General features: G+C 36.8%; 2 protein-coding genes and 1 pseudogene across 17 annotated transcripts; all 3 read right to left on the bottom strand.

Annotated features, from left to right (window-relative positions):
* Positions 1-36369: 36369 nt before the first annotated feature.
* LOC142528916 (AMSH-like ubiquitin thioesterase 3) lies at positions 36370-41081 on the bottom strand (annotated as a pseudogene).
* Positions 41082-43702: 2621 nt separating this feature from the next.
* On the bottom strand, positions 43703-54093 carry LOC142528917 (uncharacterized). Of its 16 annotated transcripts, XM_075634198.1 has the most exons (11): positions 53623-54093; positions 53494-53544; positions 53299-53427; positions 52730-52877; positions 52270-52474; positions 51257-51460; positions 51021-51175; positions 50201-50407; positions 46388-46472; positions 45330-45516; positions 45082-45176 (listed from the first exon to the last, which is right to left on the bottom strand). In XM_075634198.1, exons 7-11 carry the CDS (start codon positions 51138-51140, stop codon positions 45170-45172), a joined length of 606 nt encoding a protein of 201 aa, XP_075490313.1. In that variant the 5' UTR covers positions 51141-51175; positions 51257-51460; positions 52270-52474; positions 52730-52877; positions 53299-53427; positions 53494-53544; positions 53623-54093; the 3' UTR covers positions 45082-45169. The 16 variants fall into 16 exon arrangements, 12 of the variants coding, with proteins under 12 accessions (XP_075490320.1, XP_075490313.1, XP_075490311.1 ...); XM_075634196.1 differs by having other exon boundaries at positions 52730-52900; positions 53494-54093; XM_075634195.1 differs by having other exon boundaries at positions 53494-54093.
* Positions 54094-70239: 16146 nt separating this feature from the next.
* Positions 70240-70866, bottom strand: LOC142528408 (uncharacterized). The gene has a single exon (XM_075633454.1). It carries the CDS (start codon positions 70864-70866, stop codon positions 70240-70242), a length of 627 nt encoding a protein of 208 aa, XP_075489569.1.
* Between the last annotated feature and the right edge of the window lie 1223 nt (positions 70867-72089).

Raw genomic sequence — 72089 nt, 5'->3', positions numbered from 1 at the left:
ATAGAATACAAAACTCACCGTATTACTGGGCCTTATTGTCAAACTCATCGAAAATATAGAAATCCATAATTCAGTCTTATTTATTAATTAACATTGAAACAATGGAAAACTCTTACAAAAATTCAAATAAACCAAAGAATGTATATAAAGAAGCATCATCATGCACTAGTAGAAAATAGAACGCAAAGAGAATAGGTCATATATATAACCAAAGTAACAAATTAATAATAATTATTATTATTTTAATAAAAAGAAATACAAATTAGTAATGAAGGTGGAAATTAAATAATCGAAATTTTAAATGACGAAAATATAAGCTAATTAACCAAGAAAAAAAGGCAAACACCAAAGAAGAATGAGATTCAAAAACATTAGTCGTAAGTAGTTAAGATACTATGAGGGAAGATTCGAAGATAATATAAGCTTTCAAAAAATAATACCATTTGATAGGATCGGTTAAGGAGTGAAAGAGTGTATAGAAGGAGGAGGAGGGGGGGATTTAATAAACACTGACGATTACCTTTTCGAATATTGATGAGTCAGTTTAGTGATAAACTGAAAATCGAGAATCTTGTCAGTCTATATCAATCAATTAACAGTAATAGTGCGGAAATAAACTGACTGATAGATAGAATAAAAAATGAACACACAAGATTTTATGGATGTTCGGAGATTTCAATCACTTCTACGTCACCCTTCTATCTCGAAGATAAGATATTCACTAAAAAACTTTGATCAATACAAACAGTTGTGCAGACCCACTTCAGTCTTGAACTTAACAATGCCAAACTGAAACTCTTAGTCACAACTAAATTTATAGTACTCAACTCAAATGAAATAACTTAGCACAACTAATCTTTTCAAGATCGAGTATTACAACAATAACGGTTTGTGCTAATAAGCTCGAAGTATAGCCTTGAATGCTATGAGTGTATATGATAAGCGTGAGCTTTGAAATCCTTAGAATATGAATAGAAAGCTTGCAAAGATTTCAGCAGAGTAACAACTCAGTTAATAGAATAGTGTTCGAGATTTTCTCATCTGCTCTTGTAACAATGAATGTGATTTGAATCTTTCTATCCATTGTTTGCCACGTCAACGTTCATCTGACAGTCGTACACTGTAGCATTTCTAAAATGCGGCGTTCCTGCTGTTCTTTGTACAATCTGTCGGTGGTTGAGCTACGTCCTTTTTACTGATGACGTGTACATCTCTATTATGAGGAATTGCGAGATAAGTAAAATTCGAGTTCATAGTAGAATAGAACTAAGTCACCATAAGTTGTTTTAAGTTACGATTCGCAAACAAGGATTAGAAGGTAGAGTTAATCAGGACCGAGGAAGACATAAGGATATCTTAAGATTTATTATTTTATCAGAGTAGCGCCGCGAAAGTGTGACCATTGGGATATTAGAACTAAGTTTAAACTTTGTGATTATCAAGGATAAACGAATTTCGGGGACGAAATTCAATTTAAGGGGGAGAGATTGTAACGTCCCGAAAATCAGAAAGTCCACGTGAACCACATGCATACAAATTATTAAATTTCTTTGGTATTTTATTAAATTCTTTTAAAGCATAAAATGCATGTTTATTTTATTAATTCGTGTTTAATTATTTTTATGCATAATTCATGTATGGTAGAATTTATTCCATACATTTTAGAAATTCATGCAGTAGGGTTTTCTAAGTGTATTTTACGCTCGAATGAGGAACGGAGACCGGAGAATTTTCAGGAAAATTATTTTAATTACATGATTAATTTTTATAAATTAATATATGGTGTTTTAAGTGGATTTTTCAAATAATGGGATTTTTCTGGGTATTTTATCCGCAGGACTTTATTTTTAACGGTACACAAATTTTATCGAATCGGAAGACTTTTTAATGGTTCGGCTATCATTTTCAAAACCTTTTCAACACGAAGTATTTTTCGGAAGTGAATTTGGATTTAAGAGGGCTACTTTTAAATTTATCGGGCTTAAAACTCTTTTAAAATCCTTTAAAATGAAACTTGAGGCCCATTAACCTATTATTAACTATATAATTATCACTTAAGCACAATTTAACCTAAACCTAAATTCATTTAGCCGACACCCTCCTCCCCCAGCTGCTCTCTCTCGGGTTCAGTGCTGTGCTTCAAGTAATAACTTCGGTGGCCCCTTGTTCTTGCTGCGGGAGCCTCCTTCTTCTCAATTGTGATCATCTATCATCCCCAAGGCATGCTTGTTCCTTGTTTTTGCATCATACATGTCGATATTACTGCTATACGTGTGTGCATTCACGAAATCTCTCGATCTAGCTTAGGACATGTTGAATATTTCGTTTTCCATTGAGATATCGCATGGTTGTGTCGTTTGGCTCACGTTTTCTTGTATTGTTTGCAAGGGCTGCTAGTTTGGGGTCTTCCAAGGGTCGTTCGCGGTATTATGATAGTGCTTCGAGGTTGAGTGCAGGGTTGTAACAGGTTGAGCGAAGGGCTGTGCGAAGCCTTGCTGGGAAGTGTTCGGGTTTGCGCAAGGGAAGGGAGGAAATGCTCGAGTGCATGAGGGTAGCAGGTGGTGTGTCGAACCTTTCCAGGCCATGGACCCGACCATGGATCGTGGTCCTAGGTAGTCACTTGCTACTGGAAGGGGTTTAGATGGGCTAGGACCTTTGTTATCGTACCGGTCGTGAGGTGCCTCGGTTAGACTTGGTTTAGAAGGGTTATGAGTTTTGATAGGTGGCCCTTGAAGGCTGGACACGTGATGGATGATAGGAGTGGACCGACTTATTTAAGAGGTGGGGATGTGTTAGAAAAGAGGTGCACAAGAGAATGGTTGGGAGTAGGGCCGAGAGTTTTTGGTAGGGAGGAGATTTTTTGTGTGCCGAGAGTTTTGAGCTGGGTGTGACAATTTTAGGAGTATTTTAATATGTTTAAGATATGGTAGAAAGTTGGGAAGAATTTAGTAGAGTTTCGAGTCGGTTCGGTTTAAAATCGGGACTCCGGTTCAAGTTTAAAACGAGTCGGTTATGTTCTAATTTTGGCTTGGGATTTACGTCTAAGAACACTTTTAAAAAATTTTTTGGGACATTTTAAGAAGTTTGGTAAGCTTCGGGTCAATTTTAGAGGTCCGGGGTTGAAACGACAATTTTTGGGTTTATAAGGGCAAAATGATCATTTTGCATCCGCGGTGAGATTTTGGTCCTAGCAGCGCCTTGAGCACAAATCATGATATTTTTAAATGTTCATGCATCATGATTACGATTTTTTTACGCTATTATAATAATTATGGTGCATGCTTGGTTTAAAGGAATTAAGAGAGAAAAAGTGAGAAAGTGAAGAGCACTCCGTCTCCGCCGCGCCGCGTCGTTATTTCGTTTGTTTTCTATCAAAACAAACCAAGGCATGTTTATATCTTCTTTCACTCTTCAATCAAGCCATATAAGTATTTTTAAATATCGCAAGTACATGATTTTAATGCAAGAAGATCGAAATTGTTCATATTTAATTATGTTGGTTAATTATATTACGTGCATAGAAAATATTCATTTTTGAGATTTATGCGATATTGCTTGTGGCCATCTCACTATCATGGGGGCATTATTTCACTCGGTCGCCAGTTACCGGTCAGTTCAGTTATGTACCACCCAGTATACTGTGGCATTAGTCTGATCAGACGTTCATTACTTCACCCGGTCGCCAGTTACCGGTCATGGGAGCATTGTATTATCCGGTCGCCAGTTATCGGTCAGTTCAGTTCAGTGCAGGGGCCACTTGCGTAGACCATAATCTCAACAGAAAATTATTACATGCTATTTCAGTACATGGCTCCAAGGAGCAAACATTTTCACCATGATTTTCAGTTCAGTTATGCACGTATTATAATTGCTCATGACAAGTTATTTTCACATTATGCCTCATGACATGATATTTTTATCCCATGCAAATTTTACTATATTATTTACTCGTTATTTACGATATATGCATGCTGAGTCTTTAGGCTCAGTAGACTTGATTGTTGTAGGTACTGATGATGTCGGGGCCAAGGGCGGAGACCAGTGAGCTAGCTTGGGTCGGCAGTAGTGGCACCTGAGGATCTCATTTACAGCACTTGCCATTTTTATGCTCAAACAATTTTTATCAGTTTTTGGATACTTTAACTTGTTATTTTGGCGAGTAATGATTTCTTCCGCTGCGATTTTGAACATTAAACTTGATTTATCAGTTTGATAGGATCGATTAACGTATCAAGAGTGTTTAGAAGGGGGGGTTGAATAAACACTCACAATTAAAACTGATCTTTTCGAATTTTGAGTTCAGTTTGGTGACAAACTGATTCTCGGAATCTTGTTGGTCAATGAAAATCAGTTAAACTAAAGTAGTTGTGGAAAATAACTGACTGAAAGATAGAATACGAAACTGAAATAAAGTAGGCAAGAATTATTTCTGGATATTCGGAGAATTTAATTACTCCTACGTCACCCCTTCTATCTCACGGATAGGATATCCACTAAAAGACTTTGATCAAATACAAGAATTGTACTGATCCACTTCAGTTTGGACTTAACACTGCCAAAACTGAAACTCTTAGTTTAACAGGATGTTCTCAGTGCATAACTGCTCTTAGTACTATCAAATTTCAACGATTTTTACAACTTGCTGGTGAGCTCAAATTGTAGCCTTAACTGCTACGAATATATCAAATAAGAGTGAGCTAAGATTTTGGCAGAGTAACAGCAGGGCTTTTGAATAGAATAATCTCATTATCTTTTTAGCTGTTCTTCTGTCATATTTATAAGCTTCCCTTCCAACGGTAACTTGAGATGAATTTGAATCTTTGTATCCGTTGAATTCTTCTTGATTATTCCTTGGGCATTGTTTGCTTCGTTTATCGTGATGCGGCCTCTTAATTGCTTTCGCCAAAATGCGTTGTTCCAAGTGCGTCGTTCCACATTCAGTTGCAATCTGCTATGTTTTTTCCCGAGACATGTTTAGTTGAAGAGTGCTTAGCATCATGCTGAATATATCAACTAATCAGTTTCCAACTGATCAGTCAATTGATTTCAAATATTAAGTCCAGTTGCTGAGTTCAGTTTACTCGATCAGTTGGTTCGTATTTTTCAGTTGATTCATATTTTGTCAAACGCCGGAATTTAGTTTCCAACAATTTCCCCCTTTATGGTGTTTGACAAAACTAAGTAGATAATAACTGAACGTCTGAGCTTATTGTAGATAAAATAAGAGATTGAATTTCTTGTACTGAAAGAAGTCTTGATTTAATAACAACTGAGTTTAATAATCTGGTTAACTGCTTTTTAACAATATTATTTCTTCTGCTGTTTCTCAAGATGCTCTTTGATATTTGATTTCTTCCCCCTTTTTGTCAAACAATTCCATCCTCTCAGATAATTTTCGAACGTCAGTGGAAAGAATTTTGACATCTGCGGAGATACTTGAGATAGCAGTTTGTAAACAAGTCTGCAGCAATTCCATTTTATTAGAGACAGAAGTTTCCAATCGCTGAACTCGTTGACTAATTATATCCTGAGTTGTAAATAGACTTTGAGCTAGACCTCTCTTCATCTCATCCACAGTTTTGGTAAGAGACTCCATGTTTGCCTGAATAGCTTTCAGTTTTGCAAAGTCATATTCAATTGAAGAATCCAATTTGACAGTATGAGAGAATTGTGTAGATTGAATTCTCTTGATTTCAGTAATCATTTGCTGCATATTGTGCTGCATATTTTGGATTTCTTCAAGAACAAGATCCATTTCTGTGGATTGAGGAGGAGGTGACTGATGAGAGGATTCCGGTCCTCTTGTGGTTTGATCAAATATAACTAACTCTTGGTTAGTTGCTACTGTTTCAGCAATATTCTGAACTGAAGTAATTGTTGCAGCAATTTCTTCTGGAACTTGAGACGGAGAAAGTGGATTTTGATCAGCAGATGAGCTGTCTGGAGGAATAATAGAGTCTGATGAAGCCAAAATTGGTGCCTCTAGAGGATGATCTTGGGGATCAATTGGCACAACAGTTGGAATAGTTTGTTCAGCAGATGAATCTGGCTGAACTGATGCTTCTGAAGAGATAGGAGGCTCTGGATTGATTTGATCAACGGGATGATCAACTTTATCAGAAATAGATTCACTCAATTGGGATTCTTGCACCACTGTTTGAATAATTTCATCAATGTTTGCGAAAGATAATTCTGCTTCAGTGTACATTTGATGTTCACCAGTAGGTGATTGAGACATATCCTGAACTGGCTCTTCAGTTGGAATATTAGCCTGTTCTGAGGATGACTCTTTCTGCTTAGAGGGAGGTTCTTCAACTATTTCTTCTTCATCATCGTCTGAATCTCCTTTATGAAGGACTAACTCTTGATCCATTTCCCAAAACTTTATCTGAGATAGCAAGCCAATCAGATCGGTGTCTAGCTGAGTAATCACCGCATGATCAGCATAGACAGTAGGATTTGTTGGAACGTAGTTAGCCTTCAGTTTGTCAATAATTTGTGCTAACTTCTTGACTCTCATCTGATCAAACAAATATATTTTTCTCTCCATAGCTTGAGCAATGGTGGCAGCTTTGACTATCTTGAGGACAGAAGCTTCCAGTTTGATAAACTTGTTCAGCTGAGATTTCTTTCTTAGTTGCTTGGCCAAAATATGTGTACGATAGGCTGTCCAAGCATCATAGAGTTGAAGTTTTGATGATGCAAAATCATTAACCTCATCCTAAACAAGATCAATGTGGGTTTGAATGGGATTGGATGGTCTTGGTTCTTCAATTAATTTGCCCTTGCCTTTATCAGAACTGAGGATGTGTGGAATTTCCAGACCAGTTCGAGTAGTATCCACCCGTTCTATAATACTGATGCCTTTGGGTCGGGCAGGTGCCAGGACAGTAGGACTGAATAATATTAATCAGAGGGGCTTTGATCTGAACTGTTTCTCTCTTTGCACCAGCTGATTTTTCTGGTGGGATGATCTTCAGAGGGACTGCTTCAATTGGCTGCTGAGCATCTGAAGATATTAGCTTGTCAGTAGGAATATATTCCTCTGTAGTTGTTGGTTTAATCCTCTGGGTTCTTGGTTTCTTGGCAATCTTTGGGGAAGGAGTTTTCTTTGAATCGGATTCCTCCACAACTAATTTTCTTTTTGTTGACTTCAGTTGAGCCAATGTCTTGGTCTTTTTCACTGATTTAGGAGCCTCCTGTTGAGTCCCAATCTCCTGTTTTATCTTTACAAACTGAGCAGGAGAAATGTCCAATTTTGTCTTGGGTGGCATAGTATTCTTCGCATTGAAGACTTTGAATTTGGATGATTTTTCTGAATTATCTGCCACTAACTCCTTCACTTTCAGCAGATAGCTCAGTTGCACTGCAAAGCCTTTGGACTGTTTGGATGATAGAAACATATTCTTTAAAATATTTTATATAAGATGCTTCCAGTTGAATTTACGTTCAACCATAATGATAGAAATGGCTTGAAATTTTTCCAATGTAAGTGCAGCAAAAGATCCAGCTTTTGCCAAAATTCCTTTGGCGACTATATCAGCAATTAACTGAACCTCGTGCTTCAGCTTCTTCTTTGGATCGGAAACATTGATTTTTCGTCCATCAGCAGAAAGTGAGGTTTGCATTTTTTCAACGTCAGATGTTTTAACATCAGAGAAGTGTGCCAGTCCATCAGATGGTAAAGAAAAAACTTCTCCCAAGGAATCTTCAGAGATGGTCAGCAACTGACCATTGATAGTAGAAGCGATGTTTCCATCAGAATTGATCATACCGTTAGAGTAGAATTCGCGAAGTTCTTTGGGGTAGATCTCTTGTGATGATTATCCCAAGAATGTCCTTAACCCAGTAGTTTTGAGTTTTTGAAAGACGTTCTTGACATCAGCGTCGCCGAAAGATAGAATGGATCCGAAGTTGATAGCCATTGCATTCAGCATATAAGCAGGAGTTTGATTCGCCATTTTGATAAAATGATCTGAAATTCGTAAACGATAAGCTCTGGAATTAGTATGTTCTTAGAACTGATTGTATGCGTAAGAAGAAGACTGATTTGAAGCGGGCTTAATACAGTTGTTCGTGACTGTTCAAATTCAAGACACGTGTCAGTCCATTAAAAATTTTGAGTAAAAACGTGTGTACGTGTGCTATAAGCGTGTGTACAATTTAAACGGTTCAAATGCTTCCACGTTTTCAAAATGAGATTCATCATTAGATAATAGACAGTCACGTCACTTGATTTGGAATATAATATGTTTTAATTAGTTAACTTATATGAGAAGATTAGTGAAATACCCAACTGTGTCCTTTCAGTTGAGAGTTTACTAACATTTGTCTTCTCAGTTAACCTCTTAAAACCATTATTCCCCCTTAATTAGTGCATAAAATAGTTAAAGCGAATAAATTTAAAGGTCAGAAAGATTATCATTTGCTGAAACGTTGACGACCCTTCAGCTTCCTTGATATTCTGCTATAAATAGAAGTAACTCGGTTAGTTTCAGTCATATTGGTGAAAATATTCAAGACGAAATAATGGCAGATGCGAGTAGCTCGAGTGCTTCGCCATTTTCTCTGGAAGCTAGGAAGGCTGTTATAGAAGACGAAGTCTTCTACAAGAGTCTTCCCTACTGGGAAAAGTTACAGGAGCTTGCGTTCCTGTATAATTCTGGAGAGGCTACTACTCCCAAACTGATGGCAGAGTTAAGAGAAGTGCGGGAGCACTTGAATATAGCTGTGTGGGTGGACATCTTTACGGATGGTCATATCTATTAGCTGATGCTTCGAAAGAAACTGGAGATCCTTAATCGCATAGCTTCTTCTCACAGCTTTCTCAAGACATCTTCCTCATCTCTATCCGTTTGGTTGAGAATGTGGATAGATGATATAGAGGAAAAATATGAAAATGTAATCCAAGCAAATATTTATGGTTGAATAAAACATTTATTTTGGTTTAACTTTGTTTTTCTTTTTCGTGCAAGTAATAAATTTCATTAGTTATATGAATTGCGATCATAAACAGACGAACTGATGATTGGTTAAGCGTTAAGTAATAAATGTCAAACTGATATCAGTTGATAATGAACTACTGATAGTTAAGAAGCCTCGGTAAATGAGAAAAACGCTTCGGTTGATTTGAGTCTCTTCAGTTTCCTCAACATTTAAGTTTCATCTGTCTATAAATAAGATGATTAGAATGTGATAATAACAGTTCAATAGTTCGGATTCAAGTAACTCTGATGCATGCAGTAGTTCGCATATTCAAGTTAATGAGCAAATAAGCCCTTATTTAGAAGAGTTGAAGAAGACAATAGAAGAATATGTCTTGATGAAAGTGATGTCAACATGGTTCAAGATTCATGATTTGCAGAGGGTAAGTAATAGTGGTGTTGTTCCTACTCGTGCTCAAGCAGCAACAGCAAGAAAATACATTGATCGTTTTGAAGTTAGGCATGTTACAGATTTGATTGATGACAAATGTCTGTTAGAAGCAATGTTATGGAAGGAATGGCATGTGGTTGAGAAGATTTCTACAACTAGGTCATTTTCTAGAATCCAAATTTATGAGTTGAATGATTGGATTAGAGAATGGCACAATTCAGTTGGTTCTATGATATCTTCTGTAAATTGGGATCGATGGTATTCTTAATAAAGTATTATTTTTAATTTATTGTGTTCTTATTTTCTGCAAATAATTCTATTAGTAAAGCAACATGAGTAATAATTTTAAGACAGATCAATTAAACCAAGAATATTACGAAAATAAGAAAACTTAGTCTCGGGTAATGGTTTAGTGAAGATGTCAGCTGCTTGTTGCTCAGTTGATATATACTCCAGTCTAATGTCCTTCTTCAAAGCATGATCTCTAATGAAGTGGTGTCTGACATCTATATGCTTTGTCCTTGAGTGAAGAACTGGATTATAGGTGATGGCAATTGTACTCGTATTGTCACAAAATATGGGCGAATTATTTGTAATTACTCCATAATCTTTCAGTTGTTGCTGGATCCAGATCAGTTGCGCGCAGCAACTACCAACAGCAAGGTATTCTGCTTCAGTTGTTGAGGTAGCTGTAGATGTTTGCTTCTTACTGAACCAAGAGATCAGACTGTCTCCTAAAAACTGACAAGATCCACTTGTACTTTTACGATCAAGCTTACATCCTGCATAATCTGCATCTGAATATCCAACTAAATTGAATGTAGAGTCTTTAGATTACCATAACCCTACATTTTGTGTGCCCTTAAGATATTTCAAAATTCTTTTAGCAGCTGAGAAATGTGATTGCTTAGGATTTGCTTGAAATCTAGCACACATACACACAACAAATACAATATCAGGGCGAATGGGAGTTAGGTATAATAATGCCCCTATTAAACCTCGATATAGTGTCGCCTCAACTGATATTCCCCCCTGATCAGTGTCCAATTTTACTGATGAGCTCATGGGAGTATTTGCAGCTGAACATGATTCCATGCCAAATTTCTTCAGCAGCTCCTTTGTATATTTAGTCTGACTTATGAATATACCAGTTTCCAGTTGCTTCACTTGCAGTCCAAGAAAGAATTTCAGTTCTCCCATCATGCTCATTTCGAACTTTTCCTGCATCAACTTAGAAAATTTCTCGCATAATTTGGGGTTAGTTGACCCAAATATGATATCATCAACATAAATCTGAACTAATAAGATGTGATCATTCTTAGTAAATTTGAACAAGGTCTTATCAACTGAACCAACAGAAAAATCATGATCAGTTAGGAATTTTGAAAGAGTTTCGTACCAAGCTCTGGGAGTTTGTTTAAGACCATATAAGGCTTTGTTCAAATGATTTACATGATCAGGAAAGTTGTGATTTACAAAACCTGGAGGTTGTTCAACATATACTTCCTCTTGTAGTTGACCATTTAGGAATGCACTTTTGACATCCATTTGATAGACTTTAAAGTTCTTGTATGATGCATAAGCAAGAAACATTCTGATTGCTTCCAGTCTTGCAACTGGAGCATATGTCTCATCATAGTCAATTCCTTCCTCTTGCCTATATCCTTGTGCTACTAGTCTCGCTTTATTGCGCACAACTGAACCATCCTCGTTCAGTTTATTCCTGTACACCCATTTTGTACCTATAACAGTTTTTTAAACCGGTGTTGGAACTAAGTTCCAGACATTGTTATGAGTGAACTGATTTAGCTCTTCTTGCATTGCATTTACCCAGTTAGGATCAGCAAGAGCTTCATCAGTTTTCTTTGGTTCTAGTTGTGAGACAAAAGCTGAATAGATAAATAAATTTAGCATTTGATTGCGAGTTCTTACTGGATCAGATGGATTTCCTATTACCAGCTCAGGTGGATGTGATTTTCTCCATCTGTACTCAGTATTTGTTGTATCAGCAATTTCTTCAGTTGGTAACTGAACACAGTTTTCAGTCTCAGTTGGTACTTCGTCAACTGGTATTTGAATGTTATCATTATGCTCTATCAACTGATCATTAGGAATGACTTCTCGTTCAAGTGATTGATCTGACACTTCTGGTTCGGGTGTTTGGAGATTGTTTTGATTAATATGATTGTCTTTTTCATCATCATCCTCCAAATTGATATCTGTAAATCGATCAACTAGCTCAACTTGATCAGTTGGCTTATTAGTTAGTTCAGTTTCATCGAAATCAACATGAGCAGATTCTTCAACATTTAGGGTTTTCTTGTTGAAGACTCTATAAGCTATACTAACTGATGAGTATCCAAAAAATATTCCCTCTGCAGATTTAGCATCAAACGCTTTTAAATAATTTTTACCATTATCAAGGATAAAACATCTGCAGCCGAATATTTTGAAATAAGTAATTATACTTTTTCTTCCATGCCAGATCTCATATGGTGTTTTCATATGATTCTTATTAATCATCGATCTGTTCTGAGTATAACACGCACTGTTTACTGTCTCTGCCCAAAACCTTTGAAAAATACCAGAATCAGCAAGCATTGTTCTAGCAGCTTCTTTAAGGGTCCGATTTCTTCTCTCAGCTATACTATTTTGCTAAGGAGTTCTGGCTGCTGAGAGCTCATGCTTAATTCCAGCATTCTCTAGAAAATTTGAAAGAGTTTGATTGATGAATTCAGTTCCTCGATCAGATCTGATTCGATCAATTCCAACTGATTTTTCATTTAAAAGTCTTTTGAAGAGCTTTATCAGTTGTGAAGCAGTTTGGTCTTTTGATTTGAGAAAGATAACCCAAGTAAATCTTGAAAAATCATCTACGACTACCAAGGTGTATTTCATTCCCCCTAAGCTCATGACTGGTATAAGACCAAAGAGATCCATGTGCAACAGTTCTAAGCATCAGGATGAAGATTTACAACCCTTGTTTTTAAAAGAAGATCGTACTTGTTTACCATACTGACATGCTGAGCAAAGTTTTTCTTTTGAAAATTCTATTTTGGGCAAACCAGTTACAAGTTCATGTTTACTCAGATAGGCAATGGATTTAAAGTTTAGATGACTTAGTCTCTTGTGCCACAACCAGTTTTTAGATGATTTTGAAGCAATAAAACAAACTGGTGCATAAGTTTGATCATTCCAACTGACTTTATATGTGTTTCCACAACGTTTGCCAGTTAGTATGATTTCATTAGTTGAAGTTTTGACTGAACATGAGTTTTTGTCAAAATGTACTGAGAATCCACTGTCTCATAGCTGACTGATGCTGATCAAGTTATACTTCAGGTTTTCTACTAATAGAACATCTTTAAAAGCAAAGTTACCATGGATAAGCTTACCCTTACCCACAGTTCTACCTTTGGAGTTGTCCCCAAAACTGATGTTTGGACCACTGTATTTGATCAGTTGAGATAGCGCACTTGCATCTCCTGTCATATGTCGCGAACATCCACTGTCCAAATACCATATTGAGTTCTTGTTTGTACCTGTTACCTGCAGTCACACACATAATATAATTTGGTACTCATATCTATTTGGGTCCTGAACTGATTAGTCACTTAGGAACCCATACTTGGATTAGTCTCACAGACTTTCCAGTAGCTGTATTCCAAATGGTTTTTCTCGGCTTTTGTGTGCTTGTGTAATGTACGGATGATACAATATGAGTTTTAGCTTTATTCAACTGATTCTTCAGTCTATATCTTTTCTGAATTGACTTGCAGTTATAGTAATTGGAATAGTCATTCGATTAGTTTTTGTGAAAGCTTTTTGGTGACTGACTGCATGAATCAGTTACCACTTTTGGGCTATAACCAATACCATATCTTTTGCTCTTGTTCATACTTTCAGTTGGCTTTTCAGCCAGTTTACTTGGCTCTGATTGTTCTTGTACCATAACTGATTTGACAAAGTGAATGTATTTCCCTTTGCCCATATTCAGTTTTGGTTGAGTATCATTGGTTGACATTTCATCTTGGTTACAGAACCCCAAACCAGTTTTGTCAGTTACTGATTTTTGGGAGTTTTGTATATCAGTCAATGCAACAGATGATTTGTTCCAAGCCTGAATAAGTTCAGTTTGTTTTGAATTTTCAAGAATCAACTTCTGGATTAATTCCTGATTTTTGTTTCTTTCTGTTTATAGCTCAGCAATTTCCCTTTTTAGACTCAACCCATCAACTGATTCATCAGTTTTGGTTTTATTGTCTGTGGGATCAGTTTGCTTTGCTTTGAGTTTTTCAAATGATGATGCAAGCTTTTGATACTCATTTACCATGTCATGTAGTGTGAGAATGAGTTCTTCTCGTGTAAAATCAATTGAACTGAAATCAAATACCTGTTGGCTAGACGACTCTTCTGCTGCATCATTAGCCATCAAACACTTGACTTCCTCATCATCACTGGAGCTGTATGAGCTTTCTGGTTCTGACTCCTCACTGTCAGTTTCTGCCCATTTGGATTTGTTTTCTTCAGCTAAGAGTACTTCATGTTTCTTTCCGAAGGAATTCTTATCTTCCTTGGGTCTTCTTCTATGTTCATATGATTTCTTTCTTCTATCAGTTGAGCCTTGACTGTCCTTCTTGGGTTTAGGACAATCAGCAATAAAGTGACCTGATTTGCCACAGTTATAGCAGGCATTTGGTTCATCTTTGGAATTGTTTCTTTGGTATGGCTTCTGGAATTCCCTTGATTCTTTCTCATGAATCCTCCAAATTTTTTGATGAACAATGACATAGCATCATTACTCAACTGATCAGCAGATTTTTCGACTGAACTGATTGGTTAAGTTCTGACAGCATCTAGAGCAGTTGTGGCTGCAGGGGTGGATGGTTCTCCTTCTCTGGTCTGCAGCTCGAACTCATAAGCCTTTAAATCAGCAAATAAATTATGAAGTTCAATCTGGTTTAGATCTTTGGACTTCCTCATTGCCATGATTTTGACATCCCATTCCTTGGGAAGACCTCTCATTATCTTTAGTGCAATCTCTTTGTTAGTATACACTTTTCCAAGTGCATTTAACTCATTGATGACACTGCTTACTCTTTCATCATAATCGTGAATCGATTCTCTTGCTTTCATTTTGATGTTATCAAACTTTTCAGCTTCTCCCAAATTTCTTTGGCTGTTTTACACATCTTTATTTTGCCGAAGGTTACTTTGTCCAGCGTTTTGTACAGAATGTCTTTTGCCACATTATCAAGATTTGCTTTCATTTTATCTTCAGTTGTCCATTCATCTCTGGAATTTTCTATTCTTTGCGGTGCTCCTTCTGTAATGGCAACTGCTGTATTTGTTTTTAGAATCTTCATGGGTCCATCAGTTATGACATACCACATGTCATCATCTTGTGCAGCCAAATGAGCCTGCATTCTGATTTTCCAATCATCAAATTCTTCTCTAGAGAACATAGGAATTTTGTTGAATGAAGTCATGCTATCAAGTTTATAGATCAAAAGTATTCAAGAACAAGATTCAACCGCTCTGATACCATTTGATAGGATCGATTAACGTATCAAGAGTGTTTAGAAAGGGGGGGGGGGGGGTTGAATAAACATTCACAATTAAAACTGATCTTTTCGAATTTTGAGTTCAGTTTGGTGACAAACTGGTTCTCGGAATCTTGTTGGTCAATGACAATCAGTTAAACTAAAGTAGTTGCGGAAAATAACTAACTGAAAGATAGAATACGAAACTGAAATAAAATAGGCAAGAGTTGTTTCTGGATGTTCGGAGAATTTAATTACTCCTACGTCACCCCTTCTATCTCACGGATATGATATCCACTAAAAGACTTTGATCAAATACAAGAATTGTACTGACCCACTTCAGTTTGGACTTAACACTGCCAAAACTGAAACTCTTAGTTTAACAGGATGTTCTCAGTGCGTAACTACTCTTAGTACTATCAAATTTCAACGATTTTTACAACTTGCTGGTGAGCTCAAATTGTAGCCTTAACTGCTATGAATATATCAAATAAGAGTGAGCTAAGATTTTGGCAGAGTAACATCAGGCTTTTGAATAGAATAATCTCGTTATCTTTTTAGATGTTCTTCTGTCATATTTATAAGCTTCCCTTCCATCGGTAACTTGAGATGAATTTGAATCTTTGTATCCGTTGAATTCTTCTTGATTATTCCTTGGGCATTGTTTGCTTCATTTATTGTGATGCGGCCTCTTAATTGCTTTCGCCAAAATGCGTTGTTCCAAGTGCGTCGTTCCACATTCAGTTGCAATCTGCTATGTTCTTTCCCGAGACATGTTCAGTTGAAGAGTGCTTAGCATCAGGCTGAATATATCAACTGATCAGTTTCCAACTGATCAGTCAGTTGATTTCAGTTATTAAGTCCAGTTGCTGAGTTCAGTTTACTCGATCAGTTGGTTCGTATTTTTTAGTTGATTCATATTTTGTCAAACGCCGGAATTTAGTTTCCAACACAGTTTATTTTGTGAATGAGGCAATTTTGATTATTTTAAAAAGAAAATTTTAAATTTTTCCTCAAATTTTCAAACATGAACTTATCGGACCATTATATCTGGTATCAGAGCAATGGTTCTGTAAAGGGTTGTACTACTACTGACCTCGAGAAGCTCACAAAGTCACGTCTTCAGTCTTTAATTTTTACATTTACACATTTTATTTAAAGCATAAATTATTTTAACAGCATGTTTTCATGAAATGTTTTTACGTTCATATTTTAATTGTTCAGTGTTTATTTAAATTTAAAAAATAATAATAATAAATTATGGAATTATGCATGTTGGGTACGTTTGGAATTGGACATGTCTAAGAATTCGAATATTGGACTTTAGGAGATGTTGAAAATGATTTGACTATATTAATTTTTAGGTCAGTAGTGTTGATGTCCTCCTTATGGGTTATAAGTTAATCTTAAAAAATTATGAATGCTTTTGAGACTTGTAGAATTTCTAAGAAATTATTAATGGTTCTTGGTTGCTAGTCGAGTAAATTTTTGAGGATTTCATATAAGCAATAGCGATTCGAAGACTACGATAATCTTTAGGATTATAAATGTACAATTTGAGGATTTTAAGTATCTATGGAAATGTAAGATTAATTATGAGAATTTATTTAGTATCCATGCTCTACATAGTTGGATTTAAGGATTGAATTGTAGGAATTGAGAATTTTAAGGACCTAATTATAATAACCAATGATTTGAGGACCTAAGTTCAAAAATAAAATTCTAAGGGACTATTTTCGAATTTACCAAATTTTGGGATTAAATTTCGAGTTCGAGAATCTAAAAGTTTAATGAGGTAAATATGGAAATGATGCAAATTTCGAAGAGTTGTAGGGCCAAAATGTAAATTTGAAGAACTGTAAGGGTCAGATTGCAATTTTCAAAATTTTAAGGATTAAATGCGAACTTTTGAGGAATTGGAATTTTAAGTATTTATAGAAATGTAAGACGTGTTATGAGAATTAATTTTGGGTTTAATAAACTTAAGGCTATTGAACCTTATGATGCGGGAAATCTATAAAATGAAATCGGGAATACTGAGGACTAATGGGTAATTGTGGAATTTCGAGATTTAGGGAAAAGTTGGATGATATTCGAGGAAAGTAAGAATTAATTTTACAATTTTAAGAAAATTGAGAACCTATTTAGTAGTAAGTGAGAATTGAACGGTTCAAATGATAGGAATTTTCGGTTATTTAGGCTCGAATGAGATATAGAATATTTAGATATTTGGGTTATAATGTTATAATGAATGGTAACCAAGGACATTGTAGGATGAATCAATCTTAGGCGTGAAAATTTAAGCGTTAGTGAAATAATGGTGTGGCAAATTAAGAATTTGAAGTGATGACAATTTAAGGTGAAGTTGATCAGTTAGTTAAGTTATAAGAGTAGACATTGAGCTAACAAAATATTTGGAACTTAATTTTGGTGTATCATAAGTTTTAATCGTGATCTTAGGAGTTAAACTTATACCTTTGTTGGAATTTGATTTTCTAGAAAGTTTGGTATGATGATGGTTAGGTTATTTGATAGACGCATGTAAGAATTGAGGTAGACACCTTGTCTTGAGGAATTTTTGTAAGTCATGAAGAAACTTGAGAATAAGTGAATATGTGTGTTGGAATTATGTTATCCAACACTATTTGGGTTGCGTAAGTTTGAATTTCAAATTTAGGGGATATGCGTTCATACGAAAATTTTGGGTGAAATAAAAACAAAAGAGAATTATTAGTTGTGTTCAACATAAGTTACCAATGGTTGAATGTTAAGATTTTTATCGAGTAAGAAATCTAAAACCTTGATATGGGGATTCTAGAACTCTACGGGTTATAAGTGAAGTTGATTTATTAAAATTATTCTAAGGCTACCATGGGATGACTTAATAAGTTTTATATGCTAGCATGTATTAAGCATTGAGGATACGTAAGAATGCGACATTCGTTTCAATGAGGAAAGTCCAAGGGCCTTAGGCCTCAACTATATTGTAATTGAGAAGAAAATGGTTTAAGCATGTAATTGGGACTTGAAGGTCTTTAAAATATAGGTAGAAGTTTGATATTGTATAAATGGGTTTTATGAATTATCACTACTCGAAATTTAAGATTTGCGACAATTTAATATTTGGAATGTACTTGTAAATAATTAAGTTATGTAAGTTTGGTGCCATAAGATAAAGATACGATTCAAGGATCTTGAGCTAATCTTATTATAAGGTTGAGATAAGGTTTAACATTTAATTGTTTTACCGATGATATAAGTCGATCAGTAACTTTTGGTGCTAAGGTTTCTTAAGTTGAACCGCATAAATGCTAATGTAATAGTTCGATGAATATTAGGGGTATAATATAAGAAAAGTAAGGTGCGATAAGTTTGGACATTCATCTCTATTTTGAGAAATTGCGAGATAAGTAAAATTCGAGTTCATAGTAGAATAGAACTAAGTCACCATAAGTTGTTTTAAGTTACGATTCGCAAACGAGGATTAGAAGGTAGAGTTAATCTGGACCGAGGAAGACATAAGGACATCTTAAGATTTATTATTTTATCAGAGTAGCGCCGCGAAACTGTGACCATTGTGATATTAGAACTAAGTTTAAACTTTGTGATTATCAAGGATAAACGAATTTCGGGGACGAAATTCAATTTAAGGGGGAGAGATTGTAACGTCCCGAAAATCGGAAAGTCCACGTGAACCACATGCATGCAAATTATTAAATTTCTTTGGTATTTTATTAAATTCTTTTAAAGAATAAAATGCATGTTTATTTTATTAATTCGTGTTTAATTATTTTTATGCATAATTCATGTATGGTAGAATTTATTCCATACATTTTAGAAATTCATGCAGTAGGGTTTTCTAAGTGCATTTTACGCTCGAATGAGGAACGGAGACCGGAGAATTTTTAGGAAAATTATTTTAATTACATGATTAAATTTTATAAATTAATATATGGTGTTTTAAGTGGATTTTTCAAATAATGGGATTTTTCTGGGTATTTTATCCGCAGGACTTTATTTTTAACGGTACGTAAATTTTATCGAATCGGAAGACTTTTTAATGGTTCAGCTATCATTTTCAAAACCTTTTCAACACGAAGTATTTTTCGGAAGTGAGTTTGGAGAGGGCTACTTTTAAACTTATCGGACTTAAAACTCTTTTAAAACCTTTAAAATGAAACTTGAGCCCCATTAACCTATTATTAACTATATAATTATCACTTAAGCACAATTTAACCTAAACCTAAATTCATTTAGCCGACACCCTCCTCCCCAGCTGCTCTCTCTCGGGTTCAGTGCTGTGCTTCAAGTAATAACTTCGGTGGCCCCTTGTTCTTGCTGCGGGAGCCTCCTTCTTCTCGTTTGTGATCATCTATCATCCCCAAGGCATGCTTGTTCCTTTGTTTTTGCATCATACATGTCGATATTACTGCTATACGTGTGTGCATTCACGAAATCTCTCGAGCTAGCTTAGGACATGTTGAATATTTCGTTTTCCATTGAGATATCGCATGGTTGTGTCGTTTGGCTCACGTTTTCTTGTATTGTTTGCAAGGGCTGCTAGTTTGAGGGTCTTCCAAGGGTCGTTCGCGGTATTATGGGAGTGCTTCGAGGTTGAGTGCAGGGTTGTAACAGGTTGAGCGAAGGGCTGTGCGAAGCCTTGCTGGGAAGTGTTCGGGTTTGCGCAAGGGAAGGGAGGAAATGCTCGAGTGCATGAGGGTAGCAGGTGGTGTGTCGAACCTTTCCAGGCCATGGACCCGACCATGGGTCGTGGTCCTAGGTAGTCACTTGCTACTGGTAGGGGTTTAGATGGGCTAGGACCTTTGTTATCGTACCGGTCGTGAGGTGCCTCGGTTAGACTTGGTTTAGAAGGGTTATGAGTTTTGATAGGTGGCCCTTGAAGGCTGGACACGTGATGGATGGTAGGAGTGGACCGACTTATTTAAGAGGTGGGGATGTGTTAGAAAAGAGGTGCACAAGAGAATGGTTGGGAGTAGGGCCGAGAGTTTTTGGTAGGGAGGAGATTTTTTGTGTGCCGAGAGTTTTGAGCTGGGTGTGACAATTTTAGGAGCATTTTAATATATTTAAGATATGGTAGACAGTTGGGAAGAATTTAGTAGAGTTTCGAGTCGGTTCGGTTTAAAATCGGGACTCCGATTCAAGTTTAAAACGAGTCGGTTAAGTTCTAATTTTGGCTTGGGATTTACATCTAAGAACACTTTTAAAAAAATTTTTGGGACATTTTAAGAAGTTTGGTAAGCTTCGGGTCAATTTTAGAGGTCCAGGGTTGAAACGACAATTTTTGGGTTTATAGGGGCAAAATGGTCATTTTGCACCCGGGGTGAGATTTTGGTCCTAGCAGCGCCCTGAGCACAAATCATGATATTTTTAAATGTTCATGCATCATGATTACGATTTTTTTACGCTATTATAATAATTATGGTGCATGCTTGGTTTAAAGGAATTAAGAAAGAAAAAGTGAGAAAGTGAAGAGCACTCCGTCTCTGCCGCGCCGCGTAGTTATTTCGTTTGTTTTCTGTCAAAACAAACCAAGGCATGTTTATATCTTATTTCACTCTTCAATCAAGCCATATAGGTATTTTTAAATATCGCAAGTACATGATTTTAATGCAAGAAGATCGAAATTGTTCATATTTAATTATGTTGGTTAATTATATTACGTGCATAGAAAATATTCATTTTTGAGATTTATGCGATATTGCTTGTGGCTATCTCACTATCATGGGAACATTATTTCACCCGGTCGCCAGTTACCGGTCAGTTCAGTTATGTACCACCCAGTATACTGTGGCATTAGTCTGATCAGACGTTCATTACTTCACCCGGTCGCCAGTTACCGGTCATGGGAGCATTGTATTATTCGGTCGCTAGTTACCGGTCAGTTCAGTTCAGAGCAGGGGCCACTTGCGTAGACCATAATCTCAACAGAAAATTATTACATGCTATTTCAGTACAGGGCTCCAAGGAGCAAACATTTTCACCATGATTTTCAGTTCAGTTATGCACGTATAATAATTGCTCATGACAAGTTATTTTCACATTATGCCTCATGACACGATATTTTTATCCCATGCAAATTTTACTATATTATTTACTCGTTATTTACGATATATGCATGCTGAGTCTTTAGGCTCACTAGACTTGATTGTTGTAGGTACTGATGATGTCGGGGCCGAGGGCGAAGACCATTGAGCTAGCTTGGGTCGGCAGTAGTGGCACCCGAGGACTTCATTTACAGCACTTGCCACTTTTATGCTCAAACAATTTTTATAAGTTTTTTGGATACTTTAACTTGTTATTTTGGCGAGTAATGATTTCTTCCGCTGCGATTTTGAACATTAAACTTGATTTATCAGTTTATTTTGTGAATGAGGCAATTTTGATTATTATAAAAAGAAAATTTTAAATTTTTCCGCAAATTTTCAAACATGAACTTATCGGGCCATTATAGCCTGAATTTCTTCGAATATAGATTCAGTTTCTATTGATATACCAGGAGACATGGCCCTAGAGATTTTTGGTTCATGTTCCCTATTTTCTTGATTGAAGATCACTAAGGCCCTGTCAGTTGTTTCAGTTGCAAGAGTGACTATTTCTGAAACATCGTCTGGTATGGCTTCCTGTTGAAGATGCGGAGAAGAAGAAAGATTCGGAGCAAGCAGTAGAATTTGAAGGCTCTGTAGTTGGTTGATCAGCTGGAACAACAGTTGGTTCTTCAGTGGGTTGCTCAGCTGATTCAGAAGTGAGTTCTTCAGTTGGTTGCACAACTGAAACCATGGTTGGATTTTCAGCTGGCACCTCTGAAGATTGCAGTTGAGCCTCTTTAGTTGTCGTGAGAACAACTTGTTCAGTCATGGCAGATGATTGAACTGGATATTCAGTTCTTGAGATAACTGTCCGTTTAGTCGTGGCAGTTGACTGAACTGGCTCTTCAGTTCTTTGAAGAATGGCCTGAGAAACTGGTCCTTCAGTTGCTATTTGCTCTTCAACTGCCTTTGTAGTAATCAACTGAACTTCATGTGGCAATTGATTTAATCACTTCATCCATGTTTGCCAGTGATAATTCAGTATCAGTATAAAGTTTAAGTTCTGCAGTTGAGGATTGAGGAGCAGTAGTTGACGGTTGCGCATCCTTTGAAGAAGAATCAGTTACTTGCACAGTAGATTTAGCAACCGATTCCTGGGATGGCTTTTGCGATTGGACTGATTTTTCAGACAGTTCATCTGATGAAAGATCTTGGGAATCTGCTGGAATGGTCAGTTCTTGATCTAGTTCCCAATGCTCAATCTCCATCTGCAGAGATATAAGATCCGAGTCCAGCTGATCATGAACTGCTTTGTCATTAAAGACAGTTGGACTGGTAGGATCATAGTTTTGGCGTAGCTGAACAACCATTTGTCTTAGCTTCTTTGCTCGTACTTGATCAAAGAAATAATTTTTCCTCTGCAAAGCCTGAACAAATGAAGCCGCTTGTACCATCTTCAGGACTATGGTTTCCAGGTCAATAAATTTATTCAAAACTGACTTCTTTTGTAGTTTCCTGTCAAACACTTCAGTCCTAAATCTGACCCATTCATCATAAGCCTTGAGCTTATTCCAAGAAAACTCATTGACCTTTTTCCAGATTAGGTCAATATTAGTTTGAATCGCATTTGTGGGTCCGGGCTCTTCAATCATCTTTCCCTTACCCTTTGAGTCAGTAATAGCATGAGGAATACTCAGCCCTGATGTAGTTGCGTCAATATTTTCTCGAATCACTATCCCCTTGGGTCTTGCAAATGGCAAAGTAGCTGGGCCAAGGATAGTGATCAGTGGAGCCTTGACTCCAGAAAGTTTCTTCTTATCACCAGACTCGGTGATGGTCTTCTTTTGTTGAGCAGCAGCAGGAGGTATCTGAACTTCAGTTGATGATGCAACTGGTATAGCTCTCAAAGGAGTAGGCTCGATTGGCTGTTCATCTCAAGATTGAATCAGCCTTTCAGTTGGGATCGTGCTTAGAACAGCTGCTGGTTTGGTCTTCAGAGTTCTGGGCTTCTTGGTGATTTTGGGAGAGGGGGTCTTCTAAGAGTCAGTTTCACTGACAATCAGTTTGCGCTTGGTTATCTTTTTCAGAATTGTCAGTTTGGCTTTCTTCACTGGTTTGAGAGCCTCCTTCGTCCCAATCTCCTTTTTCACCTTGATAAATTTTTCGAGATAGATATCCAGCCCGAGCTTCGGCAGGCTGAACACTCTTGTCATTGAATATCGTGAATTTGGATGACCTCTCAGAGGAGTCACCCACCAAGCCCTTGTTTTTCAGCAGATAGCTGAGCTGCATTGCAAATCTCTTTGATTGCTTTGAAGACTAAAACATGTTTTTCAGAAGATTGAAAATAATACCTTTCCAATTCAGCCTTTTTCCAGTCATGATAGCAGTCATGACTTGGAATTTTTCTAGAGTTAGAGCAGCAAAGGATCCAGCTTTGGCAAGTAGCCCTTTGGTCACGATGTCAGCCAGCAATTGGATTTCTGGCTTAAGTTCCTTTTTAGGATCGAAAACTTTGATTTTCCGTCCATCAGCTGATAGGAGAGTCTGCATCTCCTCTACATCAGAAGCTTTTACATCAAAGATATTGGCCAGACCATCAGTTGGCAGTTGAAAAAAATTGTTGAAGGAGTCTTCATCGATTATCAGCAGCTGATTGTTGATAGTACTAGTGATGTTGCCATCAGAAGAGATAAATCCATTGGCATAGAGATCCTGAATCTCTTTTGGATAAATATCTTGAGAAGAAAATTCCGAGAAAAGTTTTTAGTCCAGCAGCTTCCAGTTTTAGAAAAACATTCTTGATCTCCTCGTCCTGGACAGATAGGACTGAATCAAAATCGATCGCCATAGCGTTCAGAATGTGTGCTGGTACTTGATTTGCCATTTATGAGAGTTTGTTTATCTGCGAGAAAGAAACCTCTGTGTTTTGGTTTGCTCTGTAACATGAAATGCTCGTAAAGAAGAACTGAAATGAAGCGGGTTGATGTACTTATGTATGTGATTGTTCAAATATTTGGACACGTGTCATTCCAGTAAAAAAATTGAGTAAAAACGTGTGTTCTTGTGATGAAAGCGTGTGTAGGAGTTAAATGGACTACAAGGGACCACGTTTCAAATTACTATTCATTGAAAGACAGTCAATTAAATGTGTAATTATCAGTCACATCACTTAATTTGAAATATATATCGAACAATCAGTTAACTTATTGGATAAGATAAGTTCGATTAGTAGCTGAGTGATCAGTTTAAAACTGAGTCAGTTCAGTCGAAGATCAACTGACTATTGTCTTATCAGTTAACCATTTAAATTCGTCATTCTCCCTAAATAAATGCATATATTTAATCTGAAAAATAAAATGACGGTTATAATAATGATGCATAAAGATAAAAGAAGTCTTATTCTCAGAAAATGAATCGTCCGAAATAATGTATGCGTCTCTTCAGATGCCTCACATCCCAACTATAAATAAGAGCGAAAGAGTTAGACATCAAGTATTAGCAGATAAATAAAGAAAGACAAGTAAATAGCAATGGACAAAGTAGGGAGTTCCACACAGCCAGACCTCGCGGAGGAGTTCATGAAGTCTGTTGTTGTTGCTAGGAAGGCTTGCGATGGAGGATAGTATCTTTGAAAAGATACTGAAGCACTGGATGAAAATCCAGGAGCTCCAAACTTGTTTTGAGGAAGGAGAGGTTGCTACCCCTAAAAGAGTGGCAACACTGAAGAAGTATCGACGGCGCCTTCGCGCCGCTGATAATGTGGAAATCTTCATAGATGAAGGTGTCTACCTTCTGCTCCTCCTCAAGGAGCGGAGGACTCTGAGGAATATTGCTTCCTTAGAGGACTTCCTAAAGACCTCTACTGGAGGATTAACCATGTGGTTTACCTTCTGGAGGTCCACAGTTAAAAAAGAAATCATCCATGTACGCTCCTCCTTCAATAAACAAAATTATTATTATGTTTTAATGTTGTCTTACTCTTACTGCCTTTTTATTTTCTGCATACTAACTGTTAACAACTGAATAAACAAAAAAATAATAACATAAAGCGAATTATATTAGGATAAGTCGATTAAGCCAAGAATGTTGCGAAAGTGAGAAAACTTAGTCTCGGGTAATGGCTTTGTGAAGATATCTGCTGCTTGTTGTTCAGTTGGTATGTATTTCAGTCTGATTGCTTTCTTCAGAGCATGATCTCTGATGAAGTGATGCATGACATCGATATGCTTGGTCCTTTAGTGAAGAACTGGATTTTATGTTATTGCCATCATGCTTGTATTATCACAAAATATTGGTGATTCTTTTGCAATGACTCCATAGTCTTTTAGTTGTTGCTGAATCCAGAGCAGTTGGGCACAACAACTTCCAGCAGCAAGATATTCTGCTTCAGTTGCGGATGTTGCTATGGATGTTTGCTTCTTGCTGAACCAAGAGATCGGTCTATGTCCTAGAAACTGACATGATCCACTTGTGCTTTTACAATCTAGCTTACATCCTGCATAATCTGCATCTGAATATCTAACTAAATTGAAAGAAGAATCCATAGCATACCATAAACCAACATTTTGTGTGCCTTTAAGATATTTTAAAATATGTTTGGTAGCTGAAAAATGCGATTGCTTAGGATTTGCTTGAAATCTAGCACACATACAAACAACAAATACAATATCACGGACGACTAGCAGTTATATACAATAATGAACTTATTAAACATATGTAAAGTGTGTTCTCAACTGATATTCCCCCTTGATCATTGTATAGTTTGATTGATGAACTCATGGGAGTACTTGCATCTAAACATGTTTTCATGCCAAATTTCTTAAGCAATTCCTTCGTATATTTGATATGACTGATAAAGGTACCAGCCTCCAGTTGCTTCACTTGCAGACCGAAGAAAAATGTCAGTTCACCCATCATACTCATCTCGAATTTTTCTCGCATTAACTTGGCAAATTTCTCACATAATTTGGGGTTAGTTGGCCCAAAAATAATATCATCAACATATATTTGCACAAGTAAAATGTGATCATTCTTTGAAAATTTGAACAGAGTCTTATCAACTGATCCAACAGTAAAATCATGATCAGTTTGAAATTTTGAAAGAGTTTCGTACCAAGCTCTTGGAGCTTGTTTAAGACCATATAAGGCTTTGTTCAAATGATAAACATGATGAAGAAGAGAGTGATTGATAAAACCTGGTGGTTGTTCAACATATACTTCTTCCTGCAACTGACCATTTAGAAATGCACTCTTCACGTCCATCTGGTAGACTTTAAAGTTTTTGAATGATGCATAGGCAAGGAACATTCTAATTGCTTCCAGTCTTGCAATTGGTGCATAAAGTTCATTGTAATCTATTCCTTCTTCTTGCCTATACCCTTGTGCTACAAGCCTTGCTTTGTTGAGCACAACTGAACCAGCTTCGTTCAGTTTGTTTCTGTATTACTAACTTTGTACCTATAATAGTTTTAGAAACTGGTCTTGGAACTAAGTTCCAAACATTGTTATGGGTAAACTGATTTAGCTCTTCTTGCTTAACATTTATCCAGTTAGGATCAGCAAGAGCTTCATCAGTTTTCTTAGGTTTCAGTTGGGAAACGAAAGCTGAATGAACAAATAAATTAAGCATTTGATTTTGACTTCTTACCGGATCAGATGGATTACCTATTACCAATTCTGGTGGATGTGATTTCTTTCATCTGTACTCAACATTTGTTGCATCCATCTCAGCAACTGCTTCAGTGGGAAACTGAATATTTTCTTTAGTTTCAGTTGGTGCTGTATCAGTTGGTAACTGAGTATTATCATTTTGCTCCACCAACTGATTATCACTAACAATTCTTGTTCAACTGATTGATCCAGCACTTCTGATTCTGGTGTTTGAAGGATATTTCTATTAATGTGATTATCTTCTTCATTATCATCTTCCAAACTAATATCTGCAAAGCGATCAACTAGCTCAACTGGATCAGTTGTCTTATCAGTTAGCTGCATTTATTAAAAGCTCTACAAGCTTTACTAACTGATGAATACCCAAGAAATATTCCCTCTGCAGATTTCGAATCAAAAGCTTTTAAATGATTTTTGTCATTATCAAAAATAAAACATCTGCAACTGAATATTTTGAAATACGAAACCACACTTTTGCGTCCATGCCAGATCTCATACGGTGTTTTCAAATGATTCTTATTAATCATTGATCTGTTCTGAGTGTAACATGCAGTATTTACTGCTTCTGCCCAAAATCTTTGAGAAATACCAGAATCAGCAAGGATTGTTTTAGCGGCTTCTTTAAGGGTCCAATTTCTTCTCTCAGCTACACCATTTTGCTGCGGAGTTCTTGCTGCTGAAAGCTCATTATTAGTTCCAGTATTCTCTAAAAATTGTGAAAGATTTTGATTGATTAATTCAGTCCCTCGATCGGACCTTATTCGATCAATCCCAACTGATTTTTCATTTAATAATCTTTTGAAAAGCTTAATCAGTTGTGAAGCAGTTTGGTCTTTGAATTTAAGAAAGATAACTCAAGTAAATCTTGAAAAATCATCCACAACGACTAAGGTGTATTTCATTCTCCCTGAGCTCATGACTGGTATAGGACCAAAGAGATCCATATGTAGCAGTTCTAAGCATCGGGAAGATGATTTACAACCCTTGTTTTTAAATGAGGATCTTACTTGCTTACCAAACTGATATGCTGAACAAATTTTATCTTTTGAAAAATCTATTTTTGGCAAATCAGTTACAAGATCATGGTTACTCAGATAGGCAATAGATTTAAAGTTTGGGTAGTTCAACCTCTTATGCCACAACATGTTTTTAGAAGATTTGGAAGCAATAAAACAAACTGGTGCCAGAGGTTGATCTGTCCAACTGACTTTGTAGGTGTTCTCACAACGATTTGCAGTTAGTATGACCTCATCAGTTGAGTCTCTAACTGAACAAGTGTGTCTGTCGAACTGAACTGAAAATTTATTGTCGCATAACTGACTGGTGCTAATCAAGTTATAATTCAAATTCTCAACTAGTAATACATAATTGATTGTGAAGTTACCATGGATAAGCTTACCATTATCTACAGTTTTACCTTTGGAGTTGTCTCCAAAACTGATGTTTGGACCAGTGTATTTGATCAGTTGGGATAGCAAGTTTGCATCTTCTGTCATATATCGCGAGCATCCACTGTCCATATACCAGATTGATTCTTTTTTTGTACATGTCACCTGCAATCACACACAATATATAATTTTGGTACCCATATCTATTTGGGTCCTAAACTGATCAGTCCTTTAAGAACTCAGACTTGGACCAGTCTAACTGACTTTCCAGTTGCTGTGTTCCAGATAGTTTTTCTCGGCTTGTGTGTGCTTGATGTGTAGTGTGCAGATGAAGAAATATGAGTTTTACCCTTTTTCAATTGGTTGTTCAGCCGATATCTTTTCTGAACTGGCTTATTGTTTTAGTAATTGGAGTAGCCATAAGAATAGTTCATGTTTTTATTTATGAACTTTTTTGGTGACTGACTTTGTGGGCCAGCTGAAATTTTTTGGGTTATAACCAATACCGTACCTTCTAGCCTTGTTCTTATTTTCAATAGGATGTACAACTGGTTTACTTGGCTCAGATTGTTCTTGTACCACAACTGATTTTACAAAGTGAATATATTTCCCGTTTGCTTATGTTTAGTTTTGGTTGAGCATCACTGCTGGAAGTTTCATCTTGGTTGCTGAACACTAAACCAGTTTTATCAGTAAGTGATTTTTGCTTATCTTGTATTTCAGCTAATGCAACAGATGATTTATTCCATGCTTTATTAAGCTTAGTTTGCTTTGAATGCTCATGCAACAAGTGCTGAATCATTGATTGATTTTTGCTTCTTTCAGCATTGAGTTCAGCAATCTCCCGTTTAAGACTCACCAGATCAACTGATTCATCAGTTTCAGTTTTATCGTCTTCGGGATCAGTTTGCTTTGCTCTGGCCTTCTCAAAAGATAAGGCAAGCTTGTGATACTCATTAACCATGTCATGAAGTGTAGAAATGAGTTAATCTCGTGTGAAATCAGTTGAGCTAAAGTCGAATACCTGTTGACTCCAGATCTGTGTCATCCGCCATCAGACACTTGACCTCTTCATCATCATCACTGGAGTAGCTCAAGCTCTCAGGTTCTAAATCATCACTATCAGATTCTGTCCATTTGGACTTGATTTCCTCAGCTAGAAGCACCTCATGCTTCTTTCTGTAAGATTTCTTGTCATCCTTAGATCTTCTCTTGTGCTCATAAGGTTTCTTTCCCTTTTCAGTTGAGCCTCGACTGTTCTTCTTTGGCTTAGGACAGTCAGCAATGAAATGACCAGTTTTGCCACAGTTGTAGCAAACATTAAGTTCCTCTTTGGAGTGATTTTCTGATATTGTCTTTGGAAGTTTCCTTGATTTCTTCTCATAAATCTTCCAAATTTTTTGACAAACAATGACATTGCGTCATTGCTTAACTGATCAACAGATCTTTCAACTGAACCAGTTGGTTCCAGTTTGACAGCAGTTAGGGCAGTCCTAGAAGCTGGTGTAGAAGGTTCCCCTTCTCTGGTTTGCAACTCAAACTCGTATGCTTTTAAATCTGCAAATAAATCATGAAGTTCGACATTGTTCAGGTCTTTTGATTCTCGCATTGCCATGGTCTTGACATCCCATTCTTTGGGAAGACCTCTAACTACTTTCAGTGCCATCTCTTTATTTGAATACACATTTCCGAGTGCATTCAGTTCGTTTACTATGATGCTGATCCTTTCATCATATTCATGCATGGATTCTCAAATCTTCATCTTGATATTGTTGAACTTCCGAACATCAACAAATAGTTTATTCTCCTTGGTTTGCTCATTGCCTTCGTAGAGCTGAATCAGTTTCTCCCAGATTTCCTTGGCAGTTTTACACATTTTTATCTTGCTGAAAGTGACTTTATCAAGCGTTTTGTACAAGATGTCTTTAGCCACGTTGTCTAAGTTGGATTTTCTCTTGTCTTCGGCTGTTCATTCATCTCAGGGTTTCTCAATGCGGTGTGGTGCCCCATTAGTTATGGCAACAACAGTGTTTGTCGTCAATATTTTCATGGGTCCTTCTGTAATCACATACCACATGTCATCGTCTTGTGCTGCTAGATGAGCCTGCATTCTGATTTTTCAATCATCGAAATCCTCTCTGGAGAACATTGGAATTTTGTTGAATGAAGACATGGTAATCAGTTTGTATAGAAATATTCAGAAACAAGATTCAACTGCTCTGATACCACTTGATAAGATCAGTTAGGGGGTGAAAGAGTGTTTAGAAGGGGGAGGGGGGGTTGAATAAACACTGACAATTTTCACAACCTTTTCGAATATTGATGAGTCAGTTTAGTGATAAACTGAAACTCGAGAATCTTGTCAGTCGATATCAATCAGTTAACAGTAATAGTGCGGAAATAAACTGACTGATAGATAGAATAAAAAATGAACACACAATATTTTACGGATGTTCGGAGATTTCAATCATTTCTACGTCACTCCTTCTATCTCGAAGATAAGATATTCACTAAAAGACATTGATCAATACAAACAGTTGTACAGACCCACTTCAGTCTTGAACTTAACAATGCCAAACTGAAACTCTTAGTCACAACTAAATTTACAGTACTCAACTCAACTGAAATAACTTAGCACAACTGATCTATTCAAGATCGAGTATTACAACAATAACAGTTTGTGCTAATAAGCTCGAAGTATAGCCTTGAATGCTATGAGTGTATATGATAAGAGTGAGCTTTGAAATCCTTAGAATATGAATAGAAAACTTGCAAAGATTTCAGCAGAGTAACAACTCAGTTAATAGAATAGTGTTCGAGATCTTCTCATCTGCTCTTCTATGATTTTTATAGGCTTTGCTTCCAACGATAACAATGAATGTGATTTGAATCATTCTATCCATTGTTTGCCACGTCAGCGTTCATCTGACAGTCGTACACTGTAGCATTTCTAAAATGCGGCGTTCCTGCTGTTCTTTGTACAATCTGTCGGTGGTGGAGCTACGTCTTTTTCACTGATGATGTGTACAACTGAAAGATCAGCTGATAGGCTATAGCTGATAAGCTCACAACTGTTTGTAGCAACTGATCAGTCAGCTGTCTGCATAGTTCAGTCAGCTGGCTCAGTTGCCTTCGATTGTCTTCGCATTAATCTTCAGTTGTAGGCAACCGATAGTTTGCGTATATTAGACTGTCAGTCTTCTTGATCAGTTAGTTCAATCTATTAAATGCTCAGTTTGTCAAACTTCCGAAATTCAGTTTCCTACATAATCCTTGTATATTGTGATAGGATCGGTTAAAGGTGAAAAAGCGTTTAGAATGGGGGGTTGAATAAACACTTACGATTTTCAAAACCTTTTCGACTGATGAGTCAGTTTAGTGATAAACTAATACTCGGGAATCTTGTAAGTCAATATCAATCAGTTAACAAATACTATGCGGAAACAAACTGAATGATAGTGTAAAGGCCCGTATTTCGTATTCATAATTTTGCGGAATTATTAAAATTTTTCTAAATAAATAAATAATTTGCCCAATTTATAAAATAAACATGTAAATAATTTTAACTTTAAAATAAAAGCGGAAGCAAATATTGTTTTCAAACAAACAGTTTAAAATTAATCCAACGTAAACATCAACTTAAAATAATCCAACGTATTAAAATTGAGTTTGAATAATAAAAGGTGCATAAACTAAATCATGAGGTCCTCGGGTTTACTACTGCTGTCCCAAGATCGCTCACTGGTCTCCGCCCGCAGTCTCGACCTCATCAATACCTACAACAATCAAGTCTAGTGAGTCTAAAGACTCAACATGTATATATCGTGTATAACAAGTAAATATATATAATAAAATCCCATGCAACGTAAAAATATGGTATCGTAAAGCGTACGGTGAAAATCGTATCATGAATAATTATAACTACGTGCATATCTGAAAATCATACGTAAAAACTTTGCTCAATAGAGCTCTGACATGTCATATCATAATTTTCTGGTAGAGATAATGTTTCTAAACAAGTGGCCCATAACATAACGTAAGCGCCTGATCAGACTAAACCACAGTATACTGGGCGGTAGAGATCAATCGCAGCCCTTGGACTGGATGTCCGTACCCATACATAATCATAAACCGGTCGTAAGTCACTGGGGTAGAGGTCCTCGGTTGCGCCTACTGACTTCCAAACCCATAAGCATAAGGTGGCCACAAGACATATAGCATATATCTCAAAAATAAACATTTTATATTTTTATGCACGTAATATAATTATAACCTTATTTTTACAGGCTTGCTGCGACTTACTTCTAATATGTGACACATGCAATAAATCTTAACTTGACAAAAACTTAACAATAGAACCAAAAATGAGACTATTAGGACCAACAACTCGATTTCTAATCATGGTATCGTACCAACCCGAACCAACATTAAACCGACGTTTAACCATGATTAAAATACCCCAAACATACTGAAAAATATGCATAATAACTGTAAAACACGAAAATGGGTGAAAGGAATCCAAAAACATAAAACACTCTTTCGAGAGTCATTTTGGCACCTTTCACCGTAAATTCTCGTACGACCTCTAAACTCGACCGAATCACAAACGGCCAAAAACATGACTTTCCTAACTCATTGAGGTACTGTCCAGTTCAAGGCCATGGGCTAAAAGCCAGCCAAGAACTCAAACCAACCTCATGAACCGAATAGCAAGTTGCTGTCAAATTACAGCAGGAGCAGCTTGTGTATTTGAGGGAAAATTCTGAAATTTAATGACCAAGGGCTTGAACCACCACCCAGAGACTCTTACCAACATCCTAAGGCATGACTTGGACCATGTCTTAGGACTAAAAGCCAACCACAACCCAAGCAAATACCTAGGACAAATCACAACTCCAACCCAAGACACAAAATTATGTACTGTGATGTTTTGCACTAACTTGCTGTCTTGTATCATTTCCAGTGGTCCTATAATCGACCATGGCTCAATCTAGACATGATGAAGTGTTGTATGAACCATGGCTATGGGTTAGAAGCCAACCATAATCCAGACAACACCCAAAAACCGAACTCTCACTCACATAGAAATCAGATTTTTGAAAAATCGATGGGCCCTTGTCATGTTTATGTAAAAATCCCAAGGATCCGTGAACCAAGCTTGAAAAAAAATTGTTTTGGTCACGTCCTAGACATGATAAGGAAGGGTTATAACCATGGCTACAGTCCCTAGGACAGCCAAGATTCGAACACCCCTTTAAACAATCCAATGACAGAAACTGTGATCCAAAATTCTGTACTCATAAAAATGTTGCTGTCATATCTTTTATTCCTGAGTGTATGGATGTAAACCAATGGATCAATAACACCCTAACTCACTCTAAATCATGCCTAGTAGCAGCCATGTGTGCCTGGAACCGAGCAACTCCCTGTAAGAAACCAAAAACACACCAAACCGTGAAGTTGAAAACAAGAGAGCCAAGAAATCCTGTACAGATTTTTGCTTGGATGTTGCTGTCATTTTCGTGATGTTGCTTGATTCATGAACATATACTGCTTAAAAATATCTAATATGACTTGATTGAAGAGCAAAGAAATAATATATACATGCCTGGAATTTGTTTTGACACAAAAACAAATCAATACGACGAATGCGAGCGGCGGAGCGGAGTTGAGTTTTCCTTCTTGTTTCAGCTACTGTTATCACGTTCCTAAGCTGTTATTTCTGATATGTTTCGAAGGTGAGGGTGTAGTCTTGTTAGGCAATGAAGAGGAGTGGTATAGGAGGTGTTAAAGGTGCCATAACATACATTAAAATGGGAGTTACAAGTGAAGGAGTGGAATGGTTTTTGAATTGTTTCTTCTTCTCTTGTTTTATTGCTGCTGTTTTCACGTTTTTAGCAGCTGATTCCTTCTGATTTTTTCGAGCATGAGAGTGTAGGATATGTAGGTAAGGAAGATGAATGTTATAAGTGGTGTTAAATGGGTCATAACATGCATTAAGGTGGGAGGTTACAACTCAAGAAGTGGAATGATTTGAAATGTTTTCTAATTCCTTGCTAGCCTATTCTTTTCCCTCATTTTTGTTGCATATACACGTTGGTATGCTAGGTAGTAAGATGAGGATGAATGTGGTGTGCTATAACATTTGAATTACCAATACTTGGTGAATTAAGAGGGTAAATGAATACACCATGAAGTGTAATTAGGAGTGGTTTAAATGGGGTGTTACTAACCTTTGAATTATTTTAAATGTTGGACTCAAAATTATTATTGCTAAATTGCATGGTATTTTATTGTTTAAATCTTGTATTTTAATTGCTTAAAGTTTAGCACTCTCATTATATATTTTAGTGAATTACACATTAAATTTGGGTTAGATTATTGCATGGCATTCGTGACCTCAAATTTAAATATTCAAATGCTATGATTAATTTCTTGAATATACTAGACTTAGATTAGTTTATCCCCTTTTGTTTACATATTTTAATTTAAGCTTTAATTAAATATTAACCTAAAGAACTTATTTTCCAACTTAGCTCTAATTAATTTATTAAATTCCAAGGACATTCTTTTCCTTTAAATTAAATTATTCTTTGACTTAAATTAAATTTAGGAATATTTTCTTATTATTAATCTTATTAATCTTATCTTTAATCTCCGAACTCCGGTCCGACCTCGCGTATTTATCCTGGAAAGATAAATCTAAACCTCTACTTTTAAAATAAATAATCATGACTTAAAATTATTAAAATAAATCAAACACTTCATATATTTATAAAAATTCATTTTTATTTAAATAGTAGCAATTATGCATGGCTTATACGTAATCTTATTTTTCGGGTTCTACAGATAGATAGAATATAAAATGAAATACGAAGACACAAGATTCTATGGATGTTCGGAGATTTCAAACACTCCTACGTTGCCCCCTTCTATCTCAAGGATATGATATATACTAAAAGATTTTGATCGATACAAACGGTTGTACGGACCCATTTCAGTTTTGAACTTAACAATGTCAAACTGAAACTTTTAGTTATAAACTTGTTTACAATACTCAATAGAACTAAAGTAATCTAACACAACTAATCTCTTCAGGCTAAACTTCGAGCTTTCAACACAAACTGTAACACTCGATCCGAAATTCAGTTTCCAACATATTGTAAAGATAATTTCATTTATTATGTATAAAAATATCTTTTTGTTATATGTATTTCAAGTTTCCCCAATATATATATTCAATAAATTTATTTAAATAGTTTTCAATATAAACAATCTATTTCCACATGCTTTTCAAGTTCTTACAAATATTACAACTATGTATTACTTTTTTATTTCATATACTTCATCAATGAATCAATAAATATTTTAATCTAATGATCGTGCAACTCACATGCATCTTAAATATGTAATATGCACACATATATATATTTTTAACTAATAAAAAAAATATTACCATGCATTTTTATTTGAAATATCAAAATTTCTAATATTTATGACATGAACATTATTTTGTATACGTGCGACTTACGTGCATCTTCAACATATATATATAACACGTGCAAATTGCTTTGTTTACAAACTCAACGGAAATCTATGACATAATATAATATTTAAGTGCCTCAAATATGTAAAAACTTTTAAGTTAAATATTCAATTCATTTATTTAAATATTTTTTAGGTATAAATTAACAATCTATTTCCACGAGTATTGCACGTGCTTCTCAAGTTGTTACAAAAAATTACGAGAACACACTTTGAAACCAAGAAATACACGAGGGACATAGCAAGGTGCGATGAAGATTGCGATTGTGTCACTTACAAGACCTATTAATAAACCAAAGAAACTCTTAAGCAGAGTACTAATAACTTCAACTTGATATGAAAAATGAGTGTGCAGATGACAGAAGACATAAAACATGCTTATATTAGATGAGTCTGCAGACCAAGAATAAATTTCTGGATTAAATTCATAGCATTATTTACTCAATACAACAGTGATGGCATAATACAACAATGAAAAATGACTCAACGTTGTCCTTAACAAAGAAGATTAAAATACCAATAGTTCTCTTGCAAATTGAGGAGAAAGTAAGCGCAACTAATATTGGAAAATGTTCAATCCACGTGAATCTTCAACGTGCAACATACTTGTATTTCATGAATTTTTACGTGCAACAAACGTGTATTTCAGTAATTTTAATTTTTACGTGTATCATTCGTGCATCTTGCTTACACTTTCGATATTTGAAATACCAAAATTTATAATATTTGACACTCAATATTAATCACTGTGCAATTTACGTGCATCTTCAACGGTACCAAGTAAATAAATTTGCCATATTTCGATGAATAAACCTTTTCTTTCTTTTAACTTTGTCAACATAGATGAGTATACAAGCAGTTTCTTTAAATACATTAATGGAATGAAATGAAAAAACTCAACGAAGATCTATGACATCGTGCTTCAAACAAGGGTCAATATAAACGTGGGAGCAACGCTCATAGATGGGACTTCCATCCTCCGGCTCGCAGTGAGGATGAAAACCACGTTCCTCACAATTTCGAATTAGCCCCACACCAGCTGGGATCAGACAGGTGAAAGATTCCATGGGGACTGTAACAATACAAGGACATTGATTATTTAAGAAACAATAGAAAAACTTGTAATAAACAGTTACATCATGATGGAATATATCACGTTGAAACTAAGAAATACTCTGTTTTCACGAGGGACACGGCAATACGCCTTCTTCCCACTAAACATTTTATGAGGGGATTTATAGTATTTTGAATTTGATCTAAATATTTAATTGAGTAGAACTTCGAATAATTATATAAAATAAAAGGATTTTTTCAAACAAACTAAAAACTTTCAAGTGGAGCAAGCCTGATTTGAAACCCCCTCCAAATACATACTATGATTTTTCTTCGAAAGAAAAAAAGACGAAACTTGACAAAGATCAGGCTTGACCCCATTCCTCTCCTTCATGTATCTTTTAGCAACTATTTATATAGAAGTCAAAATAATCCAAAGACGATTTGATTCAAAAAGGAAAAGAAAGGAAATTTCCAAGATACGGTAAGTTTGGAAGCAAACTATTCTACCTCGATTTGTCTGTGGGAGCCATGACGATTGCAATTGCTTCACGTATCATGACCTATTAATAAACCAATAGACTCTTAAGAGAGTACTAACTTCAGGTCAAAGAAGTGTACCAAAAAAAAGTATCAATATATAATACCTGATATGAAAAATGGGTGTGCAGATCAGCAGATGACATAAAACATGTTTGTGTTGGATGAGTCTGCAAACCAAGAAGAAAGACAAAAGTGTAATCAAATGTGATCATGGTTTCCATATTTGTAGCATCTTTAATAACCATATCTATATAGATAAAAACAGATTTGAAATTAATTAGCATCCTAAAAACTTCCTCAAAAGCCATTTAACTAAGTGAAACACGGAACAATTCACAACAATGCAAACAGAGATAGCACATGGTTCTTGCAATACATTAAATAGGCAGGTGTCATCAAAGGCAAGAGGGATTTGTAGCAGACAGAAAAAAGTTTTCATTTAAAACTTGTACGGTAAAACTCAAATGATTATGCATGTGGGTACTGGTGCTGAAGCTGAATACAAGTCACAGCTGACCCAAGAGTAGAAAGTGCAGAGCACAGATTGCCTCCTCAAATCAATGCACATGAAATCTTGCACGCAGTCATCAACTTAACATAAAGATGACAAATTGTTATGGATGCCAACACACTGGTACAGTAAAGACCACTGGTATAGGAGTTGAATACAAGTCTCTGCTAACCCAAGGATCGCAAACTACGAACCACAAAAAAGGAGCCGAGCATGAATCTTCACATCAACAAATATAATATCATATATGTTGCCATCAACTTAACACAAAGATGACAAATAACTCAACATTGCCCCGAACATAGAAGTTAAAAAAACAAATGTCCCTCTCACAAATTGAGGATTTATTAAGCAACCATAAACAAAACTAACAATGCCGATTTTTATCCTTTGTTTATGTTTCAAAAACTGCAACACAGATTAGGTTGTTATTCAAATTTCAACTACAAACTAGTTTTCCACATAGCCATTTGGTTGATGTCATAGAAGTTCCATCAAATTCAATTATGCTAAGAAGCCAATTGTAATCGAACAAGACAGAACAATTTTAAATATTTCAGTGAAGCTAGACTTAAGACGTACATGAATCCACCCAAGAGAAAAAAGTGAGTTGCTGTCTTGAACCTCAAAAATCTCTTCTTCATTCAAAGCCTGGCACTGCAGATAGATGAAGAGTATTTCAGTCAAAAGTAATTTGATAAAAAAAAATTGTGCATCCTAGCTGAATAAGCTCCAGAAAACTGCAAAACAACTGAAATAGATTGTGACCGAATACATATTTTCCTTTAGATTATTGGAAAGAACAAGAAATCTTTATTAAAATACAATAACATTATGAAAAGGGAGAATATAAAAAAAGTGGTTGATTGTTTGGGAACTGGAGCATTTGGGAGTCAAAACAGTTTTCACAATAATAACTTAAGTTACCGAATATGAAGTTGACTCTTGCTTGGGGATTATGAGTGTAGTGACTTGAAAAACACTATTCCGCTGCAAATCAAGGAGATGCAAATAAGAAACCATATGGATGGATTTTGGGAGCAATTAAAAGAACGAAGCTTTACAAGTGAACCAGCAAGAACACCGCAGGTTTCTAAGTTCATTGCAGTATTTTGTACAGCCAATCTCAAAAAATCTTCCATCAGCCTCACAGACTGCAACAAAACACAAATGAGCCTTACATCCACCAAACAAACAAAAAAAGGTACAAGATTTTGTTCGAATGATAAAAACCTCAATACTAACTAGAAACCTCAAGAAAAAATTGCAGCTACATCCTGATATTTATTTGCACGGTAAAGGATGAAGCTAAAGACTTACTATATGAAGATCATGGTATGAATTGGCAAAATGCAACCTGTCTTGTGGGAGTTCTGACGTTCCGTGTCTTGGATCACTAATTTTTGCCAGAACAGGAGGAGGAGAAGGTTGTCTGATACTAGCTAACTAAATATCACTGTATTCCACTTCATTATTTACCAGAAAGTCAGATTCTTCATCTGGATGTATCCATCCTCCATCACCTAAAGATTGAACAGAATCCATGGTCAATTTTTCAACCTTAGAATCAAAATATATTTTTGGCAACGTTGAATCAATATCCTAAATAGTCATTAGGTCAAAACGCCCCCTGATTCAGGCTATAAAATTAGTGATGCAATAATGAAATATTACAGACAATTAACTCACTACATACAAGTGTGCATGCATGTATTGGCTAATTAACAAGCATATAGGAGGAACACAGATACTAACAAAATCAAGAATTGAACATTCACCTGTATGATGAGCCTCAACAAAGTTGTAATTTGGAAAAAATATCATCTTATAATTAAGGTTGTGATAGAAATTACTCAATTCAACAGCGTTATCCGGAAAAAAAAATTGGAAAAATAATTTAGTCTAATAAAACTCATACCTTCAAGTTTCACTGAAACCCATGGAAACCATCCTTCAATAGTTATCCTGGAACATAAAATAATTAATAATTTCCGAACAACTCTCAGTGTTGGGAACAATCTGCGGGGACAATTGGTGTGTAGGAGGTGATTTTAATGTGGTTCGAAATTTGGATGAAAAGTTGAATAGTAACTCCTTCACAACTAGTATGCATTGCTTTGACTTCTTATTGAGGAATTGGGTCTTCAAGATCCCCCGTTACTGAATGCAAGGTTTACTTAGTCCAACTTCAGAGCAAGCCCGAATTGCTGCAGACTAGACATGTTCCTCTTAACCGCGGGGTGGAAAGCCCTTTTTCCCACGTTCAGACAGACACTGCTTCCGAGAATAACGTCTGATCATCACCCAATCGTATTGGACACTACGAGACTGAAATGGGAACCAACACCGTTCAGATTTGAGAATGTATGGCTGACACACAAGAAATTTAAAGACTCACTTGCAGTGTGGTGGAACAGTGGGAACTCACAGGGCTGGGCAGGTTTTAAATTTATGATGAAACTCAAAGAAACAAAAAAAGGGTATCCATCTGGAACAAAGAGGTGTTCGGTGATCTTATTCTCAGAATTATCGAGTTGCAAAATAAGGTCTCTCACTTAGACGCAACAGAGGAAAACGGATCTTGGTCAGTTGAATTACAGGAGCAGCGTCGGGATGCAAGAAGCGAGTTGGAAATTTTTACTATCCGGAAATTGCAGATGGAAAGTCAAAAGGCAAAAGTTACATGGCTGAAAGATGGGGATCAAAACTCTAAGTTCTTCAACTCGTTGCTGAAAAATAGAAGAAACAAAGCTATGATAGACAAGATTGAGTTGGATGATGGGTCATTACTTTCAGAGGAATCAGAGATTGAGAAGGCAATAATCGACTATTACAAAAATTTGTACAGAAAATCCGAAGGAGATGGATCGGGTTTAGAGGGGTTGGAGTGGATGCCGTTAGATTCCATGGAGGCTGCAAAGCTGGAAGAGCCTTTCTCCGAGGAGGAAATTAGTCGTGCAGTGCATCATTGTGATGGTAACAAGGCTCCGGGATCGGATGGGTTTACACTAGCCTTCTTTCAAAAGAGTTGGGATACCATTAAAGTTGATCTCTTGAAAGTTTTTTGCTGATTTTTTTGAAGATGGCATCGTAAACGTAATTAACAATGAAACTTTCCAGTGTCTCATTCCAAAAAAGCAAGAGGCCACCAAGATCAAAGACTTTATACCGATCAGTTTAATCACCAGTTTGTACAAAATATTGGCAAAAGTGTTAACTAACAGATTGAAGGAGGTGATGAGCAAAACAGTGGCGGAGAACCAATTTGCTTTCATCCACGGAAGACAAATTACAGATTGTTGTCTCGTAGCCAACGAAGTCGTCGAGGAGTATAGAAGGAAAAAGAAGAATGGTTGGATCTTGAAAGTAGATTTTGAAAAAGCTTATGACAATATAGATTGGAGATTTCTAGATTTCGTGCTTAATAAAAAAAGTTTTGGAGTAAAATGGTGGAAGTGGATCAAGGATTGTGTCTCTAATGTGTCGTACTCAATTTTCATTAATGGGAGGCCAAGGGGGAGGTTCAAAGGGGAAAGGAGCCTCAGACAAGGGGACCCTTTATCCTCTTTTCTCTTTAATCTCGTGATCGATGGGCTAGGAAGATTGGTTGATCGGGCCAAGTCTACAAACGTCGTCAGAGGCCTCGAGGTTGGGAGAAACAAAGCAGAAGTTTCACACATTCAATTCGCGGATGACACTCTCTTTCTAGTTCAATCTGAGCAACATTTGAAGGCCGTCGTAGAACTCCTTAATTTGTTTTGTTTAAAATCGGGGTTGAAAATTAATTTTGAGAAGAGTTCTTTGCTTGGTTTGAATAAATCTGATGTTGTAGTTGATGATGTGGCAGCGGCGATTGGTTGCATGAAAGATCACTGGCCTATTAAGTACCTCGGAGCACCATTGGGAGGAAACCCGAAAAATTTGGAATTTTGGGGACCGGTAATTTCTAAGATGTCCAATAAGTTGGTAAGTTGGAAAAAGGCATTCCTTTCTCGAGGTGGTAGATTAACACTGATACAGTCAGTGTTAAGTGCACTACCTACCTACTTTATGTCATTGTTCATGGTCCCAAACCGAGTGGCAAAGCAAATGGAATCGTTGATGAGGAATGTTTTGTGGGACGGCCCTGATGGGGAGACGCATTGCCACGTTGTTAACTGGACTCAGGTGTGCAAACCGAAAGACAAAAGAGGTTTGGGATTAAGTAACATCCGTCTAAGTAATAAGGCTCTACTCGGGAAATGGTGGTGGAGATGCGCGGTTGAGAAATATCCTTTGTGGAAAAGAGTGGTGGGTAGCATTTACGGGTTTCAAGATAACGGTTGGGATTTAAGAGTGGCAAGAAACTCAACCTTCAAAAGCCTTGGAAGTTTATCTCTCGGACCCATCCTATTTGTCAGCATTTGATTGGCTCCGTTCTTAAGGGTGGGAATTTTATTCGATTTTGGGAGGATAGATGGGTGGGTTTGTGTTCTTTTAAAGAGTGTTTTCCTCGTCTTCTTCTTATCTCTCAGTCTACTAACAAACCAGTTAATCATTTCTACTCAGTCTATGATAGTCAAGGGCTTTCAGTCGTTCAGTGGGATGTGCGTTTCATAAGAGGGTTGAACAATACTGAATTAGGAGAATTCACTTCTCTGACTGGAATTTTAGAGTCGGTTTCTTTGAGTGTGGGGGTAGGGGACGTCAGGGTTTGGTTAGGGGAATCTTCGGGTGTTTTCTCTGTTAACTCTCTCTACTCTTCTTTTTTTCCACAATATTAATACTACATCTTTCCCTTACTCCTCTCAAATATGGAAAGTACCGATCCCACATAAGGTGAAAGTGTTCTCTTGGATTGTTGCGTTGGGCAAATTGCAGACGTGTGACAATGTGCAGAAAAGAAATCCGACTTATGCTTTATATCCTCAGTGGTGCGTTCTGTGTAAGAGCAATGATGAAAACCAAGATCACCTATTGATTCATTGCTCTTTTACAAGACGTTTATGGATTAAGGTCATGCAACATTTGGGATTTGAATGGACCTTTCCTCTAAATTCAAGAGACATGTTCGTTATGGATCACGGTTACCTCAAGGGAAAGGGCCTCAGAAGCTTTTGGCGCATTATTATTCACTGCTTATTTTGGTCGATATGGCTGGAGCGAAATAACATAGTTTTCAACGACATAGAAGAGTCTTCAGAGAATTTGTGGGAGATAATTAAACTCAGAGTGGCGAGATAGACTCTAACCATACCCTCATTCCAGCATTTACTATTATCAGATCTAGTTCGGGATTGATGTTTTATTTGTTCTTGACTTTCTAGTAGATTTAAGCTTTCGTCGTGGATCGTGGATCGCTCATCCACTTCGCTTTGTAACCCTTTGATATTTAATATTAATACAATAGTTTCTTATAAAAATAAATAAATAAATTTTAAGGGGTAATTGAGAATTTCAGTTAATAGAATAAGCATGATTTGCAGACTGATCATTAATGATCAACAATTCATTAATGAAGGGAGAAAGGATGACTCATTAAAACCAGTATAGCATGTACTAACCACCATTTTTAAGAAAAATATTTTCCATTTGCAAACAATACACGATAGAGGACAAAAAGTTGTTACTACTACGTTTTCCCATTTTTCACGTCTAACGTTTTTATAGTGAAATATAATTAGTACTAACAGCGTCTGAACTTGCAAGTTAATGGAACTCGATTACGGAATTCAAGTGTAATGATTATGTGATTTGTTGAAGATGGTTAAGATAATCTGGATAAAAAAGCATAGGCTTGACTGAACTTTAAAAAAAATTATAGAAATAATTTCAAGAGGAGATGAAGCATTTAAAAACACGTTTTTTAGTTTTTGTCTTTTATAATAATTTATTTTCTTTAATAAAAAGCCCAACAAAAAACATGTTTTTTCAATTCAAACTTAAAAAAGCTTTTGGGCAAAAAAGCTTGGTATCTGAACACACTCACCGTGATGGCTATCAAAGAGTGAAAAGATATAAGATTACAAGGAAATTCATATACTTGGTGAAAAGAAAAATACAGCAGACAATTGAACATATGTTAATTTGCTATAAAATAATCATGGTTTTAAAGAATACATGAAGTTGGCATGAGGTAAACTCTCAGTCGATATCCAGGCAAGTGCTTAGAGGAAAGACATGAAATGGAAGTGATAAATTGCCTGAAAGAACAATGCGATCGGTACTTGTCCAATAGACTAATTGACCAACTAAACTAAACTAAATAATCTGTCATTCAAAATGAAATCCTATCACCTGCATGTTTTTTATATGTAAAGATAGCTGTAACAAAAGCTGAGAAGGAAATTCTTGGCCACACTAATGAAAACTTGGTCCCCACCAAAAATATTTGTTTCTATATGAAAAACTGTAACAGCGGTAAAAAGAAAATTCTTGGTCACGCTACTGAAAACTTAGAGTCCAAACAAGTTCAATATAATCCTTCTTTTTTCTCTTTGACAGAGCATTTCCTCCAAAGATGTCTCACGAGCATTTCCACTAAACTGAAATAAGTTGTCCTACCGCTTCTTAACAAAACTAAATGGTTGCTTCAATAAATCCCATGTTTAATGCAATACGAACTCAAAGAAACTTCTATGCTGCACATGTCAATCATCGCTGGCTCACTGAGATGGCCAAGAAGATTTTACCTTCTCATCGTGAATAAGCAAGATGAATCAGTGCCAAAATTAAGGAAGCTTTACTACCTCATCCTGTCCATTCCAAAGAAGACGGGGAGGATGGATAAAAAAGCTTGTCAGGGTCATCAAACTGATGTATTTGAGATGGCGTGAGCTTTATCCAGTTTATTTATTTGACAAAACTCGTGCATTGAAATCCCTAGCTCATCTAGCAAAACCAATAATTTCTGCAATTCCATGATTTAAAGCAACACTTCCAGGACCAGCTGAATCTGTAGCAAGGAAATTGGAACTATCGGAACACTGGATTACCTTTAGGTTAAAAGTTCTACCAGTAGAGCATAAACTCATAATCTCAATGAATGGCGTAGTTCCAAACACTGATTGTTCAAATTTCATTAAATTGAGTTTTAACGTTAGTCACTGGCTATAATTACATACACGGGTAGAATTTTCAAGTATGTACCTTGAATATATATTTTTTCCTCTGTATAAATATCTTCCCGCAAACATTTGTGTGTAACAATTTAGGAAAAGCAAAATTAAAATCGAAGTAATTTTAACCTTCCACAAACTTATAACATAGAGATATAGATATTTGAATCCAAAAAAAGATAAAGATATAGATATTACTTAGCTCAGCTCTTACATATATCTTTTACAGATAGACAAATATCAGCATGCATCTTATTTGAAGTACCGTAATTTCAAATATTTATAAAACCATTAATTACCGTGCAACACACGTTCATTTTGCTTTTACGTACAACGAGTTTCTAGGGTTTTCGAGTATTTTCGTGAGCCAATGTCAAAAAATCGTCCATAATCTTCACCAACTACACAAATAGACGAATGAACCTTTACATCCACCCAAACATAAACACCAGGTACAAGAATTTGTTCGAATGATAAAAAACCGAGAAACTTCAAGAAAAAGGTGCAGCTATGTTCAGATATTTCCAAGGTAACTTATAAAACTAAAGGCTTACCATATGAAGAGCGTCCTATGAATTGGTAAAATGCAACCCATCTTGCGCGAGTTTTGACATTCCACATCTTGTGTCAGAACAGGAGGAGGAGGTTGCCTGATATTAGCCAACTGAAAATCACTGTAATACATTTCATTCTTTACTGGAACTTTAAATTCTTCAGCAGAATGTATCCTTCCATTATCATCTAAAGATAGCACGGAACCCATGGTCAATTTTTAAAACTTATAATCAATAAATTTGTGTACTAGCCAAATGCACGTGATGCAGGTTACTGCATTTTAACTATAGAAAAAATTGGAAAAACATTGTTAAATATATGCTATTGATTATAATCATACAATACTGATATTAACTATAATTTAGAAACTATAACCAAAATGTCTAAATAAATAATAAATAGTATTTAAAAGAATCTAATATGAAAACATTAAATTAATTAAAGTAAATAAATATAACTTTTTTTTCCAAAAGCATAGTAATTCATATTTTTATCTTTACAAAACATATTTTTAGCTTTTCAATGTTCCTCATTTTTTACTTGGCGAAAGAATTTTGACCGTGATTCAATTTTTCAAATGATAATACATAATTAAGACACAAAAGTTTACTTAATATAATATGATAATAATAGTAGCAGCGGCATATTAATAAAACTGATAATTTGAATTGTAGCATTTAACAAATAGCAACTTTCTTTTATATGTTTTACGCGTTTGTAAATTCAATTATTATACAAATTTTTTACTAATAGACAAATATTAGCATGCAACTTATTTAAAATACCAAAAATTGAAATATTTATAACACCAAAAGTTAATGAGCGTGCAACTCACGTGCATCCTCGTCATACAATACACATGCATCTTGCTTTTATGTACAATATATACTCAGTTTGCAAGTTTTTCATAGTATTTTTGTTAACCATTCTGAAAAAATCTTCCATAATCTTCACTAATTGTAACAAATAGACCAATGAGCCTTACATCCACCCAAACATACAAACCAGGTACAAGACTATGTTCAAATGATAAAATCCTCAAGAAAAAGTTGCACACTTACCATATGAAGATCGTAGTATGAAATGGAAAAAATGCAGCCCGTCTTGCACGAGTTTTGATGTTCCACATCTTGCATCAGCAACTTGTGACAGAACATGAGGAGAAGGTTGTCTGGTACTAGCCAACTGAAAATAACTGAAATCCATTTCACTATTCACCGAAACTTCATATTCTTCAGCAGGACGTATCCATCCATCGTCATCTAAAGATAGCAAGAATTTGTTGTCGATTTTCAACCTCAGAATCAATTAATTTTTTATTATAGCAAGATGCACGTGAATCGTGATTGCATTTTAAATATAGCAGAAAATAGGAAAATAGTGTTAAACATATGTTCTTGATTATATTTATACAATACTGCTATTAATTATAATTTAGAAACCTTATCTAAAACATCAAATTAATAAAATATACAAGCGAATGTAAATAGGAATAACATTAAAGTACTTAAAGTGCATAAACGCAAAATTTTTCTTTCCAAAATTTTATCTACAAAAATATTTTTTACCTTTTCAATTTTCCTCATCTTTTTACGTGGCGAAAGAACTTTGACCATGATTCATTTTTTCAATAGATAACATATAACTAAGACACAGAAGTTTACTGAATTTATAATTATAGTAGCGGTAGCATATTAATAACACTAATAATTTGAATCATGTCATTTAGCAAATAACATCTTTATGTTATATATTTTATGCATTTGTAATAAATTCAACTCTTATATATAATTTTTACTAACAGACTAATATTAATATGCAACTTATTTAAAATAATAAAATGGAAATATTTAAATCACCAGAAGTTGTTTCCGTGCAACTTGCATGCATCTTCATCGTGCAATACAAGTGCATCTTACTTTTACATCTATACTATCTTATAAAGCATGAGATGCTTAAACTAACTATTTTTGGTGTCTTGATATAACATTTTTAAGTAACAAAAGTACCCCTATTGAAAATGTGGGGACCCGGACGCTAATTCATTCCTTAATCGTCTTCAGGAATGATTCAACCAATTATAATAAACAGGGTCTAAATTTTTTTTTTTAAAATACAAAGCAGAAATGTAATGTAATTCAATTCAGATTACATATTAAACATAATTATACAAATCTTGTATTATCTACAAGAATTCAACTAGGTTCAACTATATATAAGTGCTGAATCCTAAGTTGCTTCGAAGCCCGGATCTCCACGCTATCTAGTCCAGCCTCGTTCTCTTCTTGACCCTGATTCTATCCCACCTGTTGTCATGCACACATACAAACAAGACAACAGCCGGATAACTCCGGTGAGAATTACATTATCAGTATAAATCATGTATACATGCAATCATAACAACAATATAAAAGCATATAACAGATATGTCTAACATGTATTCAAATCAGAATATAAATCCATGTCAAGAATAAATCCTATTCTAAACATGTACCATCATCAGGAACATACTCATCATGTACCATATTCAGGAACATAATCAACATAACTCAATATACACTATCAATTAGACTCATGACGTCACATTTAAGACTAGACTCAATCCTAGTCTAGGGATCCCGGTTTCCAGAAGTCAGCATTCCCATATCGACCAACAGTAATAGAAAAGACTCCAGTTCTATCTACGTCGATAGGGTATCGATCACCAGTAATAGAAGAAATACCAATTCTATCAACATCGATATGGTATCGATCACCAGTAATAGAAGAAGCTCATATTCTATCCACATCGGTATAGTATCGATCACCAGTAATAGAAAGAACTCCAATTCTATCCACATCGATATAATATCGATCACCAGTAATAGAAGAAGTTATGATATCATCCACATCGATACGGTACCGATCACCAGTAATAGAAGAAGAAGCTCCAATTCTATCCACATCGATATAATATCGATCATCAGTAATAGAAGAAGTTATGATTCTATCCACATCGATAGCCAAACATCCGGTGATAGACTTTGGCACAATCGCCAATACATTATCTTGTGACATCGTGCAATGTGCCCGTGGCGATCCCACCACTATCAGGCCACTTATGTCACAAGATTACTCGTCTAATACCTGCTGTCTATAATCAAGAGAACAAGTACATCAATCAAATCAATACAATAAAGTAAAGTATGTGATTTAGGGAAACTCGAGTCAAACCTCACTCGAGTTGTGCAATCCCAACTCAACATTCATTTATACCTTTATCTTCTCGGTCCGAAGAAGACAAAGTATTGAAGTCAACTCTGTCCATACCCAATCATCTCAATCAATATCGAATCTGATCAATATCAATCAACTGATCTTTCGACGGCATAACAATACAGTCTCGATAACCCCGTCAGTCCCAACATCACAGACATAATACCAGAACTCATAATCGATATCGGTGCAACTCATAATTTCAATAACAATACAAATCTGATATCGAATCTCAATTAATCAATTCCAAAAATCATAACAATCACATAATCAGTCCGTTTCTTAATCTGACTTCGATTCTATGATATCTAATATGTCAAGAACATCATATATGACGTGTATTCAATTCCAACAACATCATAATTTCAGAACATGTCAAAACGTAACAAAACTTACGTCCCGTTGTAGCCTACGTCGATAGGAACTCGGTACTAAAGTCGGATTACAATTCGGACAGACGGATTTGGAACGATTGTAACTTGAAGCACAAAATCAATTCTTCCTTCGGAGACCCTCGGTTCTTTTCTCAGGAAAGATTTGCATGTACATATATATATATATATATATATATATATCCACGTCGCACGGTGAGGCCAAATGGCTTGTTCTTGTTCTGCATGACTCGCGCATATGCGCATTCAAAGTCCGCGCATATGCGCCGGAAGCCTTATCCAACCACTGGACTACTCGCGCATATGCGCGCACATAAGTCGCGCATATGCGCGAGACCTACTGTCTCGTGCCTCCCCTTACTCGCGCATATGCGCGCCTTCTGCCGCGCATGCGCGCCTTCTGCCGCGCATGTGCGCCAACCTTTCTGCCCTGCTCGCGCATATGCGCCGTTCACATCGCGCATATGCGCCGAGCACTCCACTAGGCTACTGGACACCTCGCGCATATGCGCGTCCTCACGCCGCGCATATGCGCGGGGTCTTCTGTCCACTCCGCGCATGGCTCGCGCATTACGTCGCGCATGTGCGCGAGCACACCTCCTTACACATATATTTCGCGTCTTTTCTCACCTTTTCCGGTCTGATACGTTCCGTCTATAATCACTTCAATTAATCAAGAAATCATCTCAGATTAATATCAGATTACAGTAAATATACCCAAATCATTTCCGATTACGGTAATCAAATTCTCGGGCATTACAGAAAATTACTCAGTTTTTATTTAATAAAAAATAATTATAAAAACCCTATTTTAGTAAATTTATAAATTATATATAACCAAAATATCTTATCCACTTTCGAAAATATTTTAAATTTCTTAAGTTATTTGTTTATCTTTATCTTTATCATAAAATTTTTACATGACCATATCACTCCTAATAGAAAAGATAGAAAATTCATTAATTTGAGAATAACAAAACTTATCATGTTTAAATAATTATTTCAACTGTATAAGCATGCATTGGGCACCAGTGCAATATACATGTTTTTTGCCAGTTTGGAAATATTTCACAGAATTTTTGTGAGCCAATCTGACAAAATCTTTCATAATCTTTACAACTGTAACAAATAGACCAATGAGCCTTACATCAACCCAAACAAAACACCAGGTACGAGAATTTGGTCAAATGATAAAAAACTCAGGAAAATGTTGCTGCACTTACCATATGAAGAACAAGGTATGAATTGGAAAAATTGCAATCCATCTTGTACGAGTTTCGATGTTCCAAATCTTGGATCAGAAACTTGTTCCAGAACACGAGGAGAACCAGGTTGCCGCCCGAAATTAGCCAACTGAAAATCGATGTAAGACATTTCATTCTTTGCTGGAACTTCAGATTCTTCAGCAGGATGTATCTATCCATCATCATCTAAAGATAGCACAGAATCCATGGTCAGTTTTTAAACCTTAGAACCAATAAACTTTTTTGGTATTAGCAATATCTGCGTATGATGCATGGGATTTCATTTTAAAAATAGCAAAAACTAGGACAACAATGTTAAATATTTGTTAATGATTATAATTGTACAATTTTGAAATTAATTATGATTTAAAAACTTTATCTACAATGTCAAATAAACATAATATACAAGAGCATATAAATAAGAAAAACATTAAATAATTCAAAATACATACATGTAAATTTTTTCCTATCGAAAGCATATTAATTCATATTTGTTATCTTCACATATATTTTTTAGCTTTTCAATATTCCTCATTTTTTTATTTGGTAAAATAACTTTGACCATGATTCATTTTTTCAAAAGATGATAGATAGATAAGATAAAAAAGTTTACTTAATATGATAATAATAGTAGTGGAATAATACTAATAATTTATTGTAGCATTTAGCAAATAATATCTTTCTTTTATATATTTTATGTATTTCTCTAAATTAAAATTTTTACTAGGAGACAGATATTAGCATGAGACTTATTCAAACAACTAAAATTTAAATTTTTATGACATCAGAGGTTAATTACCATGCAACTAGCGTGCATCTTCATCGTGCGATACACGTGCATCTTGCTTTTATATACAATATACACGTAGTTTGCTGGTTTGCAAGTATTTTTGTGAGCCAATCTGAAAAACTCTTCCATTATCTTCACCGACCGTAACAAATAGACCAATGAGCCTGACATTCACCCAAACAAAAATGTCAGGTACAAGAATTTATTCAAATGATAAAAACCTCAAGAAAAGTTGCTGCATTTACCATATTAAGATTGTGGAATGAATTGGATAAATTGCAACCCGTCTTGTGCGAGTTCTGATGTTCCACATCTTGGATCAGCAACTTGTGCCAGAACATGAGAGGAGGAAGGTTGTCCGACATTAGCCAACTGAAAATCACTTTAATCTATTTCATTCTTTGCTGGAACTTCAGATTCTTCAGCAGGACTTATCCATCAACCTTCATCTAAAGCAATTTTACAACCTTAGAATCAATAAAGTTTTTTAATACTAGCAAGATGCACGTGTGATGCACGTGATTGCATTTTAAATATCTCAAAATTTTGGAAATGGTGTTAATTGTATGTTTTAGAAACTTTATCAAAAGTGTCAAATTAAAATAATATGTAAGAGACTATACATATGAAAAAATTAAATTATTTAAAGTCCACGTTCCAAAAGAATATTAATTCGTTTTTTATCTTAACAAATATTTTTTTAGATTTTCCAGGTTCTTCATTTTATACGTGGTGAAAGAACTTGGACCATGATTCAATTTTTCACAAGATAGTAGATATTTAAGATACGAAAGTTCACTTAACACAATAATAATAGTAGCGGTGGCATGTTTATAATACTAATAATTCGAATTGTATCATTTAGCAAATAATATTTTATGTTTAATGTATTTGTTATCAACAACATTAATATAAATTCAAACTCTTATATATGGTTTTTATCAATAGACAAATATGAAATATCAGTATGCAACTCTTATTTAAAATACAAAAATTGAAATATTTATGACACCAGGAGTTAATTACAGTGCAACTCGTGTGCATCATCGTCGAGCAATACATGTGCATCTTGCTTTTACGTACAACATACACTCAGTTTGCCAGTTTGCCACAGTATTTTTGTGAGCCAATCTGAAATATTTTTCCATAATCTTTACCTACTGTAACAAATAGACTTTACATCCACCCAAACAAAAAACACTAGGTATAAGAATTTGTTCAAATGATAAAAACCTCAAGAATAAATTGCTGCAGTTACCATATGAAGATCGTGGTATGAATTAGTAAATTACAGCCCGTCTTGTGCAAGTTTTGGTGTTCCACATCTTGGTTCAGCACCTTGTGGCCAAACATGAGGAGGAAGAGAAGGTTTTCCGACATTAGCCAACTGAAAATCACAGTAATCCATTTCATTCTTTGCTGGAACTTCAGTTCTTCAGCAGGATGTATTCATCCACCATCATCTAAAGGTAGCACAGAATTCATTGTCAATCTTACAACCTTAGAATAATTAATTTTTTTATTATTGAGCTAAACTGAAGTAATGTTTATATTAGTTATTAATTGGAGGAAGTTTAAAATTACTTTGTCTGAATTTATCTTTGTTTCTACCAACTGTTTATAATCAAATCTGTGTAGGCAGATATTTGCATTTAAAAGACTATTGTTCAATAACGAAATTTTAATATTTATGAGTTATGACACTGGATGTTAATTACCTGGCAACTCAAGTGCATCTTCAAAGTGCAACACAAGTGCATCTTTCTTTACATACAACATTGAACATATACACAGTTTGCTAATTTCCAAGTTTTTCGCAGTATTTTTGAGAGCCAGTCTCAATAAAGCTTCCATTATCTTCACTGACTGCAACAAATGGAAGAGTAAACCTTGCATCCACCCAAACAAAAACACCAGGTACAAGACTTTGTTCAAATGATGAAGTGATATCCAGAAAGAAGTGATAAATAGCCCAAAAGAATACTTTCTGGCTGCCCAAATTGATTATCGACCAATTAAACCAATACATAACTAAGTCGAGCAAGGTGAACTCCTATCACTTGCATGTTTTTTCTATGTCAAGAAAAATGTACAACAGCTAATAAGGAAATTCTTTGTCACTAATGAAAACTTGATGTCCACCAAAAAAGGTTTCTCAATGTAAAGGAAGCGGTAACAGCTAAAAATTTAATGTCCAACAATAAACCCAAAGGATGCAAAATCCACTTCTTTAGGGCACGTTTTAATAATTGACACTTCACTGAGATGACCGCAACAATTTCTACACCTTCGCATTGTGAATAAGCAAGAGATGATTCTTATTCATCACTGAGGTAAAGGAAGCTTCATTATTGATTCCAGTCATTCCAAAGAAGGCAGTGAGGAATCATAAGAAACCTTGTTTGGGACATCAAACCTATGTATTTGAGATGCGTAACTATACTCAGTTCATTTAACTGACACACGGAACTTGAGGATTTACCTGACGCATAAATTGAGGTCTTGAAGTCTCCAGCTCATCTAACACGCCCAACTATTTCCGCTATGCCATCAGTTAAATCAACACTTCCAGGACGCAAGATAATTGCAACTACTAGAACACTGGACTTACCTTTTTGTGACAAATAGTCCTCCTTTCTGACATAAACTCGTAATCTTAATGCTATAGCACAGTTTCCGACACCGAACTGTTCAAAATTCATTACATAACTTGTAACATTAGCCACCGGATATAATTACATTGACGAACAGCATTTTTCAAGCAATATCCGAACAGTATGGCATATTGGCACACATATTTTCTCCTCTGTGTATATATCTGCCTGCAGTTGCGTATACCAACTCAATAAATCACAAAGTTAAATATAAATTATAGTAATCAATCACTCCACTTCAAACATTGGATTCCCTACAAAATTTCAACATTAACGAAACATCGTTCCCAACCGAAGAGTAAAAAAAACAATATCATTCGAAAACGATTGTCGGTGTTGATCTTCCGAGTCGCTGCGGCCAAGAACCGATTCTCCGGCAGCCGCAAGAAGGAAGAAAGGGATTTGTTTATTAATTAATTAATATATTAAAATAAATTGCTTTCTCGTTAAGTCGTTTTTTAGAGTTAAATTAATTAATGAACAAAGTATTTAATTTAAACTTAGAATAATTCTTGCAATTGGCCATTTTGATGTTTAGGTTATTTTAAATTAATGTGTAATTATTTTGTGAATTAATGTTATAATTAATGTAAAAAATTTTACAATAATATAACCATATAATTGGATCCGATTTGAAATTTGAAAGTTCTACTAGAAAATGCATTATTTTATTTTATTTTTGACATTTAATTATTAATTTTAATAAGTTAAAACAATTTTACATCATATTGTTAGAATTCTTGTATCACATATACCACAAAATATAGTGACATTCGAGAGACTATGTATAGAAAACTCCATTCCCACCTCCCAACATCAAAATTTCAAGCTTACGACGAGTTGTTGAATTTGAGAAAAAAGAAAAAACATTATCATGAAAAATTTTGAAGTTTTGAAAAAAAATCTAGACAAATTTTGATAGAGACTGAACGCTTCGCTTTTTAAAAATAAAATATCTACAATATTATCAACAACTTGAACGTGATATGGACTTCAAAGATTTAGATGATTGGATTCATAAAGTTGAAATAAAAGGTATAAGAAGAGAGGAAGAGAACATAATTTCAAGAGAACAGAGAGACAAAGGAAACAAAATTTTACGTGAAGAGAAGGAGAATTTGGAAGAAGACAACACAACAACTTTCTCTTGGGACTTGGAGGAAAAGGAAGCTGCTAGGGTTTGAGAGAAGAGGAAGACAATTTCAAAGGAGGAATCATGTCAACTACGCTGAGATTTTCTTTTTCCTTCCTAAAAGTTATTCTTATGAATTCAAACATTGTGTTTTTGCTTTGTTTTGATTTTATTGAATAATTTTTTTAGTTAAAATTACGATACGGTCAAACGATACTCTGTTTAGTATTTGGTTTTATTGTCAATATATTATTTTTTTAATTTTAATTATTGATTGATGTTGATTTAATTTTTCTTGTTAATAGTCTAATCACCTATTTACGTTTCTGTTGATTAATCACGAATTGAAAGATGGACTATTTAAATATAACAACAAAAACGTCAATTAATACACGTTTGTATTGACTAGAAATAATATTCGATTTCAGTATACGATTTTAGGTAAAAACTGAAATTCCACGGAGAAATTGGGGATTTCACCGTAATTGTCAAGAAGTTAATAATTAATTGAATTTTATATGTGTCAACATAGTAGAATTTGATACCGTTATGTGTTTTAATTCTTTATTTGAAGTTGAATATATTTGAATATGTCATTGTTAATGTAATTATTTTAGGGGCAACTTAGGTTTCAGTACCCAAAATTTATCAATTTTGGTTTTACTACCCAATTCCCCAAAATACCCTTCATACTTTAATTTTAAATAATTGAATTTTCTTTTTCAAAATAATGGCCCATCATGCTTCCGTAAAGTAAATTAAATCTTATACCTCTTTGACCGGAGTGCCACCGGGTTATATCCACCGTATTTTACGAACTGCTCCTCATAGTCCAACCACGCGATCGCAACCGATGGTTACCGACGCAGATTCCTTCAGCAGCACTTGACACAACTCTAATTCGTTTCCTACTTTAGAGTGTACAATAGAAGATAAAATTTTGAAAATAATACATGAGAGGGGCTAAGATCAAAGATCTCTTTATTCAAACACAAACATTTATTAATACATTGAAACCTCCTGTAGAGGAGGAGGAACTTGTTTAGCTACTAATAGTAGCCGAACTTGAAAAACACATGAACTGGAAAGAAAATATTACAATTTATTTGTTGAAAGAAATGAGGAAAATGTTCGATGATCTTCACTTCTTCCTTCCTTCCTTAATTATAGAAGGCTTCTTCGGATTTGAAATTCGGATTCCAAATCTTGATAAGACTTTACAGCTTGCACATGGACCATGTAGTGGTTGAGTGGTCCATTGAGATGGTCCTTCCATCTTTCTTGATTTGTCTTCTTCTAGATTAGTAATCTAGAAATTAACTTTTCATCTTCTTTCATCTCCTCGTGATACCTGTAGAGATGAGTCTGAAAGAGATCCGCTGTAATTTCATTTTCTTTTTCTTGGAAATGTTTTACTAGCTCACTAAGAGCTTTCATCTCTTTTCTCTTGTATTTGATCCTTCTTTTTAAAACCTTTAGATATGTGTAATACATTTTCTTTAGGTTTCTTTCTGGTGTGGTTTACTGGTTCCCATTTACCATTATTTATAGTATGATTTTTGGGTTCAGTTTTCTTGTCTCTTTATCATATTTCTTTTATCTTTAAAGATAAGGAATCCAATGTTCTTTGTCATTTTTCACATATTATTGGTGGTCCTTGTTCTTTTTCCACCGATTATTGGTGGTCCTTGAATTCCACTCACATGGTTTTTTCACATAATGGTCCTTCTTGTTTCAGGTGGGATGATCACATGTTCCTTTTAAATTTGTCGAGGAATCTTTGGCTTCTTGTTTCCTCGAGGAAAATGTGCTGGTGGTCCTTCCCCCTTTGTCCTTGTTTCGGTAAAATATTTCCGATCAGATCTCGGTTTGAAACCTTTACCGAACTCCGGTTCTTTCTGATTCTGGCATTCAGGACATATATTTTCTGACCATCTTCCTACATCTGCCATATTGCAGAATTTCCGACGAGTCTCTTTACCTGTCGGCAGCTTGCTGTTCCACAGAAGATTTCTTTTCTTTTCAAATATTTCTTCTGCAAAACTTGTGGTTTTTCCTGTCATTGTATTTAACTAGGAACGATCCATTCAAAGAATTTTGATAAAACTTGAATGGAAACTTGACTTTGTCCATCTCAGTGAGACAGACCCATAAACCCCATGCTCTTCTGGTTGAAATATCGTCTTCAGTTATTGAAGCAACCAGAGGTGTTTCTTCTGTCGGAGGATCCTTGATAAATTTCTGAATATTTATATCTGGCCTCCTTAACTTGATGAAATGAAAGGACTTCGTGTGAACCTTTCCCTGCTGGTTCTGGTGCTGCACTGAAAAAGTATAGCTCCAAAACATCTCTTCTGGACAAATAATCGTTATTCGCCCAAGTTTCATGAACAGCTTCCTGAATCCATTTAGGTAATCCTGAAATTTCCGGAAAGCTAGGTGAGGTGGTATAAACTGAGGCAAGAGCCCTGAATTCATACCAGGCTTTGAGCTCCTTGGGATATGAATTAGGTTTCATCCATATCCTAGGAAATTTCCCTGATACATCAACCCTATTAGTAGCTGGGTTAATGCCAACTCTTGTTTTTAATTTCTCCCAGTTCTGTTGGTAAACCGAAATGGAGAAATTGCAACTTCATTAGTACCAACCTTAGATTTGTCCTTTGTCAGTACGAGGCCTAAGGTTGATCTCTCCCTCTTCAATCACCGAGGTGAAGAGTTGACTGGAAGACTCAAGATAAGAATCAGGAGTCTCAATTTTTGTTTCAGCCGACTCATCTTGAGATGATCCCAACTTAACACTTGTGCTATGGGTATTTGAATCCCCTGCTCTAGGTATAGAGTCCTGTACTCGAAAACTCTCCATTTGGGAAACCAATGGCTTCTCAATACCTTGGAGGATAGGCCTTTGTGTTACAGACCATAACTGAGTATAAGCCTTTAAACATCCTGTAATTCGATCAGAGACAACTCTCTTATCGGCTTGTTGTAGCCTTCCCGCAACTTCTGCGTTTAACACCAACTTGTTAAACTCGTTTTGAAGCATTTCAATGTGTTCCCTCAAATGCCTCTGCATCTTGATGATGGCGTTCGATATCACCGCTGTCCATCTCTTGTTAAAAAATCTGCAAGAATATTTTCATGAGATTTTATTATCACAATATCAAAAATATAATTCTGACATAGTGCCTGCCATCTTAATAATCTGGCCTTCTCAGGTTTAGACTCAATTCTATTCCTTAAGAAAGCTTTTACCTGTGTGTTATCAACTTTTAAAGTAAATTTCTTTACAAGTAAAAATAATGGTCATTTTTCAAAAGCCCTTTTTACTGCATAAAATTCCTTCTCGTTGATATGCTATCTGATAGCTTCTACATCTGAGAATAACCCACTACAATATCTGCATGGTTATTCTCCATCTGGTGTGAGCTTAGTAAGAACTGCTGCCCACGAATGATCACTGGCATCGGTATATAATACCAGATCATCTTCGTCTTGAGGAATAGCCATTTTTGGAAGATTTTTACAAATCTCCTTTAAATGGACAAGTCCTTCTTTGTGTTCTTTTGTCCATATAAATCTTGCATCTTTTTTCAATAATGGACTAAATAATTTCCTGTGTTTTGCTAGGGTTTTAATAAACATCCCAGCAAAATTAACAACTCCCAGAAAACTTTGAAGTTGTTTCTTGTCTTTGAGACTTTCTGGAAAATTCAGTACCTTTTCGACTATGTGGTCTTGCAAAATTATTCCTGACTCATCGATTTCAATTCTGAGGAATTCAATCTTTCTTTCTGCAATGACTGCTTTCTTTTCAGATAAAACCAGACCTTCTTTTTTGCAAACCTTAGAGAAAATCTCCAAGTGTTTAACATGTTCATCCATATTTTTAGATGCTATTAAAACATCGTCACTATAAACAAACATAAATTTAAAATAATCTTTAAAAAGATTATCCATTTTCCTTTGAAATATCTGGGGTGAATTAGCCAATCTCATTGGTAATACTTCCCAAATATAATGTCCTTGAGGTGTGAAGAAAGCTGTGAATTTCTTGCTTTCTTCTGCATCCGAATTTGATAAAATCCAGACTTACAGTCGAACTTAGAGAATATCTTGGCATTGCGAATGCAACTAATCAAGTGTTCTCTACTAGGTATAAAATAACCATCAAACTCCAGAATCTTATTAATTTCTTGATAATTAATAACCAATTTGGGTTTTCCTCGTTTTATCTCACCATGGTTTCTTACCAGGAAACCTGGACTACTATATGGTGACATACCTGCTTTGATTAAACCAAGGTCCAAATGTTCCTTGATTATAATCTGCATATCCCTTTGATCAATGATATTCATTGGGATAGGCTTGCAACGGACAAATTCATACTCTTTGCCTTCCTTAATTTTAAGGCAAGCTTTGAGTTGATTTCTGCCCCACCATGTCAAGGGATCTTCATTGTAATTTTCTTTGATCCTTTTCTTGACATCTTCCAATGATACCTTAGATTCGAACTCTACTTTATTCGTTTGTAGAGTTATCTTAAGGCATTCTATATCTTCTGGTTTGAGTACTTGGTCTGCTCTTAACTGGAGCATTGTTTCTCCAAATCTTCTAGAATCCTTCATTTTTGGATTCAGAATTTGTCCTGAATCACCACGCTTGCTGCAAAACTGGATCAGCAATTTTCTGTAAAATGCCTCTCGTAGTCTCTGGACTATGATTTTGTGATCACAGGGTGTTGTGAACACTAATCGTCTAGTCTCATTTTCTTGAGTATAGGACTTGAACATTTGTAGGAAATTATTTCCTAACAATATGTCAGCTCCTGTATCATGAAAATAAATTGGTGGTGTTTTCACCTTGTACCAAGGTGTTTGTCCAGCACCGCCAATCATGATTTCAGTCATCTTAATCCCTTTACATAAGATTAAGATTCTTCTGGAAAAATCTCTTCCAAGGTAATTCTTCTTCCAAATTATTTGCAAAAACTCCTCGTTTTTCTGTACATATTCCAGCACCTGAATCAATATAAGCAACAAATTATTCTGCCTTATATTGTTCATAAAACATTCCTACTGGAATGTATATGGAGAGTGGGCTTGTGGTCATTGGATTTTCCACATCTTATCCTCTGCCATAAACTCCATTCCGTATCCTAGACGTTTTCAAAGTTTGTGTTCCTCGAGAAACTCTAGTCCCAGAATCAGTCGATCTGATTCTTTCCCTGGAATTCCTTGAATATGAACTTCCAATTCTCCGATATTAATCATTCCTTGGTAAGTTCCTATCATCGGTTGTTCCAAATAGTATATTGAATTACAAGGAAATTGATTCATTTGCTTTGTAATATCAAATACTATTTCTACTTCCTTTCACCTTTCTGGGCTTCTATGCTTTCCCATTGTAGAAAAACTTTTTAGCTCCTGTTGGGTTTCTATTACAGACATTTTTCCCCACCTGTAACTTGTAATTCTATATCCCTGAAAAGATAGTCTTCTTGATTCCAATCTAAGACTTTGATTCTTTTGTAGAATCGGTTTGTCTTGTATTTGGATATCTGTTTCCTGTATTAAAGGAAACTCAACTCGTTCTGGATAAATTTCCTGAGCAACTTTTCCGAATATCTCAGGTATTTCAATGAACTCATTTCTAATAAACAATTCGGAATGATGTGTATTAGATAGAGCATATGAAATCTGATAAGTAATAGAATATGGTCTATTACCTTCTTTCATCAGCCTATTTTCCTTGAAATTCTGATGTAATGTCAAGGCTCGGCTGAAATCTCAATCTGCCAGGTTGTAGGCTATCCTTGGATATATTACTCCTACAATCTTTCCTGCACAGAGATTTCCTGAGATAGTTCCCAGTACTGAATCTTGTAGATTTCCCATTCTTTTATTGCATATAGCAATATCAATAGGTGAATCTATCCCTTCTTTGAAAGTAGCCTTTATCATAATCTGGATTGCTCCAATATGAATCCAGGACATAGTCCTTTTTACTTCTATCTTGAGTTTTTGTAATTCCTCCTTAATTTCTTCGGAAGGAATTAACTGCATCTCCATTCTATTTCCCGTAAGTTCCATTGGGATTTCCATTTCCAGAACGTTGGCATTTTTGCGAAGAAAAGCTGCATAGCTATATCTTCTTTCGACTCCTGAATTCCATCGATATTTAGTGAATAACATAATGTATTCATCCACTAAACATATCTCATGTAATTCAAGACTATATAGAGCCTGAGTATATTTCTTTCTTTTCTCTGTATCTTGACTGTTAAAATAGTCTACCCCTATAAATTGTGCTTTAAATAGGTAGCCATTTTTCCAACGATCTCACTAAGAGATTCACCGGCCAGGACTGACTATTTCATTTCTAATGAAGTCAAGTCCCAAGCAATTTTCACTGATCCCATAAGACTCATTTCTAAAAGTTTAATGAATCCTTTTTTGTTGAGATCAAGTGTTCCTGCTGCGATTCTCATAGCAGGTGTCCAATCATCTATGAGATCTTCTCTGTTTTTGAAATCTAATACATCAAGGTTAAGCATAACCCCGTAAGGATGTATAGGATCTAAAACAGTCTTCCCGTTGGGTGTTTGGTGCAAGAGAATTTGACTTCTCCTTTTCCTTGTACTCGCTGGGTGTGATCCTCCACCAGTATGGAAATCAGATTGGGATTCTCTCATATTATCATTATGAGATCCCACCCTTTTCCTTGGTGGTTCCTGAGTAGATGACCATGTTATATCAGGCATTTCACATCCTTCCGTGTTCTTCTTTAGATCTACAACTTTGAGATTTGCGAAAGATTCCGCAAGCTCTTGTAGATCCTCCAGACCAATCCTTTCTAATGTTGTCATCAGATTAATTTCTTTTCTGAGATAGATTTAATTAGATTGATCATCTTTTCTTCTTCAGTCAATGGTTTTGACACCACTCTGGCATTTCCTTGTTGATGTAACAAAGGTTCGATGCCAAATGATGGTGGTAACCGTCCTCCTGAAGTTCTTTTACTAGAACCTGATTGTTGTTTTAGTTTTTGAATTCTTGTTTGAATATCCTTTAATATTCCAAGAATTTCTTCCTGGTTTTCAAGGATTTCTTCAACTCGTTGGGGTACAAAATATAGCATGTTGCCGTAATTTTGTACTGTTTTCTGGATTTCTCTAAGATCTAAAGAGAGCTTAGATGAATCTGACATTATCTCCAGAAACTTATTTGCTTGAATCATAAGTTTACCTCAGAGTTTACCTGAGGGTGCTGCAAGCGTCCCTTTCTGTACTTGATATCTAACCAAGGTTATATAAACTTGTGTATATTCCAAAATATTGGAATAAATCTTGAAAATTATTTTCTTCGAACCTAAGTTCGGATTACATAATTTTTTCGAAATTCTCCTCCTCAAACATTTCGTTTCTTTATAATAATAAATCATGTGTTTGAAATAATTAACCTTAAGCTCTGATACCATTTTTGGGAGCTGCGGTGATCAATTAAATCAAATTGCGTATAGGGGTATTTTTGGCATTTATAAAAGAATTTTCTCTCTCCAGGTACTAAATCCAAATCCAATTCATTTTAGGTACTGATTTCAAATTTACCCTTATTTTATTTAATAGTTTAAATTAATAATTCATATATCATCCTTTTAATTACTTTGTCTATCTTAAGATAAGTGATAAAAATTCTAGTAATTAATATTAGTTTAACTGAGATCGATACTTGAACTCATCATCCATTTGCTATAATTTGACATAGTTCGTTTGCTAGATTTGTCCATAACTGAAATCATCGGTAAATAAGTAATAAGTTTCATCTCATCAAAAATCAAGAATCTCCATCCTTCTCAACATATTCCAACAGTTTGTGCATTTAGAACAATATATGAAACGTCGTCACAAGCACAAACACGTACATTGCAGCACATCCAGACGTCTTGCTCGCACTACTTTCATCTGATCGAAAATGCTCAGCCACGTTCAAGTTACCTGTCACAACACAACTCCTTATTTACAGCACTTCACATGATAGAGCTTAATCGTAAGTTGGAATTGAGGCAAGAGACTAGGTTTTATTAAGGTGTCGTTTGGTACCTCTTTTAGGACCATAGCTACATCCACCACTGATTACATATCTCAAGTTGCTAAGAGTAGCCCTGTTGAAGAATAAGAAGTTTTTTACAATACCATCCACGCAATCTAGTACATGCTGTGTTTCGGCTATGCACGGTCCATTGCAGTACTGATCCGTGTATTCAGGTGGCACGCTGAATTCACCGGTTTGAGTTAGTCTGTAAGCTTCATTATAGCTGCTTGTAAATCTGTAGACATAACAGAATAAAAGAGAAATTATGTATAGGGTCCCATTTTTAGTTAAATATATTACATATTAACATTGATAGATTTTTTTTCCAATTTGGAGACTCACCCTTCAGACTGTCTTTGCCGTTAAAACTTTAGCAGAAGATGCATAGAGAATATTCTAGAGTTCAAAAAGATAGTCTGGACATGGATTTTATATTTGATGTAGAAATCAAAATATTTTTATGCAATAATGCGTTACAACGGTGCGGTGGGATGGAGTTGCCAAGTATTTAGATGAATTCGAAGCCAAGTATTTAGATGAATCAAGGCCTGTTATCTTATGTAGATTTCTACCAATAATTGCTGACGCAAATACAAAAGAGCCAATGCCAGTTAGATGAAAAAGGTTCGAAAGTTTTATTTTCCTAAATTTAAAGTTTCACCTCTTACATTAATCACCACCTTACCCTGTCTCTCCCCCTCTTTTGAGTTTCTGGCTGTGTGCCTACACGATCAATTTTCTGAATACCATATTAGGGAATTGATGTGATCCGGGTAGATCGGGTGAGATGGATCGGGGCAATCTACTGGATCTGATAAGAGTTTTTTGTGTTTAAGGAAAATGAGCAAGGGAAGATATATCTGTGATGAATATATATCTCCGTATAATATGGCCTTTGCGACTGTAATGTGCAAACAAGAAGATGAACTCGTGAATGGGCGCCGGAGGGGTGTCCGGCGTGGCCACTCTGATGCTTAAATTAGCATGTTGAAGATGAAGGATAAGGGTAATATATGTGAATACCCGAAGATGCAAAATTTCAAAATCTGTAAATGAGAAATATACCTGCTATTTATAAGAGGAAATCTCATGATTATCTTGTTTTAAATGCCCACCTGCTAAGTATGGTAAGGCGGCTTCCCATACCCTGTTTTTGATGACTTCCCTGACACGCCAAACCCATGTATTTTTGACAGTAATGATTGCCAAGCATAAGGTAGCCCGTACAGATACACTCGAGTGTGATGCGCTTCTCGAGGATAACCCGAGTAAAATTTCCCGGGAGCTTGCACGAGAGCCCGGGCTCCTGATTGCCCAGGGAGAACATATCTCGGGTATTCACAAGCCCGGCTGCTGAAGATAGTAGTCTCCATATCAATAATGCTTGGGCCTCGATAGCAAGAAATCAATCCAAACTCATAAGTGCAACAGGGGGCTTTAAATATCCCAGAGAGGGGATGAGGTACCGGGAGCTTCAATCTCCCGAGCGTAAGAGAACTCGTGTCTCTCGGACTTTTAATAAGATGTCGGGGCCTTGTGTCTCCTGGATTTTGAATAAGATGACGGGGCCTTATGTCTCTTGGACTTTGAAAAAGATGCTGGAGCCTTATGTCTCCCGGACTTTGAAAAAGATGTCGGGGCCTTATGTCTCCCGGACTTTGAAAATATTTTTGTCGTTTAGTCTTCTCGGGTAGTGGAGATGATGTCATGATGACGTATGTCCTAGAATTAAAACAGTTCGAAACGTTTCGTATTCCAAAAATACGATAAGTCTGACGCTTCGATATCCGTGCACGTTCTTTCATATTATGTCGCATTTTCCAAGATGCATCCTAACCAGTCTAATTCAACTTCAGATCAACGGTAGAGATCACACCTCCCTTTTCCTATATATAACAACCCACCTTCTTCATTGTCACTTTCTGCAATTTCAAATTCTCTCCATATTTCTTGCTTTCTCCGAGGTTCAGCGCTCCTCCACTCTGGCGATCTTCCTACTCTCAAGCCTTCATCTCCAATCGATTCACGTAAGTCCCCTCTTTCTTTTCTTAAAAATGTGGAACTCCACCTCCTTCACCTCTGGGGTGAACGCGCAAGGTTCATCGGAGTATGAATCATCGGAGGTTCGCTCCGATTCCTCCTCTTCCCCTCCCCCCAAGATTTCTTTGACTATCCCTCCCCGAAAAATGAAGAAACCGTGGGTTAAAACCTCTGCTGTGGGCCCCTCTTGAGTTTCTAAGAAGGGGAAGGGCAAAGCCCTAGCCTCCAACCCACCCTCCTCTGAATCCTCGAGTACCCCATGGTTTTCTACCATGGCAAGCACCCTTCGTTCTGGGGCCGAGGAAGAGCTTAGAACCATAGGCTCTATCCCTGCTTCCTTCTCAATCCTTATTCCCGGTCCTTCGGATAGGGCAGGCAAGCCTCCAAAGGGTTTTTACACTTTCTTTAAGGACCAGCTTCGTAGTGGTCTTAGGTTTCCCATCTCTTCCTTATACATTGATGTGGCCCATTTTATTAAGGTTCCCATAAACCAACTCCACCCAACTCCTTCCGTATCATGGCCTCAATATTTATTCTTTTTAAAATGAACAACCTTCTCATCAACCCCCTCATCCTCTTTTACTTTTTCATTTGTTGCTTAGGTGACAATGCTTTTTTCCCTCTCTGCCCGGCTGAAAAGTCGATTCCTTGATGACATCCCTTATTCTCTAAAGGGGTGGAAAGACAGATTCTTTTACATAACCTTTCCTTCCAATCCTCCATATCTAACCAGCTTCTTACCCAATATCCTTACCCAACCCGAGCTCCCTCACGTCTATAAACTTGAAGTGCCCTACTCTAGAAGTAACGATCTTGTAGGGGGAAGGAGATTTTCTTCCTCTGTCCTCCTGGAAGAGGAAAATTTCGTTACATACGGGTTGAGTACCAGGCTGAGGACCCTATAGGCAGGGTAATTGAGGAAGTGGTTGGCTCGGGTGCTCAACCTAGTAATATTCTTTTACTCTTATGTTTATTTACTTCTTTTCCATTCACAATATTAATTACAACTCTATCTTACAGGTGATACTGAGATGCAGGACATTTTGTCACAAAAAGGGCAGCTGAGATTGCAGCAGCGGCCGAGAAGAAGAAAGAGGCTAAGGAAGCACCAGCCCAGAAAGCCCTGGCCCGAGGAGCCCAATGAAACTGAAGTCCTGATCACTACCCAAGTGGCCGAGCCAAGCGGAGCGGGGCCATTACCCCAGACTACTGCCTCGCTCCAGTCTTCTGAAGAGGATGTGGATCACATCCTTCTAGCGGCATCGCAAGAGAAGAGCAATGGCTGCCCCTGAAGAGGAGGCCCCTCCGGCTGATCAAGCTTCCGGGCTACGCCCCTCGATGACTGAACAGGTTCCCTCCTACTGCCAAACTTCCAGGCAACCACCCTCTCGGGCCAATATCTTTCTCGAAGGAGTTCAAATGCTTATCTCGGCATTTGAATAAGTGGCCCTAATGGCCAAGAAGAAAGCTGGTCGGGCCCGGGCCTTCCATGATCTTCATAGGCAAATACAGGAAGAGCTGGCCTGGGTTACGAGGGCCCATGAAGAAGAGACCACAAGTCTCAAAGCTTCCCTAGAAGTGGCTAACCAGCAACTGGCCTCTGCTCAGACTGGTCAGGGTGAAGGCTTGATCCGGGAAGAGAACTAGCAGAAGCGCTCTTCATTCTTGGAATCCAGAGCTCGTTATCTCGAGGATGAAGCCATAAAGGCTGGGGGCCAGGCAGCTTACTCAGGAGGAGTGGCAGACCTCTTTCCTCAAATCCTCCGAGTTTCAAGCGGCTATTGAAGATAAATCTTACAACTAGTTCAAAGTCGGCTTCGAAAAATGCTACGAGCAATTTGAAGTGGAGGGTTTCCTCCCTGCAGATAAGGAAGGCTTTCCGGATATAGATAAAGCCATCGATTCCCTTCCCAAGAACAATACAGCTAAGGAAGAGTCGGAGATGGCTCCAGAAGGAGAGGCGGAGGAGCAGCCTGCTCCAATAGATTTAGAGTAGGGTTGTAGTTTTTCGATTGCTTTATTTACTGTAAACCTCAGCCTCCGGGCTTTTATTAATGAAATTTCTTCATTTTAAATATGGTGCTTTCCCGAATATCTCTTGTAATATAACCTTCATTCCAAGCCTCTAGAAAAAATTCAATCAGGACTTACTTATGAATGATAATGAAAATTTTTCTAAGTGTTGGAAATTATCCAGTCACTCGAAATAAGTAATCGGGATGTTGAGCCCTGGGTTGAATAAAATCCTTGTACTTAGTAAAATGATCGAGGTGAAAAACCTCTAAGTCAGGGCACAGAGCCCTGGTTTTTTTCAATAACTAGAGTACGGAACCCTGGGCCGGGGATCATGCCCCGAGACTTGGGAATGGTCGAGGTGTGGTGCCCCGAGCCAGGGTGTAGAGCCCTGGGCTTATTAATAACCAAGGTACGGAGCCTTGGGCCGGGGATCATGTACCGGGACTTGGGAATGGTCAAGGTGTGGTGCCCCGAGCCAGGGTGTAGAGTCCTGGGCGTATTAATAACCAAGGTACGGAGCCTTGGGCTTGAGATTATGTCTGGGACTTGAGAATGGTCGAGGTGAGGTGTCCCGAGCCAGAGTGTACATCCCTGAGCTTATTAATAACCAAGATACGGAGTCTTGGGCAGTGGGATCATGTCTTGGGAGTTGGGAATGGTCGAGGTGTGGTGCCTCGAGCTAGGGTGTAGAGCCCTGGGATTATTAATAACCAAAGTACAGAGCCTTGGACCGGGGATCATGTCTCGGGACTTGGGAATGGTGGAGGCGTTGTGCTCCGAGCCAGGGTGTATAGCCCTGGGCTTATTAATAATCAAGGTACGAAGCCTTGGGCCTGAGATCATGTCCCGAGACTTGGGAATGGTCGAGGTGTAGTGCCTCGAGCCAGGGTGTAAGCCTTGGGCTTATTAATAACCAAGGTACGGAGCCTTGGGCTGGGGATCATGTCCCATGACTTGGGAATGGTCAAGGTGTGATGACTCGAGCTAGGGTGTAGATCCCTGGATTTTTAATAACCAAGGTACACAGCCTTGGTTCGGGGATCATGTCCCGGGACTTGAGAATGGTCGAGGTATGGTGTCCCGAGCTAGGTGTAGAGCCCTGGGCTTATTAGTAACCAAAGTACTGAGTCTTGGGCCGGTGATCATGTCTCGGGTCTTGGGAATGGTCGAGGTGTGGTGCCTTGAGCTAGGGTGTAGAGCCCTGGGCTTATTAATAAGCAAGGTACGGAGCCTTGGACCGGGGATCATGTCCCGGGACTTAGGAATGGTGTAGGTGTGGTGCCCCGAGCCAGGGTGTAGAGCCCTGAGCTTATTAATAACCAAGGTATCGAGCCTTGGGCCGGGGATCATGTCCTGGGACTTGGGAATGGTCGAGATGTGGTGTCCAGAGCCACGGTGTAGAGCCCTGAGCTTATTAATAACCAAGGTACGAAGCCTTGGGCCGAGTATCATGTCCCAGGACTTGGGAATGGTCGAGGTGTGGTGCCCGAGCCAGGGTGTAGAGCCCTGGGATTATTAGTAACCAAGCTTACGGAGCCTTGGTCCGGGGATCATGTCCCGGGACTTGGGAATGGTCGAGGTGTCGTGCCCAAGCTAGGGTGTAGATTCATGTGCTTATTAATAACCAAGGTACAGAGCCTGAGGCCGGGGATCATGTCCCGTGACTTGGGAATGGTCGATGTGTGGTGCCCCGAGCCAGGGTGTAGAGCCTTGGGCTTATTAATAACCAAGGTACGGAGGCTTGGGCTAGGGATCATGTCCCCAGTCTTGGGAATGGTCGAGGTGTGGTGCCCTGAGCCACGGTGTAGAGCCCTTGGCTTATTAATAACCAAGGTACGGAGCCTTGGGCCGGGGATCATGTCCCGGGTCTTATAGATTAATCGGGGCTTTGTACATCCCGGGTTTAGATATAATATTCACATTCATACTCTTTCTGAGAAGAACACAACTTTCATTATATCTTTAACCAATAATTACATCTTTCAAGCAAAATACTTATTTAAATGAAATACATTCCATGGTTGTTTGAGAGAGCGTCCTTGAGCATCCTCTAGATAAAAAGTTCTTGAGCTAACTTTCCGAATTATTTTAAAAGGTCCTTCCCAGCAAGCTTCCAATTTTCCAACATCTCCTGCTGGATTGACTTTTTTCATCACCAGATCTCCTATCTTAAAGTCTCGTATTCGGACTTCGCCTGTTATATGATTTCATAACCCGACCTCGGTAAGCTTCCATTCGAATCAGAGCTTGCTCTCTCTGCTCTTCTACTAAATCCAACTCCATTGCCCGGCCTTGATCATTGTCATCCGGGTAAGATTCTACCCGAGCCGAAGATTACCCAATTTCCACCAGAAGAACTGATTCAGAACCATATACCAGATTAAAAGGAGTCTCTTGAGTAGGTGCTTCGGGGAGTAGTTCTGTACGTCCAGAGAATACTAGGCAACTTCTCCTCCCAGTCTTTTTCTTTTCCTCGTAGCCTAGTTTTCAAGGCTTGCACAATAATTCTGTTAAAAACATCTGTTTGACCATTGGCTTGAGGATAAGCAACAGAAGTGAAAGAACAAGTGATTTTCATTTCTTGGCACCAAACCGTGATCTCTTTTCCCTGAAACTACCTCCTGTTGTCCGAGATTAGTCTCCTGGGGACTCCAAATTGGCATAAAATATTCTTCCATAGAAACTTCAAAACTTCCTGCTAAGTAATCCTTCCCAGGGGCTCGGCCTCTACCCACTTAGAAAAATAATCAACAGCCACCAACCGAAATTTCTTCTAAGCCCGGGCAACTGGAAAGGGACCAACAATGTCCATGCCCCACTGATCGAAGGGTAAAGATGCCCATATAGGCTTCATGAGAGTGGCCGGATGGCTGCTGAAAATTAGAGTGATGTTGACAACCCTCACAAGCTTGGACAACTCGGTCAGAGTCTTGGTTAATAGTGGGCCACCAAAATCCCGCAAGTATTGCTTTTCGGGCCAATGCTATTCCTCCGAGATGCTCTCCGCAACACCCTTCATGAATCTTCAGGAGGACATAATCCACCTCTCCCATACGTAAGAACTTTAACAGAGGTCCCTGAAATGATTTCATGTACAAGATTTTATTTAAGAGAACAAACTTGGGATCTTGTCTCTTGATCTTTTGAGCTTGAGCTTTGTCTTCAGGTAATTTATTTCTTACAATGAATATGATCAGGGGTGTCATCCAAGAATCCTCAAGTGTTGGCAATGTCTCTTCTTCTGTGGAGAGGATTAACTCGGAAACATGCAGTACTTCTCAGGTACTGACTTCTCATAAAGAGACGACCATCTTCGCCAAGGCGTCTGCTTCCCCATTCTCGTCTCGTGGTATCTGCTCAATAATCCAATCCACAAAAACTTCTGCCTGGGCTTGAATGAGCTTGAGATATTTAAGCATCCTATAATCCTTGGCTTCATAAATGTCCTTTATCTGCTGAGTAATCAATTGTGAATCAGAATACAAAATGATCCGGGAAGCTCCAATTTCCCGGGAAGCTCGGATACTGGCAAGAACAACCTCATTGTTAGTTACCCGAGAGTCAATTCTTAATGCCAGTTTAATCTTCTTTCCCGGGGGAGATTCTATCACTGCTCCCACGCCACACCTCGAAAGGCTAGACGTCCCATCCACAAATACTCTCCAGTCCTCCTCTTCATCAGGCTGAACCATTTCTGATAAGAAATCTGACAAGGCTTGTGCTTTGATGGCAACCCGAGGCCTGTACTCAATATCATACTCTCCCAACTCGACTATCCATTTAATCATTCTCCCGAAAACTTCTGAATGAGTCATAATTCTCCAAAGAGGACTATTGTTTAGCACAATAATTTGATGCGACAGAAAATAAGGTCGCAGTTTCCGGGCAGTCATAACAAGAGCGAGAGCTATCTTCTCCATTTTACAATATCGTAGCTCGGACTAAGAGCATGACTGAAATAATAGACAGGTTTCTGATCAAAGCCCTCTTGCTTCACAAGTACCAAGCTGACAGCATACTTCATGGTGGATAGATAGATAAATAATTTCTCCCCGGGCTCTGGCTTACTAAGACAGGAAGCTCTGCCAAATGATTTTTAAGATCCCGGAAGGCCTGTTCACACTTCTCATCCCACCCAAACTTCTGTGCCTTCCTAAGAATGTGAAAAAATAGATAACTCTGATGTGCTGACTGGGATATGAACCGGAAAAGAGAAGCAATTCTCCCGGTCAGCTTCTGCACTTCTCGGACAGATCGAGGGGACGTCATGTTTAGCACTGACTTGACCTTCTCTTGATTTACCTCGATCCCCCGGTTAGTGACCATAAAGCCAAAAAATTTACCACTCTTTACGCCAAAGATGCACTTGGCCAGATTGAGCATGATCCCATATTGCATAAGAGTGGCAAAAGTCTCTACTAAATCAGAAATGAAACCAGCAACCTCCTTGGACTTGCCCAAGATATCATCCACATACACTTCCACATTTCTGCCCAACTGCTTCTCAAACACTTTGTTCATGAGACGCTGATAGGTGGCCCCGGCGTTCTTCAACCCGAAAGGCATGACCACATAGCAGAATGTGCCTCCCGAGGTGATGAAACTGGCTTTGTCTTGATCGTTCTTGGCCAGGAGAATTTGATGATACCCCTGGCAAGCATCCATGAAACTCAGCAGTTCATAGCCAGAGGTGGAATCCACCAACTGATCAATTTTGGGCAGAGGATAATGGTCTTTATGACAAGTTTTGTTGAGATCCCTGAAGTCAACACACATCCTCCACTTCCCGTTAGACTTTGGCACCATCACCACATTCAAGAGCCAGGTAAGAAATTGTATTTCCCGAATGTGGCCGGCTTTCAGAAAATCTCTGACCTGTACATCAATCACTTTATCCATTTCGGGACCAAAGTGTCTCTTCTTCTGCTTTACAGGTGGAGATCCCGGGAGGATGTTCAAATGTTTCTCCCTTATCAGAGGTGAGATTCCTGTCAATTCCTGCTGGGACCAGGCAAAAACATCAAGATTAGTTTTCAAACAGTTTATTAAACTGACCCAAGTGGATAAATCAAGGTCTCGAGCCACTCGGATTCTCCTTGCCTGGCTCAATCTCTACCACTTCCTGCTCCTCCTCCGCCATAAA

The sequence above is a fragment of the Primulina tabacum genome, chromosome 16 (genome assembly GCF_025594145.1).
Source record: "Primulina tabacum isolate GXHZ01 chromosome 16, ASM2559414v2, whole genome shotgun sequence".
NCBI lineage: Eukaryota > Viridiplantae > Streptophyta > Magnoliopsida > Lamiales > Gesneriaceae > Primulina > Primulina tabacum.
Note: the sequence above shows the minus strand (reverse complement) of the source record. Positions and strands in the feature narration are given on the sequence as shown.

Excerpts from the sequence above, each read along its gene's own strand:
- LOC142528917 (XM_075634196.1), bottom strand. The coding sequence starts at position 51,140 with ATGGAAGAGTTTTTCAGATTGGCTCACAAAAATACTTGCAAACCAGCA. Across the intron at positions 50,408-51,020 it reads AGATGCACGCTAGTTGCATG|ATGATGATGGATAGATACAT; the intron begins GTAATTAACCTC and ends TGCTATCTTTAG. Across the intron at positions 45,517-46,387 it reads CTACGATCTTCATATGGTAA|ATGATAATGGAAGGATACAT; the intron begins GTGTGCAACTTT and ends TGCTATCTTTAG.
- LOC142528408 (XM_075633454.1), bottom strand. The coding sequence starts at position 70,866 with ATGGAGAAGATAGCTCTCGCTCTTGTTATGACTGCCCGGAAACTGCGA.